The sequence below is a fragment of the Protopterus annectens genome, chromosome 12.part0 (genome assembly GCF_019279795.1).
Source record: "Protopterus annectens isolate FY-2018-M chromosome 12.part0, PAN1.0, whole genome shotgun sequence".
NCBI lineage: Eukaryota > Metazoa > Chordata > Ceratodontiformes > Protopteridae > Protopterus > Protopterus annectens.
In genome coordinates, this window is record NC_056746.1 from 518,238,970 (window position 1) to 518,311,058 (window position 72,089).

Consider the following 72,089-nt stretch of genomic DNA (forward strand, 5'->3'; position numbering starts at 1 on the left):
TATAGTGCTGTATTAAAAATGGAAAATGAAAAAATAGTGCATATTCCAAGTATGATAAATGTAGATGGAAACAAAGGGACTGTAAAATATTGGAGGCAAAAATTTGTTTTTTATGTGGCAAAAAGTGATCATTTGATTAACAACTGTGAAAAGATAAAATGCTATATTAGTGTCAAGGTAGGGCATGATGCAAAACGATGTGAATTGAAATGTTTTAAATGTGAATGACAGGTCATTTATGAATGAATTGTATAGAAAATGCAGAAAATATAAGGATAAAGTAGGCAGAGAAGAAGAGATTGAGTGAGAGACAGAGCAAGAGGAAGAAATAGAATGAAATCAAGGAAAAGAACAAAAAGCAGATAATGATAGATAATACTGAGCCAAACACACTCTGGCTAGGCTTGTAAATGCCCTAGGGCAGATAGCCTAGTATGAACCTATGAACCTATAAGGAATATTAGAAACAAGTGATGAAGAAGAGAGTAGTTGGAAAGTGGTAAAGGAAAGGAAGAAAATCTATTGGAAAAAGGTAAAAGATAAGAAGAGAAAAATTAAGAGCTTATGTTTGAAGGAATATAAAAAAGGAAAAGGGTAATAAAAAGGGGTAGACTAAGTAAGACTCAATAAAAGAAGAGCTGAAAATCTTAGCCATAAATGTGAATAGTATTAAAAAGGGGTAGACTAAGTAAGACTCAATAAAAGAAGAGCTGAGAATCTTAGCCATAAATGTGAATAGTATAAAGAATGTAAAAAGACAATTTGGAGTTTTAAAGTGGTGTGTAGCCTTGATATGGGTATTATTATATTAGAAAATATAAGAATTTTAACAGAAGAGGAGAGATTCCAGTTAGAAAAACTATGGAGAGGTGAGATTATTTGGTATATAGGAAAAGAAAGATTCATGTATAGGAATATTATGTAAAAGTTCAATAGAAATTTTGGATTTTACCATGCCAATAATGGGTAGGGTAACAATTGTAGATGTGAGATGGAAAATCAAGTTTATAAAATTATAGCAGTTTATGCATATGTGACAAAGAAAGAAATAATGAGAGGTTGTGTTTAAAAAAATCCTAGATTATGTAAGTGTGAACATGAATCTGATAGTAGTGGAATATTTTAATTGTGACCTAAGAAAAATGAAAAAAGAGGCTGGTGATATTTAAAATAATGTTAGAATTAATTAAAAGTGAAACATTTTATATATAGGATGATAAACAGAGGACATAAAGAAGAAATCATTTAAGAACGAGACATATTACTTTATTATTTCTGAATGGACATTGTGGTGGATAAGAGTCAAAGATAAATATAAAAAATGTTTCTTGTAATAGCAAAATTCAAAAAGAAAAAGAGGTGGAGAAGAAATACAAAGAAGTTAAATAAATATGCTTTTAGAGAGTTAGTAAGAAATAAGAAAGGGTTTTTGAGAGAAAGAGAGAGGGAGGGAGAAATACATGCGATAAACCAAGAGAGAATTAAAGGTATGTTGTTTGAACAAAGGTATTTTTTACAAGGGAAAAAGGAAGAGTTGGCTTCTTACTTGCATAGAATAGTAAAAGAAAACAAATGAATAATAAGAGAAATAAGAAATGAGAGAGGAGAAAGTGTAAAAAGTAAATAAGAAATAATGAATGTAAAAAAGCATATATAGAAAAAACATTTAAAGAAAATAAGATAAAAAGAAAACAAATTGGAAAAGTAAAAAATTATCAAAACAATATAATGAAGCATTAGAAAAAGAAATAATGGAATAAATACATAATGTGTTAAAAATAGTAAATGTTGAATTGGCAACAGAATTGGATGGGATAGAATATCATATTATAAACATATGTTAGCTTAGCAGAAGAACTACTTTGTGGAAGCATTAAATGAATGGTTAGAGGGAGATTTTGGACAAAGAGAACTATGCACTGGAGCTATGAAATTTTTATGGAAAAAGGGAGAAAAAGTGGAATAAGAAATTGGAGACCAATACCATTCAATAATTCTGGTTATGAGATTTTTATGAAAATAATAGACAATATTAAAATAAACAATATTTGGGGAAAGGGGAAAGGAAGTAAGAGTTATTAATGATAATAAGCAAAATTGTAGATGATGTAATGAACAGGAAAACAGAAGTGAAAATCATGGTAGGTGACTTGAGTAATGCATTTGACAGGATACAACATGAAATTTTATGGGACATAACAAAAGAATATAATATAAATGAGGAGATACTAAAAAAATATTTGTTACAGCATATAAAAAATTAAGTAAAGGTTGTAGTGAATGGTTGGTTAAGTCAAGAAAAATATATAAAGAGTGGTATAAGATGAGGATGTCCAGCAAATAGTATTTTATTTGCATTGGTTGTGAATGCAGTTCTTAATAAAATAGTTACATCATTAAAAGTATTAGAATCTAGAAGTATAGAAGGGCTTAAATTGACAATTATGTTCTCTTATGCGGATGATATTGTTTAAAGACAAAGAACAAAGAATGGATGAAAATAGCTGTGATGATGTGAGGCATTGCCAGCTATGCCAGGAGAAGTAGGGCAGTGGATGTGTAACATATGCCAAGCATAGCCAGCTGGAGTTTTGTAAAACATTATATGTCATTTGTATGTCAAACTGATTTGTACAGGTGCTTTTGTTAGTAATGTATCAACAGTGGGTCCTGCTGGGCAAAAAAGAAATACACCTACATGTCAGACTGTATTGTAACTGTTGAAATTAATATATTGCAACAGAGGATACTGGAAGAGAAGAGGTTAATCTTAGACCAGCTAACTTTGAAAAAAAATAGTCTGTAGTTAAATTACCTGGTTTAGGCCATAAAGATTGTAGCTTATGGTTCTGACTTCAGACAGTGAAAACCAGGACTAGGAGTCCTACTGTATTGCCCTTAAGGGTGAACTAATTGCTACCTTAGAAGGGTGAAAGTTTGTGAAATGTCTTTATAGCTTCCAGATGCTATAACACATCTTGCAAAGCTCTATGTGTGTGTATTATGACACATATGTGCTAGATTCTGGTTCAATATCTAGTAAAGAGGGTAGTGTGGGAACCAGAGTCAGATGACCAGATGTACATGATGTCATGCTGTAATCCAGCACTGAAGTGATGTTTTAATACTAGATGAGACAGAAGTCTCAGAGCAGTCTGTTTTGGAAACCTGAAAAAGAAGGCTCACTCACCCACTTCATCTTATCTTGCTTTAGTAAGTAACCAGGGAATATATAGTGAGATTAGTTAAGTACCGTTTTTCTGTAACTGTGTGAATCTATTAATTTTGTTATTTTTAATATTTCTTATGGCTAAAACTCTGGTGTTTATTGTAAATAGATATTTAGTATTTTCATGTTCTTTTTTTATTTATTACTAAATATATTTAAACATTTCATTGTGGCTAGTCTTTTAGAGAATAGTTTAAACTTTGAGAGTACTTATGCTTATTTGGTGAGAATGTGGCAGCTCCTAAAAGCCTTGCTGCATTGGTCAAACACTACCATTTGTATTAGTATTCATTTTATTCAGTATAATTGGGTATGCTTGTATGAGCCTTAGAGTAGTTGGCATTGGAGTGTTGTGGTGGTAGTATCTACCTTATAGTCTGAGTAGAGGGGGCATAGGTGGTAAATTTGTTTTAGCCTTTCCCAGGTATATGCATGTGTTTGAAAATCAAATCTCAAAGAGTGTGTGTGTCCACAACTTGTAGCAGGGACACAGAGCACTGGTTTTACAGAGAGGGTGGTGGAGGATTTGGTTTGGAACACTTGGTTGACGTCTCAACTCTAGAGCTGTGTCAGTGAGAAATCTTATTTGAGGGCCTGGAGAGAGACAGGGAAACCCAGCCCCAAGATTGAGTGTGTCCCTGTATGTTCTTAAGGGAAATTGTGCTTCGTGCAGAGAGCTGCATCTGGAAATACTGTGTGTATCTATTTTGTTCCAAGTGAACGTCCCTCACTGGTGTCCATGGTAAGGATTGAGACTCCTTGATCACTGGCCCAGATCAGAGATGTCACAGTAGTTATAAGGCAACTTAATAAATATTTGAGAGCTACAGGTCTAAGTATAAACAGGGACAAAAGTAAAGATTTAGGAATAAAAGGTAAAATATGAAATATGCAGTTTAACGTAAAGGAAATAAAAATATTAGGTAGAAAATTTGGAAAGGAGATAGTTAAAATGCAGCAATGTGAAGACATAATAAAAGGAATATATGTTTATTTTGGTGAACATAGAAGTTGCCCTATAAAAAGAAAGTGTATTTAATATATTCTATATTATTACAAAAACTGCATATTTAGCAAATGTGTTTATGACCCCTTTAAAATATGAAAAACAATTAATCTCTGTTGTGTTTTCATTTATATTAGGATCCAGATTAAACACAGTTAAAAAGGTGTATTAAATGTTAAAGAAGAAGACGGAGAGTTGGGGTTGGTAAATCCAGTGATTTATGCAGCTTTATTAAATTTATATAACGTGTTGACATGGATAAAAGAGGAAAATTGGTCATTAATAAGTAAAACAATGAAAGAAAAATACAAAAAATATGGTGTATGGTGAGTAAATTTAAAAGAGAATAAGAATGTGTAAATGGCAAAATTAAACAGTATCAAGAAAAAATAATGTTATTGAAAATAAAAAGTGACATAGAAGATGATAGGAAAGTACTGCATTTAAACATAATGAATAAGTATTACTGTGTTTATCCATGGGAAAGTTTGGAAGGAGAAAAAAATTAAATCAATAAAAACGAGACTAGAATGGTGTAAAAAATATGCAGAATGCAAATATTTACTATGGAGATTATAAATAAAAATAACTGCCAGTGAAATCAAATATGCCATATAAAAGAATAAAATAAGGAATATGCAATTATCTTGGTGATGTTGAAACAACAGAACATGTTTTTTTAAAATGTAAAAGGGTGAAGCCAGATGGCCTCAACCTGGTCAGTGACATCAATAGGATTTGTTTGTGGGACAGATTTGTGTTCCAGAGACTTCCCCATCTGTGGAATAGACTCCATCTCCACGTCAAGCAGAGTACCTCTTTACCCCTTTTTATGTGCAACCTGGATAACTGGATGGGAAATAAAAAATACATTCCTGGGATTCCACCGTCTATACATGGACTAAACTCTTGGCTAGGCTAGGCTTATAAGGGCCTCAGGTACAACAGCCTAGTAACGTCCTATGATCCTATGATCTTATGAAGAAATGATGGGAAAAACTAAGTGAAAGCAATGTTTTGAAGGAATTAAGAAATTGTAGGATATAAATATGAATATGCTAGAATATTTATTTATTATTAAATTATTTTACATTTGTTGACTGGGTTAGTCTGTCTGAGCTGATAGCCCTTTTTCAGCGGAGGTCTGGGGAGAAAAGCTCCTACATGTTAATAGTAACACAGCTAATAACAGTAATAACGTATGAAAACATTATGATATGTACAGAAAACAAAATTATGATATGTACAGAAAAAAAAATTTGTAGTCAAAAAAATTCATAATATAATATGAACAAACATCTAAGATTTCAATTCCTGATAAAAAAGGCAATGAAGACAATATTACACAGTTTAGATTGTGTATGACCTTAGTATTTGTTTAGAAGACACTCAGTTTAGAGATATCATATCTGAGGAAGATACAGTAAGAAACGGTAATAGAAATGTGATGAGAGTTAGTATTTGGTTAGATTGAGTGAAAGAGTGAGAGATGCATGTATCAGATATACAGAAATTGACACTGGATAGAGGCAGGCAAGTGGGCTGTACTAGGATAGGATGATAGATTATGGAGGGTGAGTACTGTGGCAAGTCCATTGGCATTTCAGGTATTCTTTTGTTACTAATTTAAATTCCTTAGCTTTGGTAAGAGTCCTAATTTCCAGTGGGAGTTTGTTCCAAGATATGGCTGGATTATAGCTATTGAGGTTGCAACCTATTTTGTTCTTGGGTTTATGGATTTGTAGTAGGTCTTGGCCAGAGCTTCTGAGAGTTCTAGGAGTGTAGAAGACGATTAGGGTACATAGGTTGGGGTAGTATGATAGTTCATATAGTATGGAGTGAATAATTAAATGCTGGGAGAGGAGAAGCTGATGTGGGAATTCAAGCCAGTTCAGGTGTTTTAGTGAGAAACAGTGGTGAGATTTATAATTTAGGTTTGCTTCAAATCTGGCCAATTTGTTATAGTTAGATTCTAACTTAGTTAGAAGTGAAGAGTTAAGATTTGTGAGAATTTGGGAGCTGTATAATAAGCTTGGTAGTAGATAAGCATGGGCGAGGGATATTTTTGCTTTGTTGGTGAGGAAATTATTGTTTCTGTATAACATTCCGAGTTTTTGGTGAGTTTTCCTAATGCAGGTGTTTACATGTAGCCTGTATTTTAGTTGGTCATCAATTATGATACGTAGAAGTTTAGTGGAAGCTTCAACAGTGATAGGTGTGCTGTTTAAAGAAAGTATGAAGAATGTGGATTTACAGTTGTTTAGGTTTTTAGGAAGAAAAAGTAATAGCTTTTTTTTAGGATTTAGTATAAGCTGGTTTTTGGAGATCCAGGTTTCAACAAAGTTAAAGGAAGACTGAATAAGTGACATGAGTTCTGTTGGAGTGTCTGCAGCATAGTGTAGAGTCATCAGCATATTGGACCAGTGATGATTGAGGTCAATAAATATAGAGCAGGCTAGTGAAGATATTGAAGAGTAATGGACCAAGAATAGAACCTTGAGGAACACCAGTATTAACAGATGGGGCGGGGGAGAGCAGAGACCCATTTTACTGATTGTCAATCTGAGAGATAGCTAGAAAACCAGGCATCAGTAGTGGTAGAGAAATTGAGGATAGTTAATTTGTACAAAAGGAGAGACTGGGAGACTGCGTCAAAAGCCTTTTAAAGGTCGAGGAATAAACATGAGACAAGCGTATTGTTATCTCTGGCAACAGAAATAGTGTTGATGGATAGAAGGGCAGTAATGGTAATATATTTCGGGTGAAAGCCATGTTGTGTGGGGGTAAGTAGACTTCTTTGCAATAAGTATTGCATGACTTGCTTGTGTATGCATGTTTCTAAAATTTTTGATAAGGGTGAGATGATAGCAGTAGGTCTGAATTAATTAATTTCTGTGGAGTTACCTCCATTATGTATAGGTAGAGTGTAGAATTATTTCCAGATGGAGGGAACCTTAGATTCAGAGATGGAACGGTTTATTAGACTAGATACAGGAATAGTCATTGTGTTTGCTACTACTTGAAGGAAGTAGGGAGAAATATTGTCAGCTGATGTAGAGCAGGGCTTTAATTTGCAAAGTAAGGATTTAATGTATTTGAGCTGAGGAGTCAGATGGTAACATCTTCTTAATGGATTCAGTGAAATGGGAATTGAAAATAACTGCAGTTTCTTGTGGTGTATTAGCTGGGCAGGGGTTAGGTGATAAGGGGTTGCCAGGATGCAGAATTTGATTAATTGCATGCCAAAATTTGTAAGGATTTGATTTTTTTGCAGTGGTGGGTTATTATAAAATTATTTTTTGTCTTTATTTATTTTGCTTTTTTTGGTCAAATTTCTAAGTTCCTTATATTTTTGCAGGTGGATGGGTAGCTTGTTTTTTATCCATGTTTTCCACATTCTGTCCCTGGATTTCAAGTTTTGAGAGTTGTGTTCGTTAACCAAGGGGATATATCAGATTTTATTTGTACTGTGCGGATTGGTGCAAGTTGAGTTAATAATGGTTAGGAAAGTTCAGCTAAATGAGTGTACTGTCTCATCTAGTGTTATTTGGTTCAGAAAAGACCAGTTAATTTTAGAGAGATGGGTATTAAAAATTTCAGGGTGGAAGTTTGATAACCTGTGACATGTAATGTATCTGTGTGGCCTAGGGGAATGTGAACTGAATCTGAGAATTTTTACTGGAGAGTGATCACTTAGGGAGTCAGGTAGGGTTGTAGGGTTGTGATATTTAAATGGGTTGGAGACTAATATCCAGTCAATGAGAGAGCTAGAGTTGTGCAGTTTATTTGCATGGGTGGGCCTATAGATAAGTTATATAAAGCCATGTAAACTAAGATAAACTAGAGTTTGGTGAGCATAAGGATAACCAATTTATATTTACCCCACCAAGGAGGAGGATTTCATTATGTATGTGTTGTGAGAGGTAAGCGAGAATATTTTCCAGTAAGGGGATGTTGTCCCCTGGAGGAATATAAATTGCCACTACAGTGATTGTAATATGACTGTTAAGTTTAAGGTTAGCAGTCAGGATTTCAGCAGGCAGAAAGAATAGATTTAGTTTGTCTAGAAGTGTGAAAGTAAGTTGATTGAAGAAGGCAATAGCCACTCCTCCCCCTTTTTTCTTTTGGCGGTCAAGTCAAGGAATATTATATCCAGGAGGGAGAATGTCTCTATCAGGAATTTGAGGCTTTAGCCAAGTTTCTGTGAGGGTGATAATATCGGGTGAGTGATTTGCCATCCAGGCATGGAATTCACAGATCTCATTTAATAAACGTCTGATATTCATAGAATAAAAATATATATGTTTTTAGGAGGGGTAAAATGCCCTGAGTGTAGGGGAGTAGAGTTGTGGCTTGAAGAGGAAGGGGTTGGGCCAGGATTTGGATGGATGCCTCCTGATAGTAATAGCATTGTTGAGAGGGTGTGGGTGTTATAGTGTGAAGGGTAGTAGCAGAAGTACTTGATTTTAGTTTTTGTAAAGTTTGAGGAGTTTGGATGAAGTTTGATTTTGGGAAGAAGGGTAATTGTAGGTGAGGTGATATAGTAGTTTATAAAAGAGTAAAGTGGGTGAGGGGTGACATTTGGAGGAGTATGTATGATTTTCATAGAAAGTTAGAAAGCAGAAAAGTAGTTATGGCTATTATAGTAATAAAAAAGGAGAATTTGTAAGGAAAATGGAAATATGTTTTACATAATAAGGACTACATGGAACAAAAGACTGAATGAGTTAAAATTTGATGGGAAATAGATATTGTAGATATACTGAAAAAATAAGATTTTGATGGTAGAAAAAAAGGGTTGGGGTCAGACAATAAATGGAAATAAAGACAATGAAATGCAAGTATACAGTTATGCAAATGATGGAAAATGAGTGTAAAAGGATGTAAATAACTGCAGATATTGTATAGTACATAAATATTGTCTGTAAGGTATTTAACAAAGGACCCCTACTCTTTTGATAGGTGCCTTAGGACCTTTTATATCCACCTGAGCTACTACCAACTGTAGTAGATGGGATCTCTGTGCTAAGACTCTTTAATCCCCTTTCTTTTTGTTTCGTTTCCTCCACTTGCCTCTTTTGTTATAGGTACCTTAGCATTGCAGTTCAACACTACCTTCATCACTTTTCACTTTACCCTCCTTGTGATATAATGTTTTGTACATACCAGGCACACACCACAGTATTCTGCTATTGTGTGTATTTATGTGTCTTACTGCATTGTACTCTACTATACTATATATGTTTTGCATATACTTTATATATTTCTACACACAAACCTCTTAAAGCTGGGATCTATCTCTACAAATATCTAGATCTATAAATATTGTCAATTTGTTTATAGGTTCTTTTGGTAAGTACCAGGCTCGCTGCTCGTGCAGATCATTTTATTCCTCAACAGTTTCCCTTTTTGTGCTCAGAATAGCCTATCCCATTTGCTTATAGGGTGGACTTGCCCATCCCATGATCATAAAATATATATTACCCCTAATGAGAATAACTGGGTTCATACCATAGACAATTTAAGAGAACTCATGCAAGAGATACAGCATTTAGGAGTTGCCTCTGCCCGTTAGTACACAGGGGGCATTCCTGGGGTATTTTTTTTTTCCATCCATAGATCTAGGTTGCACTTGAATATGGACAGAGATGAACTTTGTTTCATGTGGATGGAGAGTTCTTTTCCATGACAGTATTATCCTCTCCGAGATGTACTTATCCCTCCAAACTGTTCTGTTGATGTTGCAGAAGAGGTTTAGATCCCTAGATTGAGTGCTTCTGATGCCATTTGACTTGCTGGTGTGCAGTAAATCCACCAGTAATGGGTCAGAGAATGCCTTGTATGCCAGACACCGATCACGTCTTAGCAGTGTGTATAGCAGTGTGTAGGTTATTGAGTACAGTGACAAGGCTTTGAGTCAGTCTATGTAAGACATGTTGCTTAGGCCTTGTATCTTTTTAATAAGGTATCTCTGTAGGTGTTCCAATTGTTGCATGTGTCTGGACACATTGCTAATGTACAAATGCCTTCTGGGCTCACCACATACCTGAAAGGGGTCAGTGAAACAATATATTCACCCGGTCAACAAATGCACAAATAAAATAATTAACATTTCTTTTGAATATACATATTTATTTGCAGCCACATTGTGGCATTTCAAGGTGCACAAATATAACTATTGCTATATTCTTCTGATTGCTCCAAATATGATTACTGCTGTCATTGAAAGGAAGTGTTGGGATTTAGGAAAGTGTTCTTGTAGTCTGATAAAGCTTATTTTTGTTATGCCACAAACCTGGTGGATTTTAGTGAGGTGGGTTCTGAACTGGGGGAAGAAGAGTCACGTTTGGGGTAACATAATAGAGGGCTTTATATAGATGCACCAAACCATCCCAAACATTATTCCAGTGATGTGAAATGTTATTATGCAACTGATAAGTACAGTGATGGAATGGTTCAGTTGAAAACCATGGTGGACTGGGTTTATGCACTGGGACAGCACAGTGTTGAAACAGTTTTAATAGCTGATATAATATACTGCATTTGGTCACAGCTGGAGCAGTTATTTTGGATAGGCATAAGGTTCAGATAGGTTACCAACATCCAAGGGTGAGAGGTCAATGCCTTTGCCATGGGAACTTCATCAACACTAAAAGGGGCCTATGGACTGGTAGGAACATTTCAGTAAACAGAACTGAGGCGTATGTCAGGTTATTCAAAGGTTGCAGCATAGTTGATATGGTGCTGGATGGGGGAGGCTACAGACTCAGACTAAACAGGTGAATGGTCAATTATCAGCACCAGCCACTGATAATTTGGGAGGGAAGGTAGCTTAGAGTCCAGCCACATACATATGGGAACACTAGACACAGGACTGCAAGACAGGGTTGGGGAGGAGAATGGTCAGGATTAAGACTCTGATCACTGATAGGAGGGGAAACCAAAAGACTGCTACAGCTCTGATTCTTTCCAGACTTAGATGAGACGGCAACCACAAGTATGTGTTTTGGGGGTGTGGTGGGGTTGGGTGGTTTCCATCTAGTGGCAGGCTGGTATGGGAAAATCCACTTGTGGTAGTAGTTCATTGGATGGTTCGAACACTAAGATTCCACATAATCTGTCAGTAGCAGTAGTGGCTGTAGTCATTCACAATTCCTTTTTCCCATTTGACAATCATTTAGAGCCAATGTTCACAATACCATGTGACTAACATACTCCTCTGCATATCATTCATGTAGTAGTGACTGGTGATAGAGTAGTAAGTGTGAGAAGGATCAGTAAATCGCAAAAAGCCATGATATGTGTTATACCTTGTGGAGAGCTTAAGTGACATGTTTACTCCAGGTATAAGGAGTATCATGAAGCCTGAATGTGGCACTTAAGATGAATATTTTAAACATATACCCAACAAAGTATAATATCAATTTTAATTAATAAAAGATGGCTATTAATTGCCATTTTTCAAAGTGTCACTGCACAAAACTAAATTATTGGTCTATACATTTTTTTAATTCTGATAGTTGAGTGTGTATGTATATATACCTGCATGTGCGTGTGTGTGTTTATGTTGTGTTTATGCATGTGTAGGGCAATGAAAAGTCACCTGCACCACATCTAGAAAAATAAGACACCTATACTTCTGGGGAAATAGAAGAGTAGCCTTGAGATGTAATACAAGATGTTTGAGTAAGGACTTAATTGATCTGGCGTGATATGTCAGGAGTTTTTAGGGGGTGAGGGCATCCTCTCTTACTGGCATTTTTTTGTGTGTGTCTTGTTTTGATAATTGGATTGCTAAATAATCTGCACTTTAGGAATCTGGTTCCTTGGTAAAACAGTAAATAATTAAACATTCGGCTCCTGTTTAAGTCTGTAAGGTAAAGGCCTTAACTATTATGCCAAACCCGCACTGCAGTAAGGCCGCCGTGGATTTCCTGGGTCAGCAAATTTGAACATCTCTTTGCCAAATGCCCTAAATATTTAATTAAGTTTAGTTATACTCATTTCCAATTTTAAATGCCTGTTTCTTTTTTGAATTTTATGTAGTCATACTTCATAATTTCCCACGAAAATCCTCTCCATAGCACCATAATAGTTATATTAAAATGTTCCCTTGATTGAAAAAACTGCTTTGGACAGTCAAGAACACTGAAGAAGTAAAACAAGTGAGCTATGAAGACAACTTGTCATACAGATTGAGTCTGATTCACATAATCTCAAATTGCATATGGGATCCCTCTGAGCAAGAAAACTAACTACTTTGTTGGTGCTTTGTCATCCTGAAAACAAGAACTTGTATATAATACACCTTAACTATTTACAAGATGGATGCAATGAAATTAAACTTAAAAACATGCACATATTAAATGAGTTTTATGTATTCTGACAGAAGAGCTCTTTGTTTCTTGTAACCTTACTGACTTAAAAGGAGGTAGCACTTTTCTCTACTGTGATAGTCATTCAGATCAGGAAACATACTACAATAGATAAACTGCTAATATTAACCTTTTTCTTTTTCTCATGTACATGGCTAAGCATAACTTTGTACGAGGCCTTGGTCAAGTGCTGAAATGAGGTCATGCAATGCATCATTTAGTGCAAGACTGAGCCAATACCTATTAGTTGAACTTCCTTTGATTCTGTTTATTTAAAGTATTCTGTAGTCAAAGAAAGGAGCTAAAATAAACACTTTCACATTTCTTCACTGGACCTTCTCTTATGCTTGTTTTGCTGAAGCACTTGAAAACAAAAACACTCTGATGCTATAAAACATATATGGTCCAAAAGTAATATTTCTAATTGTGCTTATTGTTTATTGATATTTCAGTTACTGGTACTGCAACTTCATATTGTATTAAATAATCTAATAGCAATTAAAGACTGCTAAAACAAATGGGGGGATTCTGTAAAGCTTGCAGAATCTGACGCAATACACTGACCTCAAAGCAAAACTTGCAGATAACATTTTAATATGCTAATATAGGGTATGAAACTCAGAATACCTCAGTGCACAATGGAGTACTGCAGTTCCAACGGTGGAGCATAGAAGTGTGCAAGTAATCTGTAAGCATAAGAAATAGTTGTCCAATAACAATGTACATTACCAAACAGATGGAAAGATATCACAAATCAAGAATTCCAATAGTTGTTTAGAAAGATAACATGGACAACTATGGAATGTTACTGACTCTGTAGTGATAACCCCCCAAAAAACACACACATTAAAAATGCCAAGTATCCCAGACTAGTCTGCATGGCAATCATAACAGAAATTTGCAGGAGCATGCACAGGAACATATTATGCAATAATGGATATATCCATATGCCATCCACTAACTTAATAATATGTGCTCCAAAGCTGCAAGGCTATCTGTTATATATATATATATATATATATATATATATATATATATATATATATGTATGTATGTACATCACTCATTATATTAAACTAGAGACAGCTAAGGATATCTACATAATACATGTATAAAAAAAAATACATTGACTTGAATTTAAGGATTCCATTGGAATCCGCAAATTTTCTAATAAAAAAATTTAAAGGCAACGGGCATTCATGACCACTTTGTCATAGCTAACAGTTGCTAACACTGGGTTTGGAACCTGTGTGGGGAACACAAGTAATGCACACACCCAAGGAAAGTGGGAGATAGAAAGGAAGATGTGGGGTATGGGTGAAGAAGAGGGACAAACGAGGAATGTGGGACTAGGGAAATCTGAGAAAAGTCAGAGAAGCATGGACAATATTTTTTTGGTAGGAATAGTCCACTGTTTTACTTTTTAAAGAATGGAAGGAAAGGTAAACATAGAGGAGGTGAAGGTAAGCGCAGCAGGTATACCCAGAGAACAAATAGCACAACACAGGACAGACAAAGGTTGGGAAAACAAACTGTATGGGCAGGTGAGTTAAACACATAGCTCACTGCACAACATGGGCAATGGAAAGTTGTCAAACAGGGTGGTGGTTCATACTAGCTATGGTGAAATGCAGAAAAAAATTATCTGTGCACTATCACATTAGCACATGTTGCGTAATGTGTAACAGTCATACCTAGCTGTGTATGAGCAGTGGTACATGTATGTTTCAGGGTAATAAATTAGGATCACAGTATGCATTGGATAAATATAAATATATCCAATTAGTCCATCAGCAGTGCAGGTGTTAGCCAAGTCACATCACAGATGAGCAAATGCAGGTCAAGAAATGATACATATCTCCAGAGTACATAAACAAACCTACAACCATGCATGTAAAAGGCAAACAACCAAGCACAGTGCCAAACAGAAGTACTGCAGAAGATCAGCCAATGTCACTACATACACAAGCTGGTGCACATACACAAATGTGTGTATGATACACACATATGCCATGCCAAAGGCAGTGCACAGGTGTACATGTGCATATGTGTTTGTCAGTGGCATTAATGGAATGTACATGAAATCAAGGTCAATACACATACATACACCAATAACATGTAATGATATGTTAAAAATCTAACAGAACAGAATATTGACTAGGGCAGGTTGTGCACATGGATGTGAAAAACCACAGTGGGTAACACACAAGTATAATGAGAACAAGGATGTATTGCAAGCATTAGCCAGCAGCTTGTGTGCACATATCACCTGTTGTAAAATGCCCATACATTTGGCACATGTTCATCATCTCAAATTAATAACTGGCACGGGAGAGTAGTTTTGACAAAGGCAAATATAGCTTGCAATAAATACTAGGGACATATTAAAGTGGTAGGGAGGTGGACAACCTGGGACCACGTCAAGGTAAAACAGGAAATGTTAAGATGACACGATGCAAATGCACAGACTGTGGCATAAGACACACAGACATTCATTTAAAAATGGATAATGTATGCTAAATGAACAGATGGAATGCAGATGTTCACAAAAGTGGGCATGTATAAAACACACATACACAGTAATGTGCAATCATGCCACATCAACATGCATAAGTAAGCAAATTAAAATTTCAGTCACATACACATATACAGTCATGCAAATATCAAGTAAAGAAATGCATGTGCATGTCAACCACACTGTTCCTCACAGAACAGAGGACACCTCTGTGAGCATCATTACAGCACTTTTTCAGTACATCACTGTTAAAGCTACATATCTGTGCCAGTATGTATCTATGTGCCCGCACATGTACAATCATTATGCATGCAACTATTTATGGAAAGTGTACACCAATGTTACTATATCATGGGGAGGAAATGCTACATACAACCAACATGTTGCAATGTACTGTAAAAGACAATGTAATCTTAACATTGTGTACAGATTAATGTTACTTTGCTGCACATACACAGGATATACCCGTATCTGATCCCACATGGCATCAGTATTGCCAAACCATGACACAACACCACATCATGAGTGGGACATCATGACAACTGTCATCAAAAATCATGTGAAATTACATCTGTATGTTGCACATACCTGATATGGCAAAACAGACATCCAAGGCATGTGACACTGTTAGTGTTGGACTATGGACAACATATGTTGTCTGTCAGTCATCTCAGTAAGACAGATGTTTAGAGGCTGCCTGTTGCAGCACTATCAACTGGTTAACTGCCACAATGCATGGACAGTTGAATGTGTGTGGACAGTGTAATGTCTTAATGGCTTAATGTGTGTCATGCATACATTGAAACCACAGTAAATGCCACATGATAATAACACATAAGCATGACAGATACATGATATGCATACACAAGAGTGCATATACAGTACAATCAATTACATGTGAATCACCATGTTGGCAGCAGAAGCAAGTGGTGCACACAAACAATACTTAGTGACTGGAGGGATCAGACTGATGTGAATCAGACTCCTAAATGATTTCACAAGTTATCATCCTGAAAGAATTCCATATAGCCCATGCCATCTCATTAAAGAAGGGCCACATCATGTCCCTCACATGTGTTTGGAACACATCGATAATGATCTCCAGATCTCCTCCCAAAAATCATCTATGTCATGGCCATGAGTAAGGCTCCTCCAGAGTGCAGACAGGATGGCTTGAGCAGGGTCAGGTCCAGGATCCCCCTCATTGTCATCATTGTCACTGTCCTCTTTGGATGATTCTGGCAGTGACCTTGCATGTGCACAGCATTGTCTTTGGATTGGTGAATGTTCTTGGGAACTGTGCTCTGAAATATTAATTGCAAAACACAACAGAAAAGAAAACAATGTCTATCATGGAGAACAATCCCATGAAAATCAGAGTACAACCCAATATTGTTATGATGACAATTTACACAAGAACTGAAATACAGCCATTATGGACAGAGATACCCATGGTCAGATACGTCATAATTCTTTCCTGGTCGATTATGTGTGCTTACACATACACACACACACACACACACACACACACACACACACACACACACACACACACACACACACACACACACACACACACACACACACACACACGTGTCATTAGCATTGCAAAAATGTATGAATGGTCAATAAACATATTTTACTGTCTGCATTCAATGGTCTATATGAGCGAACACAACATAACATTGTAAAAATTATGAGAAAGATATTGGAGACTAGTGTAGACAATAGGCACAACATATGACAACCTTCTGAGACAGGCAGCATGATATTTGGCTGAATACACATCAATATGATGAGTGCAGCACTAAAAACAATGTCATATTGTGACATCCCCACTCTGGGCCAGTAATCAAGGAACCTGAATCGTCACCACTGGCACAGGAGAGGGACATTCACTTGGAACAAAAATGGATACACCCAGTCTTTCTAGATGCAGCTCTCTGCATCAATCACAATTTCTCTTAAGAGTGCACTAGAAACACACTCTGTTTGATGCCTGGATTTCTCTATCTGTTGCCTTCCAGGTCCCCAGCAAGACTTTCCACTGGCACAGCTATAGAGTTGAGAGCTCAGCCGAGTGTCCAAGCCAAGTTCTTCAGCACCCTCTCTGGAAAACCACTGCTTTGTGTCCCTGCTCCAAACAGATAACACACACACACTCTTTGAGATTTGATTTTCACACACACACACACACACACACACACACACACACACACACACACACACACACACACACCTGGAAAGGCTGGCACAGATTCACTAGCTATGCCCCCTTCTGCCCAGACTATAAGATAGTTACACCACCACTAGACACTCCAAATCCAGCTACTCTAAGGCTCTTGCAAAGCTACCCAATTACTGAGTGATATTGATATTAATATTAATACAAATGGTAGTTTGACCAACAGCAAGGCTTTCAGGAGCAGCCAGAACTCTCACCAAATATATGTAAGTACTCTCAGTGATTAAAATATTATCTAAAAGACCAGCCACAATAAAAAGATTAAGTATATTTAACAATAAATAAAAAATAACATGAAAATATGGAATGTCTATTTACAATAAACACCAAAGTTTCAAGCACAGGAAATATTAAAATAACACAGATGAATAGATTCACACAGATACAGGAAAACAGTACTTAGCTAATCTCACTATATTTTCCTGACTGGTCTAAAGAATTACTATTCCCTGGTTCAATTCCTAGAGCAAGGCAACATGAAGTAAGTAAAAGGTCCTTCTTTGTCAGATTACAAAAACAGACTGCCATGAGATTTCAGTCTCACCTTGTATTAAAATGTCATTTTTAGTGATGGATTATAGAATGACATCACATACATCTGGTCATCTGACTTCTGGTTCCCATGCTACTCTCCTTGACTAGAAGCTGTCAGGATTTAGAACATATGTGTCAATAATACCCAGAGCTTTGTTAAGATCAGCTGCAGATCGTGGAAGTCATAAAACAATTTCAAACCTCCATCCTTCCAGAGTAGCAATTAGTTCACCCCCAAAGACAATGCAGAAAGCTTCCTAGTGCAGACATTTTGCCTCTGGCTGCATTGAGAACTGTAAGATGGAATATTTATGGGCTAAGCCAGGTAATTTAATTTCAAGCTATTTTCAAAATTACATGGATTGTTAAGACATATACATTTAAAAAGCTACAATAATGCATGTATATTTCTTATTCTGTCCAGCAGGACACACTGTTGGTAGATTTTTAACACAAACAGCTATACAAATATATTTTGCAACACAAGCATCTATACAAATCAGTTTGATATTCAAATAACATATAATTCTTTACTAAATTCATTCTAGCTGTGCTGACATATGTTACACATCCACTGTCCTACTTTTCCTGGCATAGCTGGCAGTACCTCACATCATCACATACATGTTCAATCAAAACAACTGTATACATATCACAATTTGATATGTAATATATCTGTTAATAGTAGTATTGCATGTGTACAACTGTAAGCATTCCCTTCTAAAAAATCAGGAATCAGAAGGCTTACAAACCAAATATTTTAGAACATGATTGCTGACTATGACCTGCCACTATCAAAGGTGTACCCACTCAAGTGTCAGTCAACCTAGGCTATAACAATGTTTAAAAAAAAAAAGTGTTGGAAGACAGAAAGGATACCAATGTTGACCTGCAGGGTGTGCTCATTATGAACTGCTGCAATCAAATCGGTACCTGTTCAAGTGTTAGTCAAAACATTTGGAGGCAAAAACAATACCAGTGTTCACCTGCAGAGTGTGCTCATCGTGAACTGCTACAATCAAATGGGTACCAGCTAAAGAGTTAGTCAACCTAGGCTATAACAGTGTTTTTACAAACACACACGTCTTGCAGGGCAGGTGCACTAATAAAATTGAACTGAAGACCATGTCACACAGTCTGCAAACAGCTGTGCTAACACTATCACTACAAACACCAATTCACTCTGGGAAAATGCAGGATATACACAACAGATCAAACATGAAAAAACACAACATATACAAGTGTACCAAACCATGCATCAGTAACAACAATCACAAGACACAGACAGACAGACACAGACACAGACACAGACACACTGACACACAGACACAGAGACACACACATATATATATATATATATATATATATATATATATATATATATATATATATATATATATATATATATATATCATTCACCTTATGAGCTGTGCATCAGATGTACACAAGGTGTGCTGACAAAATGGATCAAAAATAAAAAAAATTATTAACACTGTAAATTTTATACACAGTTGTAATGACCGCTACCATTTGCTGATTTCACTTACCTTACTGATGCATGATGGGTATTCCTGTAGTCTAATCAATAAACATGTATTTTTGAAAATGACATGCCTGAAAACAGTGGAATATGCATCTCAGTTCAGAATATACTTGGAAATATTCAACATACCTCTCTGCTTCCACTTCTCTTCAAGCCTGTGCATTCGTTTGATACACTTCACTCTGTTTCGGCTGAGGTCCTCGTCATCGGAAATAAAAAATAAAATATTTAGAAATTATTAATTAAATAATAAGCATAAACATTTCATAACTCACTTTCTAGACTGTTATTCTGAAGAACCTTAGTTTAGCACAATACTCAGCTGACATTGCAACATTCAGGTGTTAACGTCTTTGAGTACAGATTGGAGGCCATGAGATTCAACCCTGCAAACATAACATACATCATTATCTGTAAACCTGAGACCTAGCTGCCCACCTAACACATCTTAACTGCAAAAGCAAGTTTTCCAGACATTGAAAAGAGTCAATGTTATGACATCATCCTGATGGGGGATGGTATACTAAGGATGATCTTGGTTTAGGATTGCAACTATGAACATGTGATGCTCATGTACTTAAACGGTTTTCAAATTGCATTCATGTCAGCACTGTGTTCACAGAAATTAACAGTAATTGAGGTAATCCATTCCTCATACAGCATGGCAGTGTTTTGTAGCGTCCAGCTTGTGTGAAAAGAACCACACGTTGCAGTACATTATGTATATATACATTATGGACACAGAAAGGTATGTGTGAGGACCATTATTCCTTGAAATTGCACATCACTAGTCAAAGACATACTGCTTCCCTACCCTTCATTGCAATTGTTAGTGGGCCATCACAGTCCCTTAAAATCACAATTTGAGTCTGCTGAACAATCGACTTCAGTATTTCATGACAAAGCAGTGCTTCACAGCATTGTAAATAAAATACAATAATGACCTAATAAATTCCTCAGACATATAATAGGATTTACAGGGTGTACAGGTCATCATAGTGGCTATGTGAAATTATGTATTTTAATGTTGTGAAACATATGTACAACTTTGAAGGTCATGTTAATGGAATGTTACGGATTACAGATATGTATATCAGTAGTAATTCAATGAATAACTGAGTTATTCGCAACTCTCAAATTATAAATTAATATTAATAAGTGAAAATACTTTGCAAAATGAATGTTATGGGTATATGACATCAGGATAACAGATTAAGATATATGTATACCCTTTCAAGACTTGAACGCACAGTGCACAAAATGTAGACATGGTGGTCTGCATCATTACACATTGAACTAACACTCAGCACATGCTACTCCTAAACAAACTGGTATTACTATTTATGCAGTGTTGTTCAACAACTGATGTTGTTAGGCCATTACAGATTATTGTGGTATTCCTAGAAAAACAAGATCAGTTAGTCATTACCAGTCATTACCATGCACAACATAAAATTTAATATAAACTATTGCAATATGATTTTTAAAAAAATGTTATGGGTGAAGTGACCAAGGTAACATGTTTCATTATGTGGTTTTGAACCCACAGCATGCCAAAATGTAGACATACTGGCCAGTTGTTTTACAGGCCAAGGTAAATTGTACTAGATTTTCATTGTAGAGAACCGTTACTGCAGCTGTTTATTAGAAATCCTGCAAAGAACGGCAGAATAAGGAAAATGCATACAATTTTTACACTTCTCATAGTGCGGACATAACAGCTATCAACACATATGTAACTAAATATGCAATTAATTTGTACATTAATTAAACATGAAACTATGAAACGATAAATCTAATTAGTGTCTGTGTAACCAGCAACAGTAAAGTTACCCTAGCTCATACCCATCTTCTCTCTACCCTACTGTATGCTTCTCCTGTGCTAATTAATCTAAACAAGAGCAGATTAAACAAGCTATCAGTATGCTACAACAAAATAGCAAGATTTGCCACAAACTCCTCCTACCGCACCCACCACTGTCAAGCCCTAAAACAGATTTCCTGGCTGGAACTCCCAAACACCTTAGCTGTAAACCAACTTCTTCTAGCTCACCAAATACTGTAACAACCTGACAAAACTCCAGCCTTACAAGACCTGATCACCCTCTACTCCAATAACCGAGAACTTAGATCCACTAACAAGGCACTAATCGCAATCTCCAAAAGCCATTACAGCTCTGGTGAATCCCTGTATTCTAGCAACATTGGCATGACTTGGAACTCCCTGCCACTACAAATCAGGCTGCAACCTAATAAAACCATCTTCAAGAAACAGCTTATTTCCCACCTAAACAACTCCTGGAAATGCAACTGCCTAGCAACTGGCCGACATATTCTAACTCCTTTCCCCTACCCACTATCCAACCTCCTCTTTAAAACTCCCACAGATGCACTATATATTACTACACGTTACTTGTAACTGCCTAGCACCTGGCTGACATATTCTAACACCTTTCCCCTACTCACTATCCAACCTCCTCTTTAAAACTACCACAGATGCACTATATATTACCACATGTAACACTGCGGTGGTGGTGCTGCAGTAGCGTTGTCGCCTCACAGTAACACTTTGTCCTGTTGAATTCTCAGCTAAAGTGTCTTATGTGTGGAGACATGCGTGAATGGGCGTACCTTCGCTGAAGGTTGTGCATCAGAGCTGGCAATTCGGCACGTAAAAATCTACTGCCAATCATTAGCGGACTGGAGTTCCGCTGTGGCGACCCCTAACCGGGAAAAGCCGAAAGACACAACAACAACAACTTGTAACTGCCTAGCACCTGGCTGACATATTTTAACTCCTTTCCCCTACCCACTATCCAACCTCTTTAAAACTCCCACAGATGCACTATATATTATTAGATGTTACTTGTAACTGCCTAGTACCTGGCTGACATATTCTAACTCCTTTCCCTACCCACTATCCAACCTCTTTAAAACTCCCACAGATGTGCTATATATTATCACACGTTACTTGTAACTGGCTAGCACCTGGCTGACATATTCTAACTCCTTTCCCCTACCCACTACCCAACCTCCTCTTTAAAACTCCCACAGATGTACTATATATTATCACACGTTACTTGTAACTGCCTAGCACCTGGATGACGTATTCTAACTCCTTTCTCTACCCACTATCCAACCTCTTTAAAACTCCCACAGATGTGCTATATATTATCACACATTACTTGTAACTGCCTAGCACCTGGATGACATATTCTAACTCCTTTCCCCTACCCACTATCCAACCTCTTCTTTAAAACTTCCACAGATGCACTATATCTTATCACATGTTACTTGGAACTGCGTAGCACCTGGCTGACATATTTTAACTCCTTTCCCCTATCCACTGTCCAACCTTCTCTTTAAAACTCACACAGATGAACTATATATTATCAAATGCTACTTGTAACTGCCTAGGACCTGGCTGACATATTCTAACTCCTTTCCCCTACCCACTATCCAAACTCCTCTTTAAAACTACCAGGGATGCACTATATATTATCACACGTTACTTGTAACTGTCTAGCACCTGGCTGACATATTCTAACTCCTTTCCCCTACCCACTATCCAACCTCTTTTAGACTCCCACAGATGCACTATATATTATCACATGTTAATTGTAACTGCCTAGCACCTGGCTGACATAGTCTAACTCCGTTCCCCTACCCACTATCCAACCTCCACTTTAAAACTCCCACTGATGCACTATATATTATCACACATTACTTGTAACTGCCTAGCATCTGGCTGACATTTTCTAACTCCTTTCCCCTACCCACTATCCAACCTCCTCTTTAAAACTACCACAGATGTACTATATATTATCACATGTTACTTGTAACTGCCTATCGCGGTGGTGGTGCTGCGGTAGCATTGTCGCCTCACAGTAAGATGTTGTCCTGTTCGATTCTCAACTAGAGCGTCTTCTGTGTGGAGACATGCGTGAATGGGCGTACCTTCGTTGAAGGTTGTGCATCATGGCCGGCAACTCGGCATGTAAAAATCTACTGCCAATCATTAGCGGACCGGAGTTCCGCTGTCGTGGCCCCTAACAGGGAAAAGCCGAAAGACACAACAACAACAACAACAACTTGTAACTGCTAGCACCTGGCTGACGTATTCTAACTCCTTTCCCCTACCCACTATCCAACCTCATCTTTAAAACTCCCACAAATGCACTATATATTATCACATGTTACTTGTAATTGCCTAGCACCTGGCTGACATAGTCTAGCTCCTTTCCCCTACCCACTATCCAACCTCTTTAAAACTCCCACAGATGCAGTATAAATTACCACACGTTACTTGTAACTGCTTAGCACCTGGTTGACATATTATATCTCCTTTCCACTACCCACTATCCAACCTCCTCTTTAAAACTCCCACAGATGTACTATATAGTATCACACGTTACTTGTAACTGCCTAGCACCAGGCTGACATATTCTAACTCCTTTCCCCTACCCACTATCCAACCTCCTCTTTAAAAGTCCCGCAGATGCACTATATATTATCACACGTTACTTACCAACTCACTGTCGCCTACTCCCCCTCTGTCCCATCTATACCCACTAACTCTTCCCTAGACTAAGTTAAAAAGCTTATCCTTAAAATGTCAGTGAACCTCATATGAACCTGTCTGTATTCTCCTCCTTCTTCAAGATTATCTCTGCTAAACATACTGTATGAACAACAATCATATGTTACTACCTGTTATACTTTTAATTGTATGTCTAAACCACTATACATACGTAAATATCTTATGCAATCATATGTTATTATCTGCTATATTTTATAACTGTATATGTCTAAACCACAATACTCATGCAAATATCTTACGTATAGTATGTTAGCAATTGTTCTGGATCTTTTCTCCCCGGGCCTCTTCTGAAAACAGAAAGCTGTGTCCAGTTAGACCTCCCCAGTAAACAAACGTAAAATAAATAAATGAATAAATAAATAAATAAAATAAATAATACACAGGCATCCACCACTGTTAAACACTCATCTTTATCAATGGACATGCTAGGGACTTGGGTTAAAGATTCAGTGATGTTTCAGTATGATCAAAATTGATATATATATATATATATATATATATATATATATATATATGAAAACCTATCACCTAACCCCTACCTAAGGTCCATATCACTAACCCTGACTCAACCTAACCCTAGCTCCAACCCCGCCCTTAACCCAACTATTTGTAAACTAACCTAACACATGCCTAACCCACTCCTCTAAAAACTACCCCTTAACCCTAAACATAAACCTAAAACTAACTTTACTAACCAAACACAACCACAACCTAACACCACAGGGCTACCCACAGCACACTAGCCACAATGGCGTCATCATAGTCCATTTTGTGTTTTTTTGATTTTGAGTTTCAGGATTTTTGGGATTTTGATTTTTAATTTTGGATTTTTTTGTTTGGGGATATGGGCTGCTCGTATGTGAGCTTTTCGAGATTCTGTAGTGGACCCATATATATATATATATATATATATATATATATATATATATATATATATATATATATAGGGTCTATATTAGATGAATGAAAGTTCATCTTAGCGAACGCTCACATGAGCGAATATCCAGGTGCTCAAAACGCAGCTCCCCACACCCCACGCTAAATATATATTCCAACTCTGAGATCGCACTACAGTGAGGAAAGGGCGAATATTCCCATCTTCACTGTACGGCAATCTCACAATTGCGGTTTCGAGTTCTGCATTATTCGCTCATGTGAGCGTTCACCAAAATAAACTTTCGTTCATCTAATATAGACCCTATATATATGTGTGTGTGTGTGTGTGTGTGTGTGTGTGTGTGTGTGTGTGTGTGTGTGTGTGTGTGTGTGTGTGTGTGTGTGTGAAATAGTGGGACTATAATGGAAAATTATGAAATGGGCAGTCATCCGTGGCCTAGACGCTATAGGCATCAGTGATGTACAAGGACAGATGCTATATGAAATTATCTATGTAAATGTTGTGAAACATAAATACAACTTCAAAGGACATAATTACTGTTATTAATTAATTATTACATAAAATAACAACATGGGTATCAAACTCATAATCAAAAGGACAAAGAATACAAAGACTACTGAATTACCCCCACAAGCTAATTTACACAGCAGTTAAAATGTGCTTATAATAAAATGTATATGATATATGCAGGTCAAATAGCTGTAAAATCTGTAGGAATACTAAGGAATACATAGAAAATTGGTACTTACTGTAGGTATCTATGGTCTGCCTCTGCACCTCATTGACCATGCTTTGAAGCTCAGCTGTGTCCTTCCAATACAGATCATCATAGCAGTGACGAACCTGCACTCCACTGTGGTAGATCCCTGTCCTCCTTCGATGCTCCCTCATGATCCAGTTCTACACATTGATAACAGCAACGTTCCTGGTCCTGGCTTTCATCCTCTACTCCAATCCTGCATAGACTGTCAATATCTGAATTGTCTCCTCCTCGGTCCAATCGGGTGCACAGAAACATCGCAGCCTCCTTGAAATTGCTATCATGATTTGTATTTCTTTTAAAACTGAAAAACAAAAACACAGAGAAATGCTCACTGAGGTTCCACTCAGTTCAGTTAGCAATGGTTTGATCAGTAAATGCAGCAAAATCAATAAAAGAAAGTGGTGCTGATGTCATGTTCTAAGATTATTGGAAGATGAGCACATGCTACATATGGTACCATTTATCAATACCTGTTTGGTGATTATGTGGGACACCTGTTTTTTTTTTTTTGCACAGAATGGCTTTTAATGTGGATTTGCATGAATGGAGTTCAAAAATTTTGAATTTTAATTAATCTCATTAATTACTTATGGTACAAATGGTACTTAAAGCTGTGTGCACACAAGGTGCACTTTGATTCTGTGAGTTTAAGTAAGAAGTACATTGGTAACTGGCAGAATTTCTGTTGTGGTTATTAGTACATCTGTTGAAGTTAATCTTTTCAAAAAGTATATGTTTAAAGTCATATTTAATACAAATGTTAAGCTTTACAGAAGTTGTCATAAATTCCTAGTGTGATATTGTCTTGAAATGTTTGCATACAGGTGTTGCTCTTCTAATTTGTTTACTTCCTATGATAGACTTCCAATGCAAATGGTAACAGTATATGGATGAGGATTTATGGATCATCCACAGTTCTTACTGGTAATTTCCTGCACTCCGTGGTCTAACTAGAGAAACATACAGATTACAACAGTATCTGTATCTAGTATGTGATGTTGATGTTACAGATATTTAGTAAATTATGACTCCTAAAACAGTGTTATACCATATTCTTATGCTGTTATGAATATTTCTTCACAAAGGTGTTAGCAGTACTGTGTCAGTTTACTATGGATCTGTACTATGGATCCAAAAGTATGCCACTGCTTTCCATAAGTTACTGTTAAGTGATTTAGTATTGTAATATAAAATCCAATCAGGCTGTGGTGACATGATGCTGTTGTCTTTGGAGTTGTATTCAACATATATGTAAAGTCAGGGGTTCTAATCCCAGTCACGAAGGGTACAGATATTGCAAGTTATGTTGTATGATGCCATTATTGATACTTTTGCCATGTCAGTATTTCTCACAGATAGTGTTATACATATGTTTGCATTGCACAGGAATGCATACTGATCATTTTAACACATTCTGTCATTGAATCAGTTGCATAAATGTCCTTATCCATGAATGTTATCATGTTTTATCAATATTTTCCAGATGACCCACTGTCTAGGGGTTACAACTTTCCTCCCAGGAGAATGACATCATCATCATCATCATTGCTCTCTGCCAACATTCAGGGATACTGTGTGGAGAAATGAAGTTTAGACGGACCTCACCAACATCATCAGTGCTGTTGGAAGCTACAACTGATCTTGTGAGGCATGTAGACATCACTGCTCAGACGTGATTCTTTGTGCAGTCAACAGGGTCACACCTTATGAATGGTTGAGGAATGCTACCTGTGGTGGATCACCACTGAGCCCCCCCCCCCCCAGGGGACATCACAATTCTTTTGTCCTCACTGCATAGAGCAAGAGGGGAGCAATGCATTCTTGTGGTGGGATTGAAGCAGGGATTCCAGGCTGGATATGTCTGTATCCTTGTTCTATACAGGGATGAGTATTTTTTCACTCACTATCCATTGCTTAAGCATTCACATTCCTGTGTTTGATTTACAGCTGCAGAGTTGAGTGAACAAACTTCCAGACAAAGTGAGGATGTTGAATGTACATATGACTACATATATGTATTGGTTGATCTGAGTTACAACAGAGTAGTTCAAACTGCAGTTGTAATGTTTATTGCATTAATATTCACAGGTCCATCTACTTCAGGCCTACAACTCTGAACAACAGGTGCTGAGCACACTACCTTGTTATAGCCCACACCTCATGTAATGACACTGCTGTTTGCTGTTACATTGTTGTTGCCATATTCTTGAACACTACAGGTTCATCCAGTGGAGGGGCAAGCCACACATTATCAAATGAAGAAAGACCAGGTATGTTACAATGACATTGTCAGAGCTTTCAACAGCATTTGGCACATGTGAAAACTGAAACCTTTATCGATATTTGTCATTACAGGCCCTTCTGGTTTACAGTTGCAACGTATATCACTTGAGTATTTGCAGCCCATATTACTGCATTGTATGTGTGATGTTGTCAGTATTAGTTTTGAGAACTACATGACTGTGCTGCCTTTCTGTTTACTTTCCCACTGCAGGATCCACAGTACATACCACGACCTCTACACAGCAGGAGTCCTCAAGTGCACATATGAGTGGCATGTTTATGTCACACATTCAGTCTTTTTTAATTTTGCTCACCTGGAACATGTTAGGAATGATGTGATCTGTAAGGTCTTTGTTTCCCTGCACTAGTTGAAGTTCAGCACAGTGGATCAACAACAACATTCCATGAGTATTTGCCAGGTGTGTTGCTATGGTTTTATTTATTTTATTTTACATTTGTTTTCCAGGAAAGTCCAACTGGACAAAATGTCCTTTTTCAGCGGAGGCCCAAGGGTATCACATATACACATTCATTAGACTGCAAGTGAGCTCAGTATTTGTAAAATTGCAGTGAAATATATATGTCAATTGTGTTTTATATTCATCATGTGCTGTAGGCACATTGTTCTGATCTGTGTCTTTGTATCTTGTAGCATATCAACTGTCTTTATCATCCACCAGGACATCCACCGACCATAATGTTGTTCATGATGTGTATCAGCATGGTAGTATTACCCCTGACCCAGAGGACAGTCAGTAGTGGGAGAGTCCATCCATCAAATTGACACAGATGTTGCACCAGATATATTTTCAGATGTGGAAGCCCAATTAATGTATTCAGAGGATGATGACACAGTAGAGGTTGAACAGGCTGAGGCCGTTGCTCAACACATCACATTTGGGAGCACTGCTGCTGGTGGATCCACTCAACAACCTGACACAGGTCATCCCCATAGACATAGTCGAGCAGATGTTGGACATGGCCAGGTGTGAAAGGGTGTGTGCTTCTTGCTGTAGGCAAATTAATGGGTACAGATGCACCATCATTCAGAAGCCCATGCACTTACAGTACTGCAGCAGTATCATACTACTAACAGGATTCTGTGTTCCATGATTATGCATGAAGATTGCAACCTGTGAGAGGCAAGCCACCTGTCTACAGAACCACCATTGGCCATTGGGAATCCCTGTTTGTGGTCCAATGTGCACAGATGCTAACTGCTGACACATCTGATCTGCTGATGTCCTGCCAGCCACAAGGCCTTCAACGTGAAGTCATGCTCCTTCATCTGAACATGGTGAGGTACCCACATCCATCTCCTCCATGGAGCAAATAGGGTAGGATGTGTCTGTACATGGTCATGGCAGGGCAGACCGTGGTGTGAGACATCAGCAAGGTTGACCAAGATTGTGTTAGAGTGTGTCCAACAGTGTAGTACTCATAGTTGACTCAAATTATTTCAATACCACGGTGCTGTGATATGTATTTCTGAAATAAAGATGTCTACATGATGTCATGCGTAATGTCTCTTTTTGCATGTATTGGCAGTGTACAGATATGTAAGTGTAGCACTGATGTGTGTCCCTTATTGTTGAACAGACAGTGATAAAACAGAATGATTGTGCATGCATAACTGTATTGGTTATTCCCTGGGTTGATTTTTTTATTTTTTACACATATGCATATGTTCATTTTGGGACAGATTAGGCTCATGATATTTGAGATGTTCATTTGATTTTGGACACTTCTCCCAGTCCCATCTCATCAGCTCATTCTACTGTATACAGAGAGAGAATTTGGGAAGGCCAACCTCTTAGTTTCTTAATCTTGAATTATCTTTTGTTTCCTCCCTCTCCACTCAAGTGCTTTATTCTGCTGCATTTATTACTGCTTGTTAGTAGCCTGATTAAATTGTTTGTTTATTCTAAGCCTCTTAGTTTTGGTTTTAGTACTTGGGCTTCAGGCCAGTTATTTTACATTTAAAAAGTTTTTTTGTGGTGTACACTCTTGTTGGCAAACTCTTATCAAAACCCTCTCTTCATAAGTCTGCCCAAGTTCTCATAACACTATGTCTGAACAATTCCCATCAGTTTCTCCTGCTAGCCTGGTACATATGGGCACACTGAGACAGTGTCGCAACTGCCTCATGTTCACTGACAGCCCTTTTCTCCTAGTACATAATTTTTCTACTTGCAAGAAATGCATCTAAATCAGTAACCTACCACTACCTTAATCTGTGCTGTACAAAACATTCCCACCCTCCTGAAAACAACTCAACTAGCATTCTCTGATGTTGAAAAATACCTTACCAAAGCCCAACTTATCCTCAATTCAAAGAAAACTCAGCTTATGATTATAACCAGTTCTAACAAAAACACTAACAGTCAATTCACTATCTACTCCACAAATGCTACTCCAATTGCTCCAATGGCACAGGCTAAGCTATTGGGAATAACGATAGACTCCCACCTAAAATTTGATAGTCATCTCAACTTAACTATTAAAAAAGTGCATGCCAAACTGGGGTCACTCTACCATATCAAACCATTTCTTATCAACAACACAAGATCAGTCATTGCTCGCTCCCAACTTCTATCCACCCTACTCTATGCATCTCCCATTCTGACTAATCTCAACAAAACTGAACTAAGCAAAATGGAAGCCTGCTATAACAGAATTGCCCACTTTGCTGCAAATTGCTCATATAGAACGCATCACTGTACTGTTTTGAGACAGCTCCACTGGCTTGAACTGCCCAACCTCTTAACCTACAATCAGCTCTGCCTCTGTTATTCTATCTGTTACCTCCCCAATAAGTGTTCTGCCCTCAAAAACCTAGTACAACATCACTCAGCCAAAAGGCTCTTAGATCATCAAGCAAACTACTACTAGAAGTCACCAACAGCTACAATAGCTTTGGAGATGCACTATATAGTAGTTCAGTGGCTAAAAAATGGAACTCTGTCCCTACTAGCATTCAAAACACATCATCCAAAGCCTCCTTTAAAGACCTCATCAGGCAACATCTCAAGCAAAGTTGGCAGTGCCATGATTGCTCCCCAGGCTAGTGAAAGCGGATAACATATACATACTAAATCTAGAGCACTTGATAATAGTTTTCAATCTTACTCACAAACACTGGCTAATCTACAATGTATGTACTGTACCTGTGTACTATGCATGTATTCTACCTATGTTCCAAATTTCAGCTGTACACCACAAATCTATTAATTACCTTTATTTTTAAAATTAATATTTTTTTGTTTGTTCTCTCCACTGTAACTGTTTATGTGCCACATACCACTATAAAAACATGTCTCTTGTAATTTGTGTGTATACTTATCATGTCTAAATAACTAAATGTGTCCGTAATTTTTCTTTGTGGAGCTTTTCTCCCCGGGCCACTGCTGAAAAAGGGCCTTTTCGGCTCAGTCAGACACCCCCGGTTAACAAATGTAAAATAAATAAAATAAACAAATAAATAAATAAATAAACCTGGAATCCATGCTCTCTTGTGCCACAGTCAGCACTCTTGGCAAGCAGGAGATTGCTAGCACAAACACCACACCAAAGACATTACATAGCTAAGCACAACACACACCCATCTATGCAGAGGTCCTCAATAAAAACTTACCTAGACAGCAGAGACTTCCAAAACACACTCACAAACATTCCATACACAACACCAAACACATCACACATAACAGACAACACATCAGTGTCAAACACAAACCATAAGGCATAACAATAAACCAAACATACTGGTCACTGGTGACTCAATTGTGAGACACACCAATGTCACGTTCACCAGGCTCAACAAGAAGAAGTTCACGGTCAGTTGCCTGTCAGGTGCCAGAATCTGCCACATCATGCATGCACTTAAGTATCTCCACAACAGGTACAAGTATGACTCTGTCATTGTCTGTGTTGGTGTGAATGACTTGAGATGTACCTCTCTGGACTACATAAAGAGAGACACCACAATATCAACAAAAAATAATTGACTTCAACAACTGGCTTAGTTTCTGGTGCCATTTCAAGGGGGTCCAGTATCTGTCTGCCTGGGATGACATGGTTGACAGTCCTCAATACTTTGCCAGAGATGGCCTCCACCTGTCACCCCTGGTATTCCGGATTCTGGCCAAGGCTCTTGCCTCCACCATTGTGCCTTTTTAGGCAATGTCCCAAAGACAAATCTTCCAACATAAAAGATCTGTCAAAAAGCAAATTGAAGGTCATGTTGATTAATGCTAGGAGCCTTAAACTGAAAATGCACTCACTGGCAGCTCTTCTTGCACTGGAAGATGCCAACATCTGTACAGTCACAGAAACTTGGTTCAAGGCTGCTGAGAACACCTATGCCTTACCAGGCTATACCTCATTTCACACATTATGACCCCAAAATGAGGCTGGGAAGAATAAGGGTGATGGAGTCTCTATCTTTATTAAAGACAAGCACACCTCCAGACTGGTTTGTCAGCATGATGCACTAGAACTACTCCAGGTGCAACTGACAGTTAGCAAGACACCCTTCCAAATTATAGCAAGCTATAGACCCCCCTCCATGACTCAGGACACTCACTCCTCCTACCTGGACCTAGTTGACTCCATCAAGGTACCCCCTAACACCTTGATCTTTGGTGACTTCAACTACCCCACAATAGACTGGGTGAACTATTCCTGCACTAATGCACTCACCCAATGATTCCTTGACTTCATCAATTCTTACGCACTAGACCAATTTTTCTCATCCCCCACAAGGGGAGATAACATTCTGGACTGAGCTCTCACCAACATGGGCAACCACTGTACCACTCCCATAGTAAGTTCTTCCCTGGTGAGATAAGATCATTGGTCTGTCTTATTCAATGTTTCTGTCCCACCCACCCACCCCCAGCCATAACCAGGCTAAAAAACGCTGACTATAACCTCCTAAGGGAGGGTATCAGTAGCTTCACATCACCGCCCCCCTCAGAAGATGCAGGCAACTATGCTGAACAGTACACCAATGCCGTATACAAGCACCTGTACAACTGTATGGACTCAGCCATACCCAACAGAAATAAAACCTGCTTCTCAAGGAAATACAGTCCTGTCTGGTGGACATCCTCTATAAACAGGCTCTACAACAAAAGGAAGAAACTGTTATCCAAGTGTAAAAAGACACAAATTCCCAACTGGAAAACTCCCTCCTTAGCCTCAACAAGCAAATTAGATCACTAGTGAAAATACCCAAAGCCAATTATGAATCAAAACTAGCCTGCGAAACAAAGGGGAAACCACAAACCCTTCTTCAGTTATATCAGGGAACCTCAACAGCAAAGCCCAGGTTAGTACTTAATGGTACTACTTACAATGATCCTGTCGACTTAGCAAATATGTTAGCAAATAGCTTTATTGCAAACTTCACCCCCCTCTCCCCCCAAAAGCCCATTCGGCCCTATCCAAGGCAAAAAACACAGCTTCCATGGGACTTGATAGCATCTCTGGCTGTATTCTGCACCATCTCCAGCAAGAACTAGCTTTGCCATTGAGCACCATATTCATCCACTGCCTAAGTACAGGCTTCATTCCAGTAGAGTGGAGAACTGCCATTGTAATCCCCTTGCATAATGGTGGTGTTACTACTGACCCTGGAAACTATTGTCCCATTAGCTTGACAAGTCTGATCTGTAAAGCCATGGAGAGCATTATTATGGATCTCATAAACAAGAACATAGGGAATCTCCAAGCACTTGTCCCCACCCAGTTCAGATTCGTCAAGGGCAAATCTTGCCTGTTAAACCTGGTTGACTTCTTTGAGACTGTCATCAAGGTCCTGGATGAGGGAATGTCAGTACATGTAGCTTACTTGACACAATACCTACTAGGGCATCATCGAAAAGTTAATGCAAGTTGGTGTAAATCCCTACCTCATCAGATGGGTGGCAAACTATCTCACCAATATGACCAACAAGGTCAAAAATAGGCACCTCCACCTCCGACAGCAGACCTGTCACTAGTGGTGCTCCCCAGAAATCTGTGAATGGAACCCCTACTGTTTGGCATCTAGTTCTCAGAGGTCCAGTCAAAGAAAAAAGGCCTGTGGCTGACCAAGTTTGTGGATGACTCTAAGTTGGGTGCTGTCACTGACTCCCCAAATTATGTTGACATACTACAAGAAAGTCTGACAGCAACAAATGACTGGTGCCAAAGTCATGGCCTTAAGTTAAATGCAAAAAAATTTATTATCATACCATTCAGCAAAAACACGGCCTCTATAAATTACCACATCAAAAACAACCCCCTAAGTACACAATCAGTGGTGTGAGACCTGGGTACACAGGTTGACAACAATCTCACATTCAACCATCATCTAGCAGCAGTACTCAGAAAAGCCTTTAATTTGGTTCATCTCATAAGTAAAGGAATTGCATCCAGAAAAAAAAGGTTATCACCTCTCTGTACTCCTCCCTCATTAGACCAATAAATGAGTACAATGTTCCATTTGGTATGTACCTCTCCAAACAGCTGCACCAATTGGAAAGGCCACCAAAATACCTCACAAAGAGAATCCATGGCCTCCACCTGCCCTATGCGGACAGGCTCAAATCACTATCACTCTAGTCAGCATTGTACAGATTTCTCAGAGGTGATCTGTCCCTTCCCTACAAGGCAATCTCGGACCCTGCCCTACTAGAGGTGCTCCATATCCATAAGTCTAACTCTTCGTGCATTACCTGGTCGAAAGGCCTAAATCTAATATGCGACATTAACAAAACCTGCTGGAGAGACAGTTTTGTCTCCCAGAGGCTGCCCTGTCTCTGGAATAGATGTCCCATACACGTCAAACAACGTACCTCACTGACCCTGTTCAAGCACAACCTTGATAAGTGGATGGGAAACTACAAATTTGTCCCAGGGGTTCCACCTTTGTCTCTCATTGAAAGGTGTGACAGGTGCTGACTGAGGTTTCTTTTTTGGGGATAACCTCTTGGCTAGGCTTGTAAGGGCTCCAAGGCCATTAGCCTAGTAACCTCCTATGATCCTATGTGTACATCTAGTGGGTACTTGTCATTAGATGCAATATGTGTTGCTCTTGTGGGGCAACACCTGAACATCAATATTTAATATGTGTGTTCATGTATATGTGGCTTGTCATAACTCAGATGTCTGGGTCAGACATTGCAGTGTAGTCTGGTTCTACACTTATCACAACCTATGTTGCCTACACCTGTGACTTCTGTCCCATATGTCCACCTGCTCCTCCTCCGATAACTGGGGAATGCCATCTTCAGACAGTTGTGATTCTTGTGGAAGTTCTTCCACACCTGCAGCTGGAAGACCACCAAGTGCTCAAGATAGCATGTTGTGCAGCATGGTACACATTGTTATCATCTGTGCTGCCTTCTCAGGTTTGTGTTACAGTGCACCCCTGGATGTGTCCCGACATTTCAACATAGCTTTTAGTACATCGAACACACATTATATGGTATTTCTTGTTGTTACATGTGCTTTATTGTAGGCCTCCTGTGCAAGGTTGGATGGTTCGCGATATGGGGTCATTAGCCATGGCTCAAGAGAATAACCACAAACATCTGTTGGGGGAGTAAAAACACTTTTGTTTAGACTGGATGCTGTTGACAGTGGAATCCTTCAATTACATCCTATCTGTGTTCCTTGTACTTACCCAGAAGCAATTCCTCCAGAAACTCACCTTGTTGGAATGCAGCCCTAAGTCTACTTTCTCTCCAAATGGCAGCATCATGGGCACTTCTAGGGTGTGTTGCCATAATGTTTGTTATGCAGCCATATGCTGCACACTCAACTTGGCAGTTAATGGATAGCCATCACTTACTGTTTATGTATCAGTCTGCTTCTGAATGTACTGGTGTCATGATAGGTAGTTGTGAGTAATCTATTGCACTGAGTACATGGGGGAAGTTTGTGATGTTGTAGAACTGGTGCATTAATGTCGTCTGCTTCCTGGTAGTGGATGGGAAGTGTAGGTAGTCATCCTCCTTGCTGCACATTGTATCTTTCTGCTTCCAGAAGTACTGGTGTCTTGATAGGTATGTGTGTGCAATCCATTGCACTGAGTACATGGTTTGGTTTGCGATGTTGTAGAACTGGCGCATTACAGTCCTCCGCTCCATGGGTGTGGATGGGAAGTATATGTGGTCATCCTCCTTGCTGTACATTGTGGCCAGAAATTTGGCCAGGATATGACTGTCAGCTGTCTATGATACTCCCACAGCATCCCCCATATGTCTCTGGAATGTTCCAGATGTGAGCATACCCAGTATGAGACATGCTTTGGTTTCAAGGGGAATGCAGCCTGCACCATTTGTCTTTCTAGATGGTATCTGCCAATTATTTGCTGTTCTGACAACTGGTTTAGTTGCAGCCTTGCTCTGAATCTAGCTGACTGCCTTCTTGGATGCACAGCCACATTCTCATTTGTGGCTTGCTTCACTGCTGCTTTTTGCAGTATATTAATAGCAGATTCTGTTATATATTTTTTCAGTTTTGCTATAGATTATGATGCAATGTGTAGCATTTGATTGAAATGGTTGTGGTCCATAATGTTTGCACCAAGAATTTTGGAAGTGGAGTTAGTGTAGCGGTTTTTCACATTTGAGTTGCATTATGTGCACACAATGTGTTTTTGGAATCAAACTGGCATGTTCAGAATCCCTAATTATCCGATGTTAAATACTTAAGTAGTCTGTCTGCCTTGAGGGTGTCTTCTGGAATCATGTCTGCAGCAGGTGCACTGGAGTCTCCTTTCGGTGAACTACACTGTTTGTAAATACCTTCCAAGAACTTTACGGAATCCTGCCCAAAGTGTATTTTCTTTACAGTTTCCGATTTATAAATTGCGGATGTCCCTTTCTTAACATTTTAGTCTGATCTGAAAAACTAAGTGCATTTGCAAAAAGTGAAACCTAACATGTTCATATGTGCAAAGCTTTATTGTCTATAGTGGCTGGTATTTTCTAGGGAAACGTGTTAACCCTGTGGCTAACCTCTGTAACTCTTCCTTGTTTTTTTCTCATTTATGTGCATTGAGTCAGTAGATAGGTAGAAATCATTCTGTTGCCACAGCAGGAATTGTTTCCTGCACCCTATTTCTCAACCTTGGCAAAGTGTGCAGTGGAAAACAATGCATTACTCAGATCCCCACATGCTCTTTGCTGCAGAGCACCAACGATATATTCCCCCATCTGCATACTGACCCCTGAGGTACTGCTGGTTACCAATGTCATAATACATTCTATGACTTTGCTTTGGCCAATCAGACTTCATTCTTCATGGCCAATTTCCTAACATCCCAGCATTGCTATTAACCTAACCACTGACCATAAATACAGATACCCTACTTCTGCTTCTGTTCCTCCATTGCACCATCATTGAAATATTACTACCAACTACATTATAGCCTTGAATATTGAATTAAAGAAAATGATGCCAGAAAACAGCCAATATGTAGTAGTTTAATTTTCCATTGCTTTCTTTTCAGACAGGAGTGTATGCAATAAATTTGAGACATTTAATGGAAGATTTATTCACAATGAGTTATATAATTTCAGATGTATTGCACAAGAGACCATTTTTAATGAAATCCATTTTAACTGACTATGCTGACTTAATCAGAAAAAAGCAATTGCAAATGGAATTGCGAGTAATAAATAGAAGACAAAGTGGAGCAATCTAGTAGTTACTTTAGTAGCTAAATGAATACTTGATACATTATGCAAGGAATATGGAACAAAATTACAACACTGATTTATTCCTTTCATCATTTAGTAAATTAAGATGATGCAATCCCTTTTGATAGTAATGTGTGCTGTTTTATGCTGTCTGTTAACGAATCCTTCACATAAAAATAATGAACTATGTTGACTGTTAATTTGTGCAAACTGAAGTTAAAAATAACTAATACAAGATGTTTCTTATGCTAATTTGTACACGTTGTAGCTAAAAATAGCAATTACAAGATGTTTTCTATGTTAATTTGTACACACTGAAGCTGCAGCAACAGTGCTTGCTGAAATCAAGGGTCTGCATTCTGTGCATGCAACCATTCTTGATTTAGCCATGATGAATGAAATGCATGCTCATATATTCACACAGCAGAATAAAGACAGGAGCCATGCATGTACATATTTTGCAAGCTGTTGTCAAATTTTGCATTACTTTGAGTTTATCTGTGTAGCATTTTGTAGTCATGCAAATATACTTTTGGCAGTAGTAACATGCTTTAATAATCTAAATTGTCTGTAGGTTTGAATGCAATGTGAGTGTGTGTGTGTGTGTGTGTGTGTGTGTGTGTGTGTGTGTGTGTGTGTGTGTGTGTGTGTGTGTGTGTGTGTGTGTGTGTGTGTGTGTGTGTGTGTGTGTGTGTGTGTGTGTGTGTGTGTGTGTGTGTGTGTGTGTGTGTGTGTGTGTGTGCACATATACATGTGAGCGCATTCTGTGATGGGCTGGTACCCCCTTCAGTATGAGCTTCTATGTGTTGTGCCTAGTCACTGCTGCAGTAGGTTCTAGGTCCCCCACAACCATATAATGGGTCAGGTACATAGTCAGAAAATTAATGAACGAAAGAAGTACTTGTTAATCTCTGTTCCATGTGAAACTCCCAACCTGTTCAAATTGACAGACATAGTGCATAAACTAGGTAGGAAGTACCAACACATCTCATTTGACAAGCACATATGCGATTCTGAAAGTAGGTAATAGGCCATCGTCTTTTCCTCATAGCAGAACATTTTCCAGGTCAGTTGATTGGCTTAACTATCAAAACAGAACATTTTTCTTTGTAAATTATGTACCCACGCTAAAGCCCCCTTCATATTTTACATAGATTTTAGAAATATCTGATTTTTCTGCACAGAGTTTGAGCTTTCAGACTTCTGACCTACGTTTTCTCTCCTTATGGATGGACAGACAAAAATGCAACAGCAACATGCTGACATCCTATACTGATCCCAACTATGCTACCTGGCATATGGGGCAAGGACATGTGGCTTTCACAGTTTAGCAGATGCCAACAAAACTGCCACAGCCTTAGCCTTCTGACTTGGGCCTGTGATCTGCTGATGTGTGGCGGTATGAGGAACTAACACCCACCTTCCAGTAGACAGAATCACTGCCTTGGGACATCTTCAAGCGCAGCCTTGATAAGGTTAATGTATATAGAAAATCTTGAATGTGTGTCATTTATGGCTTAAAATGTATACTCAAAAAGACCATAAAATTAACTACTTTACATGAGACTTAATCCATATATAGCAAAAGTGGGACCATAGCCTTTAGACAATAATCTATCTTGTGTTTTGCTATGCCATGTGTGAAGTGTAGAAACTTTGTAGTTTTAAGTGCACGTGACTTCTGCTGGGGCACCTTATATTTCAAGAGTGCAGTTGCTATACCAACCTTAATTCTGGAATCTTGCATTTGATTGTACAGGCTAATCCTGCTAATTTATGAACACTCTGTTCAGTGGGTTTCAGTTCTGCTCTTAGAAAGCAATATATACATATTTTTTTTTTTTTTGCTTTTACTTCACCTCAAAAGAATTTCACAACTGTAGTCCAGTTCTTGATTTTCCATTAAGACAGAGCCACATTGTGTGCTGGTACTAAATGTTTACCTATAGTGGTAACTGAATCTTACTTTGATGATGATTCAGGTCACTTATCTGTGTGTTTTTGCATGTAGCTGTGAATCTGTGAGAATACTAAAGTTGGAGAAAGACATTTAATGTCTGATTTATGTAGGGTGCCCGTATATCATCCAAGCACTCTGCTCTGAAATTGCTAAAATAGCTTTTTGTCTTGGCTTACAAGGACAGAGCAGTTACAAAGCAGTGCATATGCATATTACAAGAAATAACTTTATACAGCTTGTCTTTTTCAAAGAAGAAGGTCACGGTTTGACAAATCATATCAAACTGTAGTTTTTTTCAAAGAACATAGCTGCCACGGCCTCAGATTTAAATGACAGTACGAAGATGGATGCATCTCCACCAAATATTTACTTATTCCCATTTGTTGACCTGGATGGTGTAAGAAGGCATAGTCCAATTTCATCTGAGATTTGGTGAAAAAAGCTTCCTATGATAACACATAAAAAACAATGAATGATAGTAGTACAGAAAAGCAGTATATCAAATCAATGAATAAGCATAGTTATCTTGTTTCATCAATGCAAAAGTATGTATGCATAATTATACTATATGCACAATGTACAACATAAGAGATCTGTGCATTGCTTTATTATCCAGTTCAGTTATCAGTAGGGGTGCTTTCTCTGAGGAATCTGCTCATCATTCTTATATCCAGGTATTCTGCCAATTGTTCAGCTTTCTGCCCACATTTCAAAGATATTATGTAGATAAATTATTGTTCCTCCAAATTTCCCATTCATGTGGCTATGCATGTTCATGCTGAGATGAACCGGCACCTCAACCAGGATCAATTTCTAGGCCTTGCAACCAATGAATGCCAGGGTCAGCTTCAGTTCCCGTAGGACTCTGAATTAGATTAAGTTGGATAATAGAGAACAAATGGATATTATTTGAAATGATTAAATAAATAAGACAGAGTACAGAGTGAGACCAACAGGTACAAGAAGGAGAGGTGAAAGGATAGTCAAGAGACATGGGTAATATAAGAGGAGGGAGACTGTCAGTACTTAATAGATATGATGAAGTGCTGAAAGACTGTGAGGTTGAAGAGGTTAGGCAGATTAAACAAATGAGGATGAGGAAGGAGAGATATGCAAAGTGAATAGAGTGATAGCTGCGATGAACAGCAGACAGATTAAGCAAAAAATGTAGGAGGACATTAGCAGAAGAGGAGGACTTGAGACTATAAGAATATAGTAGCAGTGGAGGGGTGACTAAGGAAGCCCAGAGATGGGTAAGAGTTATAAAGCACAGAGGGAGTTGCGTCATGTCTATGTTTATAAACATTCATCTCTGCAAGTAGCTTTCAACACCATGCAAGCGTTAGCACAGATATACTTTAGGCTTTCTTGTTTTAAACTTAATGGCTCTGAATAGAAGTCCAAGGTTCTAATTCTAGTTTTTGAGCTGTAGAAGAGTTATGAAAGAAGCTTTCTACCATGATTAGTCAAGAAAACTTCCATGGTTCAGATCATTCTGCTGCCTTCTACACATGTAAAAATCAGTGTAGGAGTTCCCATTTCTTATGCTTTAATTATGACATTTCAGCTCACTCCAGTTGTGGTCTCATCTTAATATTAAAGGGCATTTTTTACACCACTCTGGCCCTTAAGGAAGTTAATTAGGGAGCAGTGAAGAAAAGTGGAAAGAGGGTGGTCTTACAGAGCAGCAGTAGGAAGACGAAGAAAGACATAAAGGCTTTTTTCAGAAATAACGATTATGTGTGTGTGTGTGTGTGTGTGTGTGTGTGTGTGTGTGTGTGTGTGTGTGTGTGTGTGTGTGTGTGTGTGTGTGTGTGTGTGTGTGTGTGCGTGCGTGTGTGTGTGTGCGTGTGTGTGTGTGTGTGTGTGTGTGTGTGTGTGTGTGTGTGTGTGTGTGTGTGTGTGTGCCTGTGTATTTGTTGGCATGTGTGTGAGTATAAGCTAGCCTGAGCACAGATCTTCTAGAGAAAGGTAAGTTGCAGAATAAAAATACCTTGCAAGTGCCTAAGGTCAGATATGTTGAACTGTTGAACATGGGATAAAATGAGACTGGGATTTTAAGCAACTGAATGTCTAAAAACAGGACCCTACATGTGGGTTCAAACTAGGCAAAGTAGAGACAGTAAGACTTTCTTTTTTAATTTTTTTTGTCTTGTATGTAGCAGACCATTGGCTATCACTAGTGCCTGCCCTTGATTTCAGACTTCAGGAGTTACTCACATGACCCACAGACCCAATCTGAATTTTTTCTGTTGCCTGACATGATTTTGAAGCATTCCCATTCAGTATCATACTCACGTAAGGATCTTTTTTATTTAGTCATATGCCCTAGCCATTTCCCCACCCCATTGCCTGATGTGCAATGATGTAAGTCCATCAAGGCTGAGAACTTCAGCTGGTGCATGCCTCAAGTATTCTGTAAGCATGGGTTGCATAGCCCTATCACCATCATGGTTACCATCTTTCTGCCTCTCCCTTGGGTTATATAAGTTGGTAAATTTCTGCTGCCTTTCCTATCCCACAGGTAGCTTCCCAAGTGCCAGGCTCACCAGTCAAACCCAGGTTGCCTATGTTGCAGTCAGAATTCCCTCTGTCTGCTCAATGGAGCTGATCAACAAAAAGACATCTGATAAATCGCTCTGTGTAGAGGGAAAACAAGTTATCATCAGTCAGTCTTTTCCAGCAAATCAAGAGCTCTGCAGCCCAGTGACATCACTGGCAGCTATGTCATCCAAGTTACATATAGTCATGTACTTGCCATGTTGAGTTCCTTTCAGTGTGTTAACCAGTTTGATGCGTTTGCATGTTTTGGTGAGTTTTTTTGCCACCTTTAAATACTTTGGGTGGCTATGTTCACATAGGCTGAATTTAATTGAAAAACTCAATTAAGGAAAAGTAGGAAAGAATGTGAAATTGTGTAAACAAGTGCAAAGAAGTTTATAAACAGACCCATTCAGTTCCTGGGCCATCATTTATTCACCATTTATTACTAACACTTGGAAACATAGAACTAGGCCTTACAAGTATATATCAAATAAACAGGCTCAGATGGGGGTAATATACTACATTCATACAGATGAGAGTCACAAAAGCCCTACTAGTTTCCAGCTGCATGGCATATGACCCACATGACTTGAGTTTGATTACCACCTCAGAGCCTTTAGAAGGCACATAACTGTAGCTAGGTTATCTGGCGCCCTCTGCATTTTCCCGATCTCACTCTAAGTTGACCACAAATACAGCATCGGCATTCATTTTTGAATGCTGGTGCTAGAGTACAGTACTACCAACATCTACTGATCATGCATCAGGCACCGTGTATTATTTGTCCTGCCACACTTACACTTCTCAGGAGGTTTAGATAGGAAAATGAAAGTGGCTGACTATAACAGTATTCCACATTTTGGTGCAGGAAATGCAGGGTTTACCTATGGTTAGTCTGATATGGACATAATGTCAAAGAACTGAATGACCAAACAAAGCAAGCCATGAGGACATCTTTAGTACCTACAACCTAAATATGGATATCTTTCACCTACCCTCCCTTATCTACACTGCTGCGCATTTTGTAAGTTCCCTGGTCTCCATGAAGAGTCATGCAAACACTAAGAATACCACCCCCAAGGAAAGGAGAGCATAAACGTGGTTTTAACAATCTATTCCACATGTCTGATCCTTCCACTGGACTAGGATGGTTGTTAAACCTGAGTGGATGGCAGCGCAAATAGTTTCCCTGCCTCAGATACCATGGGAGTGGGCAGAAAATCCCTTTCTGTATTCAGTCTCAACTGTTATTGCTTCTTCTGCATTAACTAAAATGCACACCTCCTTATCAACATCTGCCTACCCACAGACACAATGTCTAGTCTCTGAATGTATCTTCTTCAACTACTGACAACTGATGTTTAGTTAAAGGCACATACACAGATTGGTGTTAAGTGTACACTTTGGGTATTAGTGTTATGTCCTCTCTATGTATTAGTGAATGAGACATGTTATAAGGGCGCTAGAGCTCTGTTTTCCCTTATTGTAGAAAAATGCTTAGAGGGAAATAAAAATAGTAGATATGTGCAGCTAACTCTCCCCTCCTCAAAGGCAGAAACATATAGGTACATCTGTCTGATCACCATAACAGCCTGCTATTTGCAACAGAAAACAGTCATACAGTGGCTGTGTCTCTTAAAGTAAATTGGGATATCAAGTGAAGCCTTCATACTGTGCCAGTGGGGCCTTCCATCATATAGTGGGCTTATAATCAGAAAAGAACTGTGATCTTAGTAAACCTAAAAGCATACCATGCCTAGTTATTGCCTCCTTATGGCACAGCAGTCTACCGATAATAATTGCCTCCTTATAACATATCATGTCATGCATGTTTTTTGGCTTCTTACAGTATAGCATGCCATGCATGGTTATAACTTCCCTGGAGCATAGCATACCATGCATGGCTATTACTTCCTTATAGCATAGCATGCCATGCATGGCTATTACTTGCTTATAGCATAGCATGCCATGCATGGCTATTACTTCCTTATAGCATGCCATGCATGGCTATTACTTCCTTAGAGCATAGCATGCCATGCATGGTTATTACTTCCTTATAACATAGCATGCCATGCATGGCTATTACTTCCTTATAGCATAGCATGCCATGCATGGCTATTACTTCCTATAGCATAGCATGCCATGCATGGCTATTACTTCCTTATAGCACAGCATGCCATGCATGGCTATTACTTCCTTATAGCATAGCATGCCATGCATGGCTATTACTTCCTTATAGCACAGCATGCCATGCATGGCTATTACTTCCTTATAGCATAGCATGCCATGCATGGTTATTACTTCCTTCTAGTAGATCATGCTGTACTTGCTTTTTTATTTTTATTTTTTGGCTCCTTGTAGTATAGTATGCCTTGCATGATTATTAGCTCTGCAAAGCATTACAATGCTATGCATGTTTATTGATTCTTTACAGGATATTAGCTCTTTATAGCCTAGCATGCCATACATGGTTAATACTTTCTTATAGCATAGCATGTCATGCAAAGTCATTGGCTCCGTATAACGCAGCATGCTGTGTTTGTTTTTGGCTCCTTATAGCATAGGATGCCTTGCATGGTTATTATCTCCTTGTGGTATAACATGGCATGCGTGATTATTTATTTCCAATGACATACCCTAACACAGGATGCCATGTAAGTTTATTGACTCCTTATAACACAGCATGATGTCCATGATTATTGCCTACTTATAGCATAAAATGATGTGCAAGGTTATTGACTCCTTGTAGTATAGGGTGCTGTAGATACTTACTTATAGCTTAGCATACTGTGCATAGTTATTGTCTCATTGTAGCAGCATACCATGCATAGTTACTGGCTCATCACAGCATAGCTTGCCATGCATGATTATCTGTAGTCATCATTACTGATGTCTCTTAATCACAATATGATTAGCTGGAAGAGAGCAGTAAGAACTAAACAGCTACAATGTGCTCTGTATACAGTTTTATGCAGACAGTTGTTGATATTTGTTCTAATTGTACTTCATTCCACTTTAGACCCGCTTCCACTTATGCAGTCATGTGCCTTGGCAGGTTACTAAGAGCAGTCCATGTGGCCTAATTATTCTGGTAGGCCATTCAGTAATTTTGTGGATGTAACCATGCATATTTCTTTTGATAATATGGTAGTCAACATACTAAGCATTAATAGCATTCCTTTAAACAGGAATATTATATAAAAATCAGGGTCAGGCTGCTGTACACCACTGTGTATATTTGTAAGCCAGACAGAACTGAAACTTGTTGCTTTTGCACAGACATGAAACAGCAGACAACACTGTATTTGAATGAAATAATATACCACTGCTGCACATACAGCTAAGTAGTTATTGCTATAAGGGCAATATCCTAATCTCATGCTGATAATATATACCACATAACATGATATGAGTTAACAGGCAAGTCTCCCACAAAAGAATTAACCAGTGATTAGAAATTTGTCAATGGCCCTAGGATGTTTGCTTGTGTTTTGCACATTGATAGAGTAAGAGTATTTATATATCAGCTTGTAGCCAGATGCTTGCAATACTTGGGCACCTGACAGTGGATTGGATTGTACTCTTACCGTGCAGCTGATGACTAGAGCCCACTGGGTAGTTTCCTCCTACATCATGCTCTACAATCTACAAACTTCAACCTGCGGCTAAACTTGACACTGGCATGTTCTTACAACAGTAGAACATTTCCACTTCCACTTTTGTAGTCCCCAAGTGTGAACCTTGTCAGTCATACTCATCTGACTGTATGGGAGTCACCTATAAACTGAACCACATTTTTGAGAGAAATTCACATTTGTCAAGTCTGCACTGGTTTTCTCTGTCCACGTGAGTTTTCACCCCATCCCAAATACGTGCTGCTTAGGTTGACTGGCTTCTTAAATAAAAAGTCTTGAAGTTCATACTAAGGAACTTTTCACCCCTAGTCTCCTCCCATAGGGGTGCTGTTAGCACAGCAGAGGAAACCCAGTTATCAAAATCAAAGAAATAAATAAAGGAAATATTAACCCATTTATCCTATCTGTTTCTATTTACTTAGAATCTAGGTGGAGATAAACAATTATATTAATGCATGTATGATTTGATTATTTATTTATTATTTATTTATTTCAGTTTGATTACCGGGGAAGTCCACTGGGCCAGAATGTGCCCATTTTCAGTGGAGGCCCAGGGAGAAAAGCTCCATAAGAAACACAATTAGAGGTTACAAAAAATGCCAAATGCAAAGGTAAAATACATGTATGAATTCATACAAAACAGGTATAGTAAAAGAATAAATTGTCATTATACATGCAATGAGTCAAAGGTTGCAGGTTTTTACATTCAGAGCAGTAAGAATCAATTGTCAAGAAATAGGCATCAGTGATTACTTGATAGATGCGTTATATACATGCTAGGAGTCAAGAGAGAGAAACTGAATGATCAGAAGGTGATGGATTAGGTTTGTGTTAGGTAAATAGAAAAGGAGAGGATGTAGTGAAGTTAGGAGCAGGAGTTTAGTAGGCTCTATGGGGAAATGTATTTGTATTTATGTAGGGTGAAAGCAGGAGCATTTACGTTTGGAAGATAGAAATGAGAAAAGTTGGGTCTTGAAGGATTCGGGGTCAGGTATCGTCCTAAGTGAGGGAGGGAGAGAGTTCCATTTTTTGCCTACAGTAAAAGAGAGAAGGAGTCGGCCTGCAGAGCATTTGGGTTTATGAATAGAGATTACATTTTGGTGTTCAGATCTCAGAGATCTGGTTGGGATGTAAGGAGGAAGGATGTTTGTTAGTGCTGGGCACTTATTTGGAAAGAATATTAATTTGTGAGTGGTGGTAAGTTGGAGGTGGTCGAGGTAGTTAGGGAGTTCCAGCCAGTTCAATGATTATAAGGTGAGGTAGTGGTGAGTAGAGGTTTTGGATTTGGTTGCAAATTTGGAGATTTTATTATAGCAAGTTTCAAGTTTAGAGGTGATGGAAGAAGACAGGTTAGTTAGAAGAGGGGCTCCATATAGTAAGGAAGGAAGGAGGTAGGTAGTTGCTAAAGTATGCCTGGAGGAGTTGGAGTGAAAGCGGTTATTCCTGTAGAGCATACCAAATTTTTGGTGGGTTTTCTTGATGTTTTGTTGTACGTGGATATCAAATTTAAGGTATTCATCTATGGTGATACCAAGGAGTTTTGCAGAAGGAACCACTTCTATGGCAGTGTTGATTTGGCTAAGGACTTTGAAAGCATTTTTGTCAAAGGATTAGGCCCTGGTGGGAGGGAAGAGAAGTATTTTAGATTTATTAGAGTTGAGAGAGAGATGGTTGCAGTGCATCCAGTTCTCGGTAGTGGAAAAAGCTATTTGAGGTTTTGTCAGTAGTTCTGGCAGGTTGGCAGCGGCGAAAACTAAGGTGGAGTCATCGGCGTATTGGATAACTGTTGTGTCAGGGATGACAGTGTGAAGGTTATTTATGAAGATGTTGAAGAGCATGGGTCCAAGGATGGAACCCTGGGGAACACAGGTGGGTGTGGGTAGGAAGGAGGAGGTAGAGTTATTCCATCTGACAGCTTGTGATCTGTCAGATAGGTAGCTGGAGAACCAGGAGAGGATTTCAGGGGAGAGATGAAGGTTGGAGAGATGGAAGAGAAGGTGTTTGTGGGAGATAGTGTCGAAGGCTTTAGAAAAATCAAGTAGTGTTGAGGATACTAGTAATCTGGAGTCTCGGGCCCGATTTACTGTTTCTAAGAATGATAGTAAGGCAGTAATAGTGCTGTGGCCAGGGTGCAAACCATGCTGGGTGGGAGTTATGAGGTTATTTTGGATTAAGAATGGCATAAGTTGGTGGTGGACACATTTTTCAAGAATTTTTGATATGGGTGAAAGAAGGGCGATTGGATGGACATTGGAGATATTAGTGTTTTTGCCTCCTTTATGAAGAGGAAGGATGAAGGCAGAACACCAGAGTTTGGGTATGTATGATTCTTTTAAAGATCTATTGATTAGGATGCTGATAGGGATGGCAATACCTTCAGCATCAGCTTTGAGGAAGGAGGAGGGTATGTTGTCAGGGGCATTTGAGCAAGGCTTTAGTTTAGTGAGAAGTCTTTTTATAAAAGTAGTTGGAACAGGTTTGAGATGGAAATTAGGAGGGGAGTTAAGAGGGTAGAAGGGAGTAGAGGAATGAGAGTAGGAAGGATTGTTGTCTGGGAAAGATTTGGTAAGATTAGCTATAGAGTCAGTAAAAAATGTGTTAAAGAGATAGCTGAGTTCTGAGTCAGTTAAGCTAGGGTCTGGGCAGGGATTATTCCTGGATCCTGGGTGGAGTAGGGAATTAATGGATTTCCAGAATTGTTTTGGGTTAACGTTGTTGTTAGACTGAAGTTTATTATAATAGGTTTTTTTATCAGAGGTGATTAGTTTTTTTGCTTGGTTGCGAAGTTGGGTGTATTGAAGCAGGGTGGAAGGCATCTTGTTTTTCTGGTAGAGCTTCCAGTATTTGTCCCTACAATTCATGATTTGTTTGGTTTCTTTGGAAAGCCATGGAGCAGAATTAGTTTTGACTCATTTGTTTCTTGGTGGGGCTTGGGAGTTGAGAATTTTTAGGAAAATGGAGTTAAAATGTTCTACTGCGTTGTCAAGGGGAAGAGTATTTAGGATTTGCCAGTTAGTGTGTTTAAGAGTGTTGGAGAAGTTTGTGGGGTTGAAGTTGCTGAGATTACGAGTGTGGATGTAATGGTGCTGATGTTTAGTGGTGGTGTTTGAGTGATGTATGAATGCAGGGAGATGGTCATTAAAGGTGTCTGGGATAGTGCCAGAGAGAGTTATTTTGTTTGGGTGGGAGACTAAGATCCAATCGATGATGGATCCTGGGGGGTGGTGTTTATTTGGGCATGTGATAGTGTGAATTACTTGGGTAAAGTTGTACAGGTTAATGAATAAGGAGGGAGAAGGTGAGTTAATTTTATTCCAATCAATATTAACATCGCCTAGGATGAAGGTTTCGAATTTTATTTCGGTTGAGGCCCAGTGAAGAATATTTTCAAGGGTAGAGATGTTGTCGCCAGGGGATATATATAGGGAGATAATGCAGATATTTTTATGTTTATTTAGTTGTAGGAGACTAGCTGTTAGTTCAGAATTTTTGAATTGTGGAATTGGAGTTTGTAGAGGGATTACTGAGAGAAGGTTAGAGTAGATTAGTGCAGAGCCTCCTCCTTTTCTGTTTAAATGGACGCTTCTATGGATTTGATAACCAGGAGGTAGGATTTCGGAGTCTGCAGTATGGGGTTTTAGCCAAGTTTCAGAGATGGTTAAGATGTCAGGTTGGTTGTGGCAAATCCAAGCTTGTATTTGTATTACTCCTATTATCTTACTGTGTTAAGGTCCATTTTCAGTGGAGGTCAAGGAAAAAAACTTCAGAGAAAAAAAAGTAATAATATAGTAGAAGAACCAGTGCAGTTGTATATTAGATGATGCTGTAGATTGCATAGACTGTGCAGATGTTTAATATGAGGCTTTAGAAATAATTATTATTTTAGAATAAACATTAAAGAAATATTATTCAATTAGTAGACAGCATAGATGAAATTAAATAAATAAGTCTTACTCAGAGGCTGCAGTTGAATGGTATGACATCAGTGAGCCATGAATATTCATGAGGGCACGCTGACTCAACCGTAAGTCTTACACGGACAGCGTAGGAAAGCAGGGGGCGTGTCCGACTGCCGAGCAGTCTAAATGTCCACGCCCCTGCAAGGGTTCGAAAAGTAAAATGAAAACACACAAGAGCGAGTCCGCTCAAATGTCCTTGCACCCAACACCACACTCCCTGACATTGTAAACCCCCATCACAGTTATAAAAAGTAAAATATTAATTTTATTTTTTTTAAATTCCCGAAATAGCTGCCCTTATTTGCACATGTGTGCTCATGTGTGCCCATTGCTTAGCTGCAGTTAGCAATTCAGACATGGAAGAGCATAAGAAAGAATGTATATACAAGTCACACCAAATAGCAATAGCGTAATGGTAAAGCGTTTGCACAAAGAGGAGGCATTAAAGGTTCGAGTCCCACCACTCCCCTTCTTGTTTATGTTTTAAATCAGTATATGAAATAATACCTGACATATATGATTAAAATATTAGTAAAAAGCAGTGAAATGGCGTATGTATCAGTGAAGAAAATACATATTATTAAAGGATCCTGATATATAATTGCCCGCAGTTAAGCAGCGCTTTACCCAGCACAATAGAGTTGCCCAGAGTTAAGTAGTGCTTTACCCAGTGCAATAGAGTTGCTCAGAGTTAAATAGCGCTTTACCCAGTGCAATAGAGTTGCCCATAGTTAAATAGCACTTTAACCAGCGCAATCTGTTTGCATGGACGTGCGCGCCGTGCCTGCCAGGGCACCGTAGGGCAACGTGGAGCATCGTAGAGCAAAGTTGCTTAAACACAGCCACACCCTCTAGCTTGTCTGGACAGTATTAAAATAAAATGAATGACAAGGTTCGAACACAGGACTCTGTGCACCATAATCAAAGTACTGAACCACTAAGCCATGACAGCTTAGGAGAAACAGCCACTGTTAACATGCATATACTTAGAAATGGTAGATTAACCATTACTAAGCAGGTCTGCAGTCAGCCGAGAATTTTCAAAAATGGCTAATCACAAAAAAGTGTGGGAAATGCGGCACATATAAGCCCCATAGGCGGGAATACTCACCATAACTGATTGTAGCTCACATCTGCAGTTAGAATGGCTGGTGCTGGAGGGGGTACATGCTTCTGAGCGCAACGTTGGGGCATCGAGGAGTCGAAATACATGGTTTGGCTCCTTGTCCACTGTCATGAGTTGAGACTCCTGCAGGGCCAGTTCCAAGGGACGGAGTACAAGGCAGAGGCTTGGAACTGGTTAGCTCATGACCTCACCAGTGCCACAGGCATTCCTCGGACTGGTGAGCAGGTCCTTCACCACCATGCAGACCTGAAGAGACGGAATCAGGACCGCCTGAACCAATGGATACAGGAGGCCCGTGGGATGCAAGATGCCCCACAACTGGGTAGGTAGCCATGGAATGCAATATGTAAGAATTGATAATTGATTTTGTATAATGGATAGGTATGTCTCAATATCTCTTCATTTACTTCACAGCTGCAGGTGACCGTGCTGCGAATCAGCAAGCCTATGCAGATAGGCTGCTAAGGCTGTGCCACCAGGCAGGTTAGTGATTATTCTGCATGTATTGTTATATAAAATAGGGGAGAGAGCATGAAAGAAAGTGTTGTAGTCCAATAATACAGCCATAAAATGCCCTGAATAAGTCCTCTGCATGTACTGTCATATAAAAAAGTCAGAGAGCCAGAAAAAAAGAGTGTAGTAACCCATTAAGAAAGGTAAAATGTGTCCGGAATAATATCTCTGCAGGTACTGTCATATAAAATAAGTGAACGAGCCTGAAAAAGAGTGTTCTAACCTATTAATAAAGGTATAATATGTCTTGAATATGTCTTCTTTATGCACTGTTATATCAAATAAAGGAGCGAGCCTGTGGAAAGGTGTGTAATATAATTAATACACTTACAACAGTATTGCTAGATTTGTAACTGGCAATCAATTTAGAACTCACCACTGCCTGAACCTTCAGCAACTTCAATGGCTAGAATTAGAAAATATGCTACTTCTCTCCCAACTTTCCTTTGTCCAAAGAGCTCTCTATCTACCGAATAACACTCCTGCACTTTCCAAACTTCTAACCCCCTACTCTAACCTGAACTCACTTCGTTCCTCCACCAAACTTCTTGTAACTTTAACTAAATCAAACAACCTTGCTGGTGACTCCCTTTTCTCTAACGCCCTTGGTAAACACTGGAATCAACTTCCTACTGAACTTACTTCTATTCCAAATCCTATTCTGTTCAAACAAAACTCAAAACTTACCTTAAAAACAATGGTTATGTCCTGTTGTTACCGACTAGATCTCCCTATGTTTCCCTCTACTCCTCCACCTTCCTCTCCTTCCCTTCTTTCTTCTACTAGCCTTATTATCATCCTATAAGATCTAGCTCTTTTAGTTTTCCCTCGCCATCTTTAGATGCCTTTCTCTGTTTCGAAATTTTTTTTTACGACTCTTTCTCACGACTCTACTCTCTCTATTTATTCTGTATATTTTCCTCTTTCTTTTCTACTCTCCCTTATATAATCTTCCTATAAAACAATGTGAATTAAGTTTAATTGTTATTTCGTGAGTGAGAATAATGAATCATAGTATTGTCATGTTAATAGTAATGCCTGTGATGTCTTCCTGAATATTTGCTGATTTCCACCTCCTTCTCCATTAATATTTAAATGTGTTATATTATGAAACTGTCATTTTTCTCTATGTGGAGCGGCCTCTACTGAAAATGGAAATATATCCAGTTAGACTAGCCCGGTTAACAAATGTAAAATAAATAAAATAAAAATAAAATAAAATAAAATAATAAAGGTATAAAACCCGGAGTGTGTCTGTGTCACTTACTTTGAAATGTTGTTGTACCCTTGCATTATACAAATAGTACTGTTTTAATAAGTGCTGGCAACCCAGAGTTGTGCAGTCCCATCTAAAGTGGGTGATGGAAGTGCTAGTAGCTGTGAAGCATATATACAGTCCTCAACAGGCACTTACTGGCTGGCATGCATAAGTAAATCTAGCGCATGAGTAGCTTGTTAATTTATTCCCCAGTAATGTGAGTGTGCTACAAGAAAATTGAACTGAAGATGTCATGTGAACACATCCAGATATGTAGATAAAGAAATATAAATTAAATCAAGAAATATGTAGCAGTAACATCTCCATCATGGACAGTTAGTACGTCAGATATAGGTCAGGTATATATTGAACTAGCCTAACCCATTACACAACCTGATGCATGTTGGCAAGTGTAAGAATACATGTAGGGGATATACACTTGCAGTCACTAGGAATGTAGTGTAGACTAAAAGTACTTATAAGATGTTAACTGAGGTTTCTTTCTACACCCTACTGTATGTGCATAAACCATGTAATTCCACACCACAATGGGTATGTGTAATCTCAAATATTTGTTGGGACATATGTCCTATTGTTCTATAAATATTTGCATTCACTTTGATGCATATGCCATGTTCAAACACCACAATCATGGTGGCCTGTTGCTACCAATCATCCCTGCATGCTGTTGGAATATCCACTGTTGTTCAATATATGCATGTGTTATGCTTGCTGTTCAACTGTTGGAAGCTTGGTGTGTTGGGTTAATGTGAATATTACTGCATGCTGTTGCAACTAATCTGGAATGCTGTTGTCTATGTTGTAATTAAACATACCTAATCACAGAACATATGGGAAGGCCGGTCCCGGCGAACCTACCTGTCCCTCCTCAGCTGGCGAGTGCAACTGGCACCAGCAGGTCCAGTGCCCAGCCCGGGCTCCCCTCCTCCATTGGTCCTGTGCCACCTTCAGGTGGAAGCACTGCAAGGGATGGGGCTTGTCCCCTGTGCAAGCGTGGGTAGAGAAGGGCCACATGTCACCCTTCAAAGGGTCCGGGCTGTGGTGCGTAGGGAGATCCAGTGTTCAGTCGCTGATCCCCTATGCCAGCTTGAGGCGAGAGTGGCATGTCTCATGGGTGAGCCTGCCCTTCCTATGCAGCCCCCAGCACAGCCACCCTCGGGGCTGTGAAGGTGCAGTGGTGACTGCCCATGGGTGTGGATCTCAGTTCCACTGTTACCATCTGTGGGCTCATGGGCTTGCGATTTCCAAACATCCATTCCCATCAATTGTGTTCCCCCACCCCATGTGTCATACACCACCCCTGTATGCATCTTGTTTGTCTTGTCTGTTAACCTCCCCAACCTACCTCCCCAAACATACCTACTTCCTCTACCTCACTTTCCACTCTCACCTGAAAAAAAAAAAAAAAGGGCAATCTGTACCCACAAAAAAATTACGCCCCATACATAGCTGCCTATTTCGCACACATGTCCACTGGACATGTAAACTGATAATTATAATTGGCAGTACAACAGACTTTGTTGTCCTCACCCCTCTCCCAGTGGTGGAAGCTTTCAAATATCACTCCAAATTTATTGCATATGCACAGCTGTTGCTGGTAAAGAAATGGGCAGCTATGGACCTTCCCTACACCCATCCTGCACATCCCGAGCTTGTTTACCTACTGTCTGTCCCTCCTTGTGTCCCCTTTTTCACCACTTTCCTATCTCCCCATTTTCTTTTCTTTAAAAGAAATTAGGGTGGGTTTGATGGGAGTAAGCACTTTTAAGCAGTAGTAAGCGGGTTTAAGCGAGTGTGCGCATGTGTACGCTTAGCTAAGCATCGCTAAGCATTGCGCAAACCCACGCAAACCCACTTACAACTGCTTACAAGTGCCTTAGTCACTCTATGTCATGGCCCTTGTTCTGCTCAGCAGCAAAACAAAAACCCTCTGCCAGTCTTGAACCCCACACCATTGACACAATAGACTACATAAATTACCACTAAGCCACAGCAGATATACAAATAACTTGGTGCTGAAATAAATATATCATGCATTACAATGCGGGAATGTAAATGGAAATTAGGAATGGCATAACACAAATCCTGTTCTGTTGTCCTTTACCAGCAGTTGTGGAATTGCATGACATGACTGTGAAAAGAGAACCAGCCATTCTAGCAGGGAATAATGTTACAGTAGCACCTTACAAACACCACACAGTATCAGACCAGGATAAACACTGGCAAAGTTGAATAGGGCAGAGGCCAGACTCCCAAACTGTGACTGCTTTACAGGGATGTCCCTGATTTGTAAACAAATGTTAGCTGTGCCCCTCTGAATTACTCTGAAAAGTACTAACATTAGGCAGAAAAGTGGGAATCACACTTAATGAATAATGTCAATAGGTGATAGTAGACAATGCTTGCACGTCAGAAAAGGTGTAGTAATACATATGCTCTGATTCCAAAGAAAGTCCCAACTGCAATATGTCTGTAATATATTGCAGGTGTATCTCACTTATATGTACCTTTCACTGAGGCCGTTCAAATATATACCTGAGAGTATCTGAGGCCTGGCAGAGGCAGAAACACACAGGCATATCAGCATTCCTGCTGTTACACACTCTGCAAATAGCTTTGGAAGGAGTTCCACAAGCATGCCCTTATGTAGGAGTACAACACAGAAATATCACAGGATGTAGCCATGTACTGCTAGCAATCAACTGTGACAATGCCATTGTGCCAGTGCTGAAAAGACTGGTGTGGTGCACAGACAATGAATAATAGGCTAACCTCTAGCTACCATCTGGATATGTCCACAGGTGGGAGCTATGCAGACAGACTACTTGCCTTGATAGACTAACAGGTACACAGCAACCCTGTATGTTCAGCAAGATAAACCTCACATGATAATAAAAAATGCTCTTGCAGTTCTGCACCCCTAACCAAAGGTACGACATGCCTGTGTATTTAGGCAAAAACAAGGGTGTAGGTAGGCATACTCAGTACTGAAATATGTCCAGTTGTGTTGAGCAGCCTGTGCTAATGTCAACACAACAAACCACAAACTGTTCAGATGTGAGTAACTTAATAATTACAGTATAGCAGTACACAAACAGTGCATGTGCCACAGGAATACATTGCAATAACCACATTTGTATGGCAGTTAATTGTCTAATTCAGAAAGAAAGTACATACTCCCATGTATCCTGTATTAGCATTTGGAGCGGTGAGTACATGTCTACACTGAGAAGTGTGTACTGGAAGCAGAAACATTCAGGTTTGAGTACAACATGCATATCACTGGCTACAACCCTAGCTTCAGATAAGAGACATATACCAACCTTCTGACTGACACAACGGTGTCCAGAGCAAACAAGCATGGGCCCCACCTTGGAAAGCTGAAAGGGCTACACCTACCTAACCTAGCATTTTATAGCAGTGGGCTGCAATCACAGTGAGTACTGCAATCACCACACAGCAGGCTGCATGCAATTACTGAATGGTGGGCAGCAACTGGTGCAGAGGCTGTCACATGTACATGTGCAGATACCTAGAAAAGCAGGCTGTACCTGCTGTCCACACATGCAATAATATCATTGCAGGAACAGGGAGATAGAGAGCGAGAGCGAGAGAGAAACAGAGACACAGACAGAGACACAGAGAAAAGAGACAGAAACAGACAGAGAAATCCCAAAACAAACAACCAAAATAAATAAAAAAAACAAAACAAAAAATAAATAAATAAACAAAACAGTAACAACAGACGGAGAAAGGAAAACAAAGGCAAGGTATGTAACTCATATGTATGTGCCGGCATGTAGTAGATGTTCCTGAAGAGTACTCTACACACTGTAAATCATCCATATGTGGCAGCAGTATGTATCGATCTTTATCTGCATATGTGCATAGGGCAAGGGACATACTGCAACTGTTAGTGAAGGGTGGACACATATATGTCGATGAAGGTTGTTATGTGCATATATCTATGTAGGTTGTAGTGTGAGGCATAGAAAACAGCATGCAGTGCTGATATATGTCATGTGGTGGTTAAACGCTGTGGGACTGATTTGTCAGATCTGCTGTGTTACAGCCAGTGAGACCTGCTAAAGCTACATGGGCTGAGGACACGAAAATGCATTCTGCACAACACTGTGCAATATAATCACATAACTGTACATCCCACAACTGTCACATAAGTGATATCCCCACCATGAAAGGTGGACTGTACATGTGCCTATATGTACATCTATATGTACAGCAATGGATGTGTACATGTATGTGTATGGATATGTATATATATATATATATATATATATATATATATATATATACAGAGAGAGAGAGAGAGAGGTAATATGTATTGCAACAGGTGTGTGTTGACCAAGGCATGGACTGTAGACAAGTGCCGATACTGCAGTGCCATTCCTCCTTTCCAAAACACTGTACCCATTAACTACCACATACGTAGAAATCTACCTAACACTGAAGGTGTGATAAGGGAACATGGGACACAGGTGGACAGTAGCCTCCCCTTTGATAAAGACAGTGCCACACTAGACTTGTAATCTGTCTATGTGGTATGTGTCATGACAACAGGTGTGTCATCTAGGGAAATATAGGTCAGTGTTAACCTCTACTCATCACAATGCCCCGTGTGGTATGTACCTTACATGACAACTACACAAAGTGGAAAGGCCACAGACATACCTCACAAAGGGTAATACTGGCCTCAAACAGATGCCCTATGTAGACTGACTCACAAAACCACAGCTAGACTGTATTGCATACCGCCCACACAGAGGTGACCTCTGCCGGACATACAGAGGTATGTCAGACCAATAGCTGTGTGACAACCACCATGGCAACATATCACAATCCCTCCAGGCTACATGCTCTAGGGCCCTAAACCTCGTCAGCTCACTAAACAGCACATGCCGGAGGGATAGGTTCCTATCTCAGAGATATGCCATACTCTGGAATAGACCACCTAGCAATAGCAAACTAGGCTCTTCATTAGCAGTTGTCATAAATACCCCTGATGATTGTTTGAGAGATTGGTAATACACCCCAGGAATCCCCTCTGTGGTTCTGGTTGACAGGGGCAAGTGAAATCAAAGTACATGTGTGGCAAAGGCCAGTGTAGCATATGGCTAGGCAGCTGTAGGCCCTAGGGCCAATAGCATCTCACCTACCTATGACACTATGCACTCACACATGTACTCAATGCAATGCCTGCTATGTGAGGTTGAATAAGTGTAAAGCTGAATGTGTGCAAGGTCTGTAAAGGTGTGATAGCATAGTGTGAAGTTGTATTTGACATGGTAGTGTCTATCCTAGCTGTGAGGCCAGCAAAATATGTGTATGTTATTGTTAGGCAGACATAGTAGAATGGCATATGATGTGACGTAGTTCCTTGTTGACGACTGTGGTGTCCCATTGTAGGTTAAAGCAATACATGTCTGCTTAGTGAGTGGTACTGCTGGTGAATCCGACTCCCATATGAACTGTAGTACTACCTGAAGCTGTAGGCCTAAACAGCACAGTATGGTGTGTGTTCACATTGCTTGGAAACACTATCTTGTGGGTTTCCTGTAGTCTGCACAGAGGACATAACTCAGGCATGAGGGTTTGTAAGTAGTGGCACACAGTACTGTATGGTGCACAGGTAAAGCTAATCTGTGTTGGCATACAGTGGTGTGTTGCATGTTTGTCTGATGTGTGTGTAATTATGCCTGTACCATGGCCGCAATCATATGTGTGTTACAGGGTATACGTGTGTATCTAGCAACATATATACTCTGTTACAGCAGTATGCCACCTATATTAACAACTGTGTACATATGTTAGGCAGGGCTATGGCATCAACGACTCGGGTGGTTTACTGGTACTACTGTAACTGTACTTTACATTCATTGCAATGGATGACATCTTTGTTCGTGCATTAGCGTGATATATACCCCTCTGGCGAAGTTGTGCATTGTGTCACAAACAGTGTGCCGGCTACTGTTGTATAGTGGTTTGAAATAGAGAGTGTGCCAGGCACTGTTAGTCAGTTATGGCCTGAGAGCCAATATGTGGTTTTGAACATGTGTATCCTCTGACAGACAAACGGATGGTATATATGGCAGTGAAGTGATATCTGTGGTTAAGGGTGTAAAGTGTGCCACAGGACTCGCTCACACATATTGTTCATTTTTCTTTCAGCCTGATGGCCCACCAACGTAACCCTTCTTGCACAGCAGAGGAGGAAGATGTGATTCAGCAAAGCCTGGTGCAGCACTACAGACTGTTGTTTTCCAGAAGCAGCCAGCACCAGCATGAGTGGACTGCACTGTGGCAAGATCTTGTTCGTCAGGTAAATGACATAGGCATGCATAACCGGACATATGAGCAGGTATGCTATCACTGCAGAGATTTAATTAGACATGTCCAGCAGCATGCATCTGATATCCAGAGACAACAGCTTGCCACAGGTGGTGGGGTGGCCATTAATCCCCCCTCACCATAGTGGAGGAGCTGCTTCTAAGCGTGGTGGCTCCTGGACAACAACAGCAACTCCCACAGACATGTGTCGTCATGGAGGCCGGAGCCACCCAGTATGTTCACATGGAGCGTGCAGGTAACATACCCTATCTGTAGACTACAGTTACCTGTATTGTTAGATTATGTCTACGTGAGATGTGTACTGTGTGTTTAGCAGTTGTGCTGCCTAGTGTTGTGCAATACTGATATGTGGAATATTATCTGTACACCTGTGACTGTCAACTGTTGTTCTACTGTAGTTTAGCAAACCCACAGTAGCAATGCCACAGTTGTGGCCACTGACGAACTCTCTCATATTCACGTAGGTCCCTCTGGTATGACAGCAGGGCAGACGATCCATGCTGGTGAGTGTGGTATAACTGCAATGTTGGTAATGAAATGTGCATGTCATAGGTGAGGTGTAGGCCATGTACACGTAACACACCTATGCATAATGCATCCCATGCATGTTTGTTGTAAGACGTTGCACAGCTCAGTAATGTCAGTAGCTGCCTCAATGACATGCAATACACAGAGCATCAGACACAGTTGTGGCAACACTGTACTGCACATTGGATAGGCATAGTTGCTATGGCTGTACACAGCATAGCACGTTTATCATATGCAGTACACCTCAACATGCTACATATGGCGTTACCACACACCTGCTGTAAGGTCACACTTCAGTATTCCACGTGTCATCCACACGCACATGATAAACCTCAGGGGTAGAGGCCTATCATGGGGCTGTGCAACACTCTTCAACACATAACACAGTCATGTTAGGCAATGCTCCCTATTGAGCACCCACACACCCATGTACAAAATGGCTGTGTAATTGTGAACGTAGCCACGGCACTGCAGTTCAGGTACAGCATGCTAGGCGGTGGTCTGTCACACATTAGTAGCAGTGAGTGATCACATGTTGCATAATGATGATGGCTCATGGTACTACACCCCATCCAGTTACAGTGACCACAGTACTACACATAGCAGTCATTGCTTTGCACCACAATGTTGTGTGTGTGCAAACATATGCACCTATACACAATATGCATAGCATGTTGTGTGTGTGCTTACATATGCCAGTATACACAAAATGCATAGCAGTCGCCATCTGTACAAAGTGACACATATATGTCCTGGAATGCTATTGGGTGTATAGGTCACATGACACACATTGTGTATGTGTGGTGTTCAGTGTTGCAGTCATGTAGAATGCCATGTCATGGTTGGCACCGACATATCTGCAACATGTCCCACACTCACCATAACCACTGTACAATGGCCATGTCGAGCATTTGGATTCCTTCACATCTACATGCACCACTAATCGTGTGTGTGTACATAGCATGCATGTGCTACACCTGTGCCCAGTATTATCTGCCATGGACACAGACACTGTAATCAGGCATGAAAATCTATGTGTCACACAGATAACACATGCAGCCATGGTATGTATACCTGTGAGTGATGGTGCACAGGACATTGCAGAGCTGATAATACTTGCACAGCAATGTTGTATCCATGTACACATTGTGTTCCAGGGTGTAGCCAATCACTGAACAACTACACACATGCATCAAAGCCATGTATACTGTCATTAAATAGGGCTGTCTAGACTCGCACTGCATGGTCTTGAGCAACACATATTCTGCATGCTGACACATGTGAGGTGACTGTTTGCCTTGTGATACTGTCACCCACCTTCACCCACTATTGAGTATGTGTTGGATTGCTGGTGTGTGTGTGTATCTGCTGTAGTGAGGAGTGTATTTGTGTGCATGTGTTCATGTGTGCATGTGTGCATGTGTTCATGTGTTCATGTGTTCATGTGTGCATGTGTGCATGTGTGCATGTGTGCATGTGTGCATGTGTGCATGTGTTCATGTGTGCATGTGTTCATGTGTTCATGTGTGCATGTGTGCATGTGTGCATCTCTGCATTTGTTCATGTGTGCACCTGTGCATGTGTTCATGTGTGCTAACATCATGTACAGATTGTAAAGTGTGTTTCCTGTCTTCCTCTCACAGGTGCTGAGTTTGGGGTGGCTGAATGCAGCAGGGAACCTGATGTCACTGTCACAAATAGTGGAGATGATGAGGCATGTATTGTGGCACAGGCAGGTTTGACAGGGTCTGTCGTTGGTCTGCCAATTGACAGTACACAGCATTCAACCCCATCTATACGCACACTCATACTGCCAATACATCCCTCATCACCAATGGCCTTAGCCGAGGGACAGCATACAGTTGGCATTGACCAGAATACTGTGGTACCCATGGCATTTGCATCCCCTCACAGCAGCCATACCCATATTCCTGGAATGGTACCACATAGACAGATGTCCAGGGGTTCTCGGGGGAGCACCGTTGGTCGTATTGAACCTGGAAGATGTGCCCTCACAGGTCTTACAACCTCGAGTATGTTCCAGGCTGTAATGCAGGCACAGGCACGTATGGAGGGGTACACCAGACAGGGACTAAGGGCACAGAGGGCCCATTACACCTCTATCAATGACAGCATCCATGACCTTGCCTGTGCCATCCGGAATTACACCAAGGTCATTGATAGACATTGGGGGGAGACATTAGATGCCCTCCACAATGTGTTTTCCATGAGCCAGGATTGTGCGGGATGGGTGAGACATCAACGCGGATGCATGCCAGCAACATCAACAGCTGGCAGTCGTCGCAGATGGCCCACAGATCACAGCCGCCCCCGTAGTGGCAGTACTAGCCCCAGCAATGCTGGGGCTGGTCTGTTGATTGACCGTTCTAGTAGACCACGTGCACGTGGCTCTGGCCAGTCCCAGCAGGGACATGGGTCCACTCAACATACCTCTGCCTCTGATGATAGTACCCAGTCAGGGTTGGTACCCAATACTGTCTGTAGCACCCCTGCCAGGCACAGGTACTGTGTCCGTGGCCGGAGACAGTGATCTGTACAGTCTGGCAGGTGCAGTCTGTGGCTGTCCCACAACCTTCCATATATAGCAGCCACATGGTGGAGCTGTGTGCATGCAGACACACACACATTAACCAAACAACTAGGGCTCACACATACACACACACACACATTACATCAACATTGGCCCATGCTATACTGTTGTCCGTCTCACACACAAACACACACACACACACACACACACACACACACACACACACACACACACACACACACACATGTTGATTGGATGGGTCAATGTCAGGCTATGGCAAACCAACAACACACTCTGTGCATATGATGACACCTGTTCCACCTCCTGTCATCTGTAACATTGATGCAGGAACAGGCTAACATGGTGCTGATGCACAGGGTGACATTATAGCAGTGTAGCAATATTAGCAAGTTGTCAACAGGAAAGTGTAATGATATCCTTGTAGGTATATCTGAGCAGGCATAATGCATCAAAGCTCTGATTGTCAATGTAGCATTGTTTACACCAGTGTTAGGTCTGAGTATGTATTGTCCGGCCATGTGCCACTTGGCTGAAGTGTATAGTGTTGCCAGCATGTGTTAGTGAGTGGACAGTATGTGTGTGTGACGTGTGCAGGTGTACTTCTGTGAACATGGTGGGTGCGCACTGTCTGCATGTATGTGCATAGTGGACACATGGGACGTGTGACATACCCTGTTTTACACATTGTTAACATCTCATAGTATCTCTCAATGGCCAGTATGCATTCTACTACAGATATAGGTTCATAGGTTCATAGGTTGATACTAGGCTATCTGCCCTAGGGCATTTATAAGCCTAGCCAGAGTGTTTTTGGCTTTCGCCACCCTTTCAGATTAGTTTACTGTGCCTCTGTATAGTAGGTCACAGAAGGTAGCCCTTTTAAGGTTAGTTTACTGTAACTCTGTCAAGCAGGGACACAGAAGAGATCCCAGGGGTAAACTTACGATCTCCCATCCACTCGTCAAGATTTCTCTTGAAGAGGGTCAGTGAGGTGCTCTGCCTAACATGGATTAGGATTTTGTTCCAGAGTGAGGGGAGCCTCTGGGATATGAATCTGCCCCTCCAGCATGTCCTATTTATTTCTGTACTGAGGTTCAAGTCCCTGGAGCATGTAGCTCTAAGGGATTTGGATTTCCTGAGGTGAAGTATGTCCATTAATTCTGGGTTGGACATGGCTTTATACATCAGACACAGATCGCCTCTGAGTAGGCGGTACGCAACTGAGTAGAGCCGGAGTTTCTTTAGCCGAACTGCATAGGGCATCTGTTTGAGCCCCTCGATCCTCTTGGTGAGATACTTTTGGGGTCTTTCCAGTTGCTGAAGGTGTCGGGTAAGGTACATCCCAAACGGGGCATTGTACTCAATTATGAGCCTGATAAGTGATACGTAGAGGGGCACAATGACCTCTCTTGATCTAGATGTGAACCCTTTCATGATAAGGTGGGCTATATAGAAGGTCTTTCTAACCACTTTGGCAATGTTATTGTCAAAGGAGAGATTGCTATCTAGTTGGGTCCCCAAGTCCCTAATTATTTCTTCTGTACTTAATGGATTACCACCTATTTGGTAATTTGTGGGCACTTTGTTTTTCCCAAAGGGGATGACTATGCACTTTTTGGCATTTAGCTTTAGGCCATGGCTCTGGCACCAGTTATCCATCCCTGTGAGACCCTTTTGAAGGATGCTTGTGTCAGCCAGAGAGTCGATTACAGCACCCAGTTTGCAGTCATCTGCAAACTTGGTCAGCCAAAGTCCACCCGTGTTAGCCTGTACCTCGGAGAAATATATACTGAACAAGAGAGGTCCCAGGACTGAGCCTTGTGGGACACCACTTGTAACTGGTTTAGAGTCTGACATGGCACCTGCTATTCTGACCATGTGGGTTTTATCCCTGAGCCAGTTTGCAACCCATCTTGTGACATAGGGGTTGATATTTAAGCTGGTGAGCTTATTTATGATGCCCGAGTAGGGTATTGTGTCAAAGGCTTTTGCGAGGTCCAGGTAGGCTGTGTGGACTACCTTCCCTTCATCTATGGCTTTGGTAACTGTTTCAAAGAAGTCAACCAGGTTCAAGAGGCAAGATCTGCCCTTAACAAAGCTGAATTGGGTAGGATCCAGTGTCTGGAGGTTCCCAATGTCTTTGTTTATGATTTCCATGATGATACGCTCCATAGCTTTGCAGACCAGGCTAGTCAGGCTTATAGGGTGATAGTTTTTGGGGTCTGTTGTGGCACCACCTTTGTGGAGTGGGACCACTGTTGCTGTATGCCATTCCTTGGGTACATATCCTGTAGTAAGGCTGAGATTGAACAGTGACTTTATATGAGGGTTTTGTTCTTCTTGGAGCTCATGTAAGATGCAGCCCAGGACACCGTCTGGTCCCATTGATACTGTGTTTTTTGCTTTGGAGAGGGCAGCTCTCACCTGTGCATCTGTGATCTCAGGAAGGCTACACTCTGTTGGGATAGACATTTGCTCTTTTGGGGGGGAGGGGTAGAGAAGTTTGTACTGAACCTTTCTGCCAGGATGTGGTTAATGTCTGTGGGTTCAGTGTATTTTTTGTCATTTTGCACTAACTCAGAGCATATCTGGGAGTTGCCTCCCAGGTTTCTGACATAACTAAAGAAGGCCTTGTGATTATCTTTAGTGTCTTGTGCAATTTTTCTTTCGAAGCTGGCCTTAGATGATTTTATGAGGGATCGTAGTTTCTTGCTAGTACTGATCAGTGATGCCTTCCCTTTTTGGGATTTTGCTCTGTCATGTAGTAGCTTTCTCCTTCTGTTGTATAGCTTATTTATGGCTGGGGCCACCAGACAGGTCTCCTGCCTTTGGAGGAGTGAGTCTTGGTTTTATTTGGGATAGCATGCTCCATGCATTCCTGTAGGTGTCCATAGAATGCTTTTGTAAAGGATTCTGCATTTTGGGCCATATTTTCCACTGGCCTGGGGGCTTTGAAGGATTCCACCTCAGTTTTGAGAAGTGTGAAGTTTGCTTTTGAGAAGTTCTTCACCGTGGTTTCCTTGGCTAAGGGTGGGGATGGAATATGGATGTCCAGTGAGATTTGTTTATGGTCTGATCTTACCAATGAGGGGTATACCTCTGGTGTGGAACATAGAGACCCCATGTTGGTGATGACCAGATCCAATATGTTTTCCCCTCTTGTGGGAGTGGAGACCAGTTGTTCCATAGCATTTGAGTTTATAAATTCTAGGAACCGTTGGGCGAGGGTGTTTGGTATTGAGTAGTTTTCCCAATCGATGTTTGGGTAGTTGAAGTCACCCAATATAATAGTGTTTGGAGAGACCTTCATATTCTCCATTGTTCTCAGGTAAGCCGAGTGAGGTTCCTGTGTTTGGGAGGGTGGTCTGTAGCAGGCTACAAACTGAAAGGCAGTTTTTCCCACTGTTAGTTGCACATGGATGGTCTCCGATGCTTCGTGCAGTGCCACTAACCTGGAGGTGTGGGCATCTTTGATAAATATGGATACTCCCCTCCTTTTGTGGTTCGGTCCGAGTTTTGGGGCCAGAAAGTATGGTATGAAGTATAACCTGTTAGTGCTGGGGTGCTCTCGGGAGCCTTGAACCAGGTTTCTGTTACTGCACAGATATCGATATTCTCCATACTGAGGAGTCTCGAGTGCGTGCATCTTGATATGTACTAACATGGGTACACATGTGTGTATGACATGGGTTGACACCATGCTGTGGATGATACTGTTAATATCTGTCAATGTTTTGCATTCTGGTAGTATACACAACCTCAAAAGTATGACTATAACCAATCATTAGATGTTGTCCTGACAACTGACACACAGTTGTAGGGAACTCAGTAACAGTGGGATCCTTCCGGTACTATACTATAACAGTAACCAGTGGTATTGACCACCACTCGTTCCTGGGACCACACCTGTTTGGCATATAGGCCTCTTAGGTACATGCAAACACACTCTAGGGATATGTCCATCCACATCTGTAAATGCATGCATTGGCCTACAATGTATTCTTTGGATAGGACACATATCCTACACAAGGGTATCATACAGACAGATACCTGTTGTCCGACAAATGCTGTATTGCACTAAGCCGACTGTGGCATAGTCATCCACATTTACTATACATACTGTCCCAAAAGTACCACATAGGTGGTAGCCCCCAACATGTATGTTGGGTACTAATGTGTACCTAAAGCCACGTGTTATGTCATCTGTCCCTTGGTATCCACATATCCAGAGGTATTGTGGAGTCCCTCGGTGTATCACATAAGACTTAGGGGCCTGAATGCATATCCACAAGGCTGTTGTACACCTATGATGACTGTCCATTATTGCCAGTCATTGTGTATGAACATGTCTGACATATACCCCAGGTATGTACCCTCACTCACACTACTCTATAGTAACTGTCATGGGTGTGTGTGGCACAGATGACCTTGGCCACAGATCACTACAGTGGCCGGCCTTGTCGCATACATAGATATGTGACCTACGATCTGAGAAGCAGCGGCACAATCTCTCAAAGGAAACAAATGTATTCATGTAGTATGTAGGCTTCACACCTATGTACTAATTGAGGTCACATGTACATATATTTATTTGCCACACAGATACCTGATGTGTGCAATGCACATACTGTTTCAATCCTGATATGTCAAGCCATAGTAAAAGCAAAACCAAATCTGCATCGACCAACAGTGTCTCACACACACACCCTCAGCAACTGCAGGTTTCAAACCCCTACCTAGCTATGTTATGATGCTAGAGGGATATGCTTTAACAGGGCACGCTATATGCTTTACAGGGTGTTTTGTTTTCTCCTGCTATATTTGTAGGATGCTGACATCATCAGACTTTCCAAAGAAGAATGTACCTCTTCTAATGTGTTTTCCCAGTCTCCAAAAAGGGCACTCCTTTCAAAGGAAATCACACACATACACCCCCCACACACACACTGTCAGCAATTGCAGGATTCAAACCCCTACCTGACTATGTTATGATGCTAGAGAAAATACGCATTAACACGGCACACTATATGCTTTACTGGGTGATTTGTTTTCTCCTGCTATATTTGTAGGATGCTGACATCATCAGACTTTCCAAAGAGGAATGTACCTCTTGTAATGTGTTTTCCCAGTCTCCAAAAAGGGCACGCCTCTCAAAGGAAATCACAAAAATACACACACACAGTCAGCAATTGCAGGATTCAAACCCCTACCTAATTATGTTATGATACTAGAGAGATACACATTAACACAACATGCTATATGTCTTAATTGGTGGTGTCCTTTCTCCTGCTATATTTGTAGGATGCTGACATCATCAGACTGGACATGGTAATGTCTGTACACTTTGTTTTATGCAATCCCAGGAATGAGCCATGTGGGTCGGCAGGTGTCAACAGCTTGAACAGGACCACATAATTCTTAGCTTGTGTGATCTATCTGTGGACAAATTGACATTCCTTCATATGTCAACACATATTTATGCACAGATTGTTGGTTTTGTAGACACGACATGTATCTGAGATGTTGATAAAGAGCTATTCAAAGTCTGTGTGAGACATGTGTAGCTCCGTTCAGTGATGTATGTCCTGGGTGGCTGCCTTGCAAACAGTCTAGCATGTTTGGGAACCATGATCTGCACATGAACATACCACAGTTGGTACAGTTGTGTGTTTATCAGTTTCCAATAGCTCTGTTTATGACTTCAACCATGATGGACTCCATGGCCTTGCAGATCAGACTTCATAGGCTTACTGGACTATACTTCCCATGGTGTGTTGTGCACCAACACTTGTGGGGAGAGCCATATGTTGCTGTAACACATTCAACGGTTCCAGATCCTGTGGAGAGGGTGAGGCTCAACAGACTGTTCAGGTGCAGGGTCTGTTTGTTCTGTAGTTCATTCATGACACATATAGGGAAACAATGTAATCCAATTGTTACCATGCTTTCGGCTTTGGGGGGAGCTGTTCACCCATTCTACATGTGATATCTCCAGGTATGATGATAGGGACTTTCGTCAGTGGGAGGTAGGTATGTATATATGGGTCTGTCTGATAGGATGTCGGCATTGTCAGTCAGGTAGAGTTGGCCCTGACTCAGGACATATATGAGTGTACATTGCTATTTATGACATAGCTGAAGGAGGTGTCATGATTCCGTCTGGACTCCTTCGCAGCTACTCTTTACAAAACACCGACAAACCTGAGCACTAATCCCTGTTATACTCTTTTGCACACTTAACACCCAACTGATCCTTTGTGATCAATCTACAGAGTATGTCATCATAATATCCTGGCATGTCCAGGGGTCGATTTCATGTTCATAGATTCATAGGTTCATACTAGGCTATCTTCCCTAGGGCATTTATAAGCCTAGCCAGAATGTGTTTGGCTTTCGCCACCCATTTTAAATTTATTTTGCTATGCCCTTTTTCGAGGTTAGTATACTGTGCCTCTGTCTAACAGTGACACAGAAGTGATACCCAGGATCTCCCATCCACTCATCAAGATTCCTCTTGAAGAGAGTCAGTGAGGGACTCTGCCTAACCTGGACTGGGATTTTATTCCAGAGTGAAAGGAGCCTCTGGGTTATGAATCTGTCCCTCCAGCATGTCCTATTTATTTCAGTGCTGAGATTCAAGTCTCTTGAGCGCGTAGCTCGATGGGATTTTTGTACTCTCCAGTCCAGCTGGTGAATATTGTGATTTTGACACAATGTCACAACTGCCTCATGTACACAGACAACCCTTTCCTCCTCCCAACAAACTCAGATATATGTGAGAGATGAAACTATGTAGACATACAGGAGGCTGAGCGCTCTCGACCCATGACTGGCACAGTCTATCAGGTGGTGAAGGTAACCACACACACCACATAGTCTCACATAAACCTATAGCGACAGCAATCAAACCACATTATCACACATAAACATACTCAGAGGCTCTAAATAAACTCTGCCTAAGCAGCAGAGACCTCCAAAGCAGACACACAAACAACTGCTACCCCACTACAATACCCACATATCACATAGTTCACAATGTCAGTGTGCCACACAGTCACTGCCCTTCGGGCTAAGCAACACACCTAATACACTTGTAATAGGTGACACTTATTGTCAGACACACTGACATCCCACTCACCAGGCCAAACAAGGGGATGGTCACTTTGAGCTGTCTGTCAGGTGCCAGGATCCGCCACATAACACATGCACTCAGGTCACTCCAAAGCAAGTACAGAAATGGCTCCATCATTGTCCATGCTGGTGCATAAAACCTCAGACATTCCTCCCTGGACCACATGACATGATACATAGAGGAACTCTCTGATCATGTAGGCCAGGCCAGTATGACCCTGACCTTGTGTAGCATCTTACACTCACCAAGTATGATGTCACAGTATACAGACAAACTTATCATGTTTAACAGTTGGCTAACATATTGGTGTCATTCAAAGGGGATCCAGTGTCTGTCAGCCTGGGGTGACATGCTCGACATGCCACGTAGCTTCGCTATGGACAGCTTGCACCTGTCACCCTTGGACTTTTGAATACTGGCTAAGTATTCATACTGCCTTTTTTAAGCGGGGCTCAAAAGACAAACTCACCTTCATAGACATTACAGAGTAAATGAAACTAAGGGTAATGCTGCTCAACACCAGATGTGTTACTCTCAAATTGCGCCCACTCAGGACTCTCCTCAGTATGGAGAATAGCGATATCTGTGCATTAACAGATGCTTGGTTCAGGCTCACAAATGCACACCAGCACTACCAGGTTATATTTCATACCATGCTTTCTGACCACAAGACTCGGAACGGACAACACAAATAGGGGGAGTATCCATATACATCACAGATACACACACCTCCGGGTTAGTAGCACTGCACGAAGCATTGCAGATCATACATATGCAACTAACATTGTGTAAAACTGCCTTTAAGTTTGTTTCCTGCTACAGACCACCCTCCCAAACTCAGGAACCACACTCGGCTTTCCTGGGAACACTGGAGAATATGAAGGTCTCCCCAAACACCATTATATTGGGTGACTTCAAATACCCAAACATTGACTGGGGATACTACTCAAGCCCCAACACCCTCACCCAGCAGTTGCTACTATTTGTAAACTCATATGCTATGGCACAACTGGTCACCACACCCACAAGAGGGGAAAACATATTGGACCTGATCATCACCAACATGGGGACTCTGTGTTCCACACCAGCAATATACCCCTCATTGGTAAGGTCAGAACATACATTTATTTCACTGGACATCCATATACCATCCCCACACCCATCCTGGGTAATCTTGGTGAATTTCTCATAAGAAAACATCTCACTTCTCCAAAGCAAGGTGGTATCCTTCAGAGACTCTGGGACAGTGGTAAATACGGCTCAGACTGCTGAATCCTTTACATACACATTCTATAGACACCTAGTGGACTGCATGGATCGTGCTATCCCAAAGACTCACTCCTAAAATGGCAGGGGACCTGTCTGGTAGACCCCGGCCATTAATGAGCTATACAACGACAGGAGGAATCTACTACATGATAGAGCACAATCCCAGACAGGGAAGGCATCTGTGATCTGTACTAGCAGACAGCTACGATCACTCATGAATTTATCTAAGGCCCACTTCTAACAGACAATTGCACCAGACATGTAGGACAATCACAAGGCCTTCTTCAGTTATGTCAGGAACCTGGGTGGACACTCACTGATATGCTGTGAGTTACTGCATACTGACTAAACATACCCTGAACCCACTGACATTGCCAACATCCTGGCAAACAGGTTCAGTGCAGATGTCTCCCCCCCATCCCCCTAAGGAGCAACTATCCATCCCAACAGAGTGTAACCTCCCTGACATCACAAATAAACAGGTGAGTGCTGCCCTCCCCAAAGCGGACAACACAGCATCAATGGGACCAGACGGTGTCCTGACCTGCGTCTTACATGAGCTTCATGACAGACGTAACCCTCACATTACGTCACTGTTCAATATCAGAGTTACTACAGGATATGTAACCAAGGAATGGCGTACAGCAACAGTGGTCCCACTCCACAGAGTTGGTGCCACAACAGACCACAGACAATATCACCCTATAAGCCTAACTAGCCTGTTCTGCAAAGCTATGGAGCGTATTGTCATGGGACTCATAATATAGACATCGGGACCCTACAGACACTGTGTCCTACACATTTCAGCATTGCTGTGGGCAGATCTTGCCTCTTGAACCTGTTTGTACTCTTTAAACGGTTACCAGGCCCATTGATGTAGGGACGGTTGTCCACACAGCCTACCTGGACCTTGCAAAACCCTTCAACACAAAACCCCACTCGGCCATTATGCATAGGCTCACCAGCGTCGATATCGACAGATATCTCACACAATGGATTGCTACCTGGTCAGTATTGCAGGTGCCATGTCTGACTATACACCAGTTACACGTGGCACCCCACAAGGCTCAGTCCTGGGACCTCTCTTGCTCAGTATATATCTGTCTGACGTACAGGCTAACACAGGAGGAATATGGCTGACCATGTTCGCAGATGACTGCAAACTGGGTGCCATAATCAACTCTCCAGCTAGCACATGCATACTCAAACAGGGTCTCACAGAGATGGATGACTGGTGCCTGAGCCATGGCCTACAGCTAAATGCCATTAGTTGCATAGTCATCCCCTTTGGGAATAACAACATGCCCACACATTACCACACAGGTAGTAATCCATTACATATGGTAGGAGTTGTTAGGGGTTTGGGGACACAACTTGTTCGTACTGTCGCCTTTGACAATCATGTTGCCAAAGTGGTTAGACAGACCTTCTATATAGCCCACCTTATCCCATATGGTTTCACATCTAGATCAAGTGATGTCATTGTGCCCCTATACTCATCACGACCATGCTTGGTTACAATG